This window comes from Mixophyes fleayi, chromosome 2 (assembly GCF_038048845.1).
Source record: "Mixophyes fleayi isolate aMixFle1 chromosome 2, aMixFle1.hap1, whole genome shotgun sequence".
Classification (NCBI taxonomy): Eukaryota; Metazoa; Chordata; class Amphibia; order Anura; family Limnodynastidae; genus Mixophyes; species Mixophyes fleayi.
Window position 1 is genome coordinate 2,953,683 of NC_134403.1, and position 72,089 is coordinate 3,025,771.

At 40.4% G+C, this 72,089-nt stretch overlaps 3 protein-coding genes across 3 annotated transcripts in view; all 3 read left to right on the top strand.

Moving 5' to 3' along the window:
* LOC142138467 (olfactory receptor 52D1-like) overlaps nt 1-11,049 on the top strand; it is a 26,093-nt gene extending 15,044 nt beyond the window's left edge. The window contains exons 2-3 of the mRNA XM_075195161.1: nt 4,455-4,517; nt 10,207-11,049. Of these exons, the coding sequence (XP_075051262.1) occupies nt 4,455-4,517; nt 10,207-11,049 (906 nt within the window). The remainder of the gene's footprint in view (nt 1-4,454; nt 4,518-10,206) is intronic.
* A 2,086-nt stretch (nt 11,050-13,135) lies between these two features.
* On the top strand, nt 13,136-22,699 carry LOC142138487 (olfactory receptor 52E8-like). The gene is made up of 3 exons (XM_075195209.1): nt 13,136-13,190; nt 14,317-14,486; nt 21,728-22,699. The coding sequence occupies exons 1-3, from the start codon at nt 13,136-13,138 to the stop codon at nt 22,697-22,699; spliced, it is 1,197 nt and encodes a 398-aa protein (XP_075051310.1).
* Nucleotides 22,700-46,142: 23,443 nt separating this feature from the next.
* On the top strand, nt 46,143-48,854 carry LOC142138530 (olfactory receptor 52E4-like). Its single transcript, XM_075195270.1, has 2 exons — nt 46,143-46,328; nt 47,883-48,854. The coding sequence occupies exons 1-2, from the start codon at nt 46,143-46,145 to the stop codon at nt 48,852-48,854; spliced, it is 1,158 nt and encodes a 385-aa protein (XP_075051371.1).
* Nucleotides 48,855-72,089: the final 23,235 nt, after the last annotated feature.

The following is a 72,089-nucleotide window of genomic DNA, read 5'->3' on the forward strand; positions in this document are numbered from 1 at the left end:
ATGTTATCCAAGAGCGCCTAACATGTTCTCCACTTTGTTGTTTCCGATAATAGAAATCTGACTCTTTAAATAGAATGTTGTCACAATCCATGGTAGTTGGCTGATAAGGGTGCTGCTCAACAAATGCAATTTTTTCTGCAATAGAGCTTGTTGGAGAAATATGACAGACTTGTAGATTTTACAACCACGTCCAAGTCATGGCTCTCTTCTACTATGATACAATCTATCTCGGGAGGGCTCCTAGGTTCTTCCTGGGAATGACCGTGTGACTGTAGTTGAGAGCTACTTTCAGGGAAACCCTCCAAATCACTGACATTGGCTTCTGAATCCTCTTCCGTCTAACATAACACTGCTGGAGGGTTTTTATTATCACTTGTGCCAGCAATAATCTCTTCGGTCTAGCTTTTATGTGGTACATCGGTTGCCTGAAATAAACTTTGTGTTAAGGAAGCCCCAAATCGTTGGATAGTGCAGAATATATTTCCCAGAGCTAGTGAATTTTTTTCTGGATGAAAACTGGGCTGTGTGATGTTTTGCAGTGAGTAAGAGGGGGAGAACCAATGATAATCTGCAATTGTGAACATTTTGGATTTTGATCAAAAGATTCTGTTCCTCTCACTCACTCCGCCTTCCCCACCCAACTGCAGCCATTTTAAAGCTGTGAATAAAATGTTTACCACTTTAGATGTTAGTGCAACTTTAAATATTCAGCATGCAGAAACAAAAGGAACATCAACAAAGTATATCAATTAATAAATATGTATCTGAACTCGAAAAATGAACACATGCTCATTCAAGACAATTCATGCACTGTAACAACGTAAAACTTATCAAGCAAACTTTTGTGTGCTGTATTTTCACTCGTACAAGTACCACCACCTTTTATTGATCAATACTTTGCATAATGCATAATATTTTCAATGCTTGTAGCAGGATTTTTAAGGGGGCATTCCAAATCTTTAAATTTAGAACAAAGCGAAAAAAAAAAGTTCCACAATAAACCTTCAACGTACACTTTTTCTAGTCAAATTGTTTTTCAAAATATCATTGATACTGCACATCAAACTAACATTGATATCGCACATTAATACTAGCATTGATACCACACATCAAAACTAGTAATGATACCGTACATCAAAACTAGTAATGATACCGCACATCAAAATAGCATTGATAACGCACATTACAAATACATTTGATACTCTACATTAAAAAAAATCTTGATAACGCACATTTAAAATATGATCAATAATAAAAATAAACAACCAAAAACATTGATACTATGACACCAGTTTTTGATTATATTACATAAATATATGCAATATATATAATGCAGCAAATATGTTATTGGATCCTCTATTTTATCAATCATTAATTAAAGTAATTACTGAAGCCTACCTCTTATATTAAAGCTTGAATTAGAATATATATATATATATATATATATATATATAATATGAAATCTGATTAAAGCTTAGAGTCAAGCTTCAGTACTAATGATTAATGATTAGTAAAATATAAAATAGCTGATTCTATAACATTTTTGCTGCTTCAACTGATAAAAACAATCCTATGCCATCTAGCTAACTTTCAGTTTATATAGTACCCTGTAACTGTAAAATGCAATTGAACTAAAAAATACAGTGTATTTAAATAGAGAATATATATCCTATATTTTTACATATAATTAGCTGAATGCCCAGTATTATTGGGACTCACCAATCAGCCACAGGGCGGCAGTGATGATTTCCACTGTCTGGCTATGCCTGGGAGGAGCTGCGGCTATGCCTGGGAGGAGCTGCGGCTATGCCTGGGAGGAGCTCCTCCATTTCACCAGTGATAGTCTATGCAGCTGTCACGCGGTGCTGTACAACGGGTTTAGCATGTTTAGCATGCTTACATGCTTTTGCCTGCTCGTCCATGAAGATGGGAGGGGGGGTTTAGCAATAGATTATATAATAATGTTTTATTACAGTGCTGATTTATCAAAATGCAAGAAGCCATTTTGCTTTAAAAAACTGATGTTTTTGCCAGCAAAATAGCTTGGTTTTGCTCCGTAAAACACTAATGGGGTTATCGCTGGCAATAACCCCTGTTGCGGGAACCTATTTATCAAGCACTATTAATAGATCGTCATACAAATAGCATTACACTGTTTGTATAATTATCTATTCGCCACATGCACAAAAAAATTGCTAATTTTTTTACAATAAAGAATAAAAAGATAATATTAAAAAACTGAACATACACTTACTGGAATAAAAGTGATTGTAATTTCTTTCTTTCTTTCTTTCTTTCTTTCTTTCTTTCCCTTTGCTTTTGTCTTTAATAATGGCTGCAGGGGTGGGTGTGTTTCATGCCCTGCTAAATTGGAGTCTCCTACTGTATTGGAAGCTCCCACTGTATTGGTGGGCAAGCCACCAGTATATAAAAAAATAAAATATATAAAATATAGATATATTTATTATTTTTTAAATTTTATAAGGTTTATTTATTTATTTAAATATGTATATATATTTCCCAGCAGTTGTTATGTGTGATGGGCTAATGTATCTTTCAAGAGTAAAGATGATAGAGTGATGATAAAGTGAGGAGTAATAAGTACTAATGGATTTAACAAGATTAAAATCTGAGGGATGAATTAAACACAAGGGAAATTAAAAGCTGAGGTTGTGCTCATAACTAGTTGCACCTCTCTAAATGGTTAAGGAGCAGGCAAGGGATGTGGGTACGTCCACTGTCACTAAGAGAAGGTCAAGGGTCAGTCTATATAAGTCTCTGGCAGGTTTCTGTCTCTAGGATCCAGGAGGTTGAGGGATAAGTACCCCTTGTGCCTCCACCCTAGTGTTCATATTCATCGTATTTCTCTCTTTTACTGGAGTTGTGGAACCCCTGTTTGTAATTGTCTGTCTGCCTTTTATTTCCTGGAATTTTGTTCTTCCATTTTCCGCCCTTTTTGCTTTTCCTAAAATTTTTGCTGGGGTTTTTGTGTTGCTCCTGCCCAGCCCTATTTAATCTGTCCTCTCATTTTTGCCCCCCCCCCCTATTCCCTGCATGACCTAGTGGCACCTATATAGATTCAGAACCCAGTGCTCTACAGATTACTGTCACCTTTTCCTTACGGCCTGAGTCCCGACTATAGGCTGGAAGATTCCAACAAACATATCTGAGATCACACGCATGGGGTATACCTGCTATCATAAGCATCTGCTACGGACATATCTATTTTCAGCAGAGAAAGCTTTGATTTATATTTAACAACTTGGAATATTATCTAATAGAAGGATCATCTGATTACTTTGAAATACCACAGCCTTTCATGATATTAAAGTTATATCCATGTGACTGAATATCCTGATGAGATTGTAGAAACAGACAACTTTTAGGTCTAACGGTGTAAAGAGGATATTTTGATAATTGTGCTACAAGATGTGTGATTGGAACTATGTATTTCCAGGCAGCCAATTTTATGTGACATGTATCTGTTTCAATATCCCATATGACTATTTGCTTATTTATAGATAGTGGTGGTGAAATCAGTGCACTGAATAAAGTTTATTGCATTTATATATATATATATATATATATATATATATATACAATGTTTATAATATAATCTACTTTTATGTAATTACGGATTCATGATGGATAGCGGTGTTTTCAGTTTTCAGCGCTATCAATATTTTCTTTTCAAGTTTTTCTGTTTTAGAGCGCACAGGCTCTGTACAGCTGCAGGTATTGAGCCACCAGCTTTCCAATAATTGGGTTCATAAATTTTCAGCACCAGGAACATTTAGGTATTTTTTTCTTTATCGGGCATTTAAAACTCACCTGTTTCTCAAAGCCTACCAGCCATCCTCCTAACCCTCTCTCTATGCTCGTTCTCATCACCTCTCTCTTCCCAGCCCCTTTACTGGCTCTTCCTACATTTGATTCTCTCTACTAAGTCCTTTCCTGCCTGCTATCTGTTTGGCCTCCACTAAACTCTAAGCTCTTAAGAGCAGGGCCCAACTTCACTATAATAGCTAGACCTGGAGCTTCTGGAGTCTTGGTATTATTAACCCCCCCAACCCACTCCCCTCCTGCTCCCCCAGCCCAGATGTCACGGTGACTAGTCCAGCTTGTTAAAGAGCAAGGCAGCACCTGTTCAGATATGTAACAGGAAATTCATATATAATTCATGAAAAACTTGCTCTTGCTTACGGGACTAGGGGTCCTAGAGTGTCCCCCTGCTCCCCCAGCCCAGGTGTTTTCTTCTTCTTCGGTCACTCTTTGTGCAGCTGGACCCTCCTATGCCTTTGCCAATCCTTTCCTCCGATGTCCTTAAAATTATGTCCTTGGCTTCTTACTTACTAACATTTGCTGCTGCTTTCCTATGGTCAGCATATTTATTAAGTGCTGTATTTTTTGGGGATTTACGTGACATTAGGTCTCCCAGTTTTATGATATATTAGCTCATATATTGGCTTGACAATTTTTCAGTCAGTTTGCATTCAAGATACGTGATGTTGACATTCTGCACTCACTTTGTAAAACATGACATCATCCTCTGGTTCGCCTACTCAATATCTTGCCTTCTAATGTGTATGTTTTTTGTAGATTTAACCTGAAAGCTGGTTACATTATTAATCTCCCTTGACAGTGTCACAACGGTATCTGCTCTCAGGAAATATAACAGAGGGATGGAATTAGACCGAGGTGATATAAACGCTGCGGGGGCAGGCAGATGAAAAAGTTCAGGCATAGCAGGAGTTAACTTATATGGGTGCTATTGGAAAAGTGAGTCATCCAATCAGGAAAGATGGAAGGGGAGGGCTTAGCCTTTCAGAGAGGCTTATAACATATAGGAAGAGGATTCTACTTCCTCTTACTGTCTGGAGAGGTTACCCACCCACCCACCCACCCATTTCCTATTCTTAGTATAGGAGTGAGTAATTGTTGGTTGTCATCTAAGTGTTTCATACTTATAATTTGCAAGGGGCGGTAAGCAGTCCAATCAGCAGCCAATTTGGTTACATTTAAGGCGTAGCAGGCACTCTCCCCTTAAAGGGATTGGCCAATTAGTCAGAATAGCCCTTCGGGGTTAGGGGGCTCCGCTTAGGCGGGCGGGCCTCAGCTAATGTGCCAAATAGGAGAGTTTGGCATTTTACGCCTAGTCGGGTCCAAATTAGTTTTAGAACTTACAACTTGTAGGTGTGGCCTGGAGGCTGATTGGTCTGCTTAGATTGGCCACCAATTTTTCCCACCAGATTCGCCTTTAATAATTTACCTGACCTTTCAAACGCCAATACAAGTCTATGTGTCGTTATTTTGGTTTGTTAAGTTAACTCTGGTAAAGGTAAAATATTGTAAAGGTATGAGGTCCACCGTAAGTGGTTTAGTCTTTCATAATTGCCTGCCTGAGCTCAAATAGAATTCCAACCTAATTTTGTCTGTGTTCTATGGAAACCTGGCCTTTCCTTGCATATGGTGTAGTGTTACACCTACCAACCCTATCTGACACTTTGGTTCTCGGCACACCCAAAGTTGGGATGTTATTAAGTGGCTTTAGTTTGATAAAGTCACAGCGCTTTGCAAATAATATGGAGATTGCACATTGACAGAATATTAATCACAAACGGTTTTCTATTACACATACAAAGCACGGAAAAAAAAAACCTGTTCGCACCCTCATGTGCTCTTTTGCATATTCTGCTGGCTTTGTTGTCTTAGCAGTTGTCCAGCATGCTTATTTAAGGCTCTGTTGGGTTGGCTTACAGACCAGACCTTGCTAGATGTAAGCTGCTATACTTGGGAGATGAGTGCATCTGATTTTGACCGCTCTTGAATGGTGTTTGCAACATATAGGTCAGTATAGGACCAGCATAAAGTGAGGTACCATTAACGCTGGGTTGCTGGATTGAATTTTTTGAGCAAAATACGAACCAATGTCTCCAGTTTTCATTTTGTCAGGTACACACTGATATGTGGTGTTCAGGATAGGCACTGACACCAACTGTCTTTTTATTTTAGATACATATAGGGCATTTAAATTGCCATGCAGCTGGTTCCCTGTTTAATATGGGTTCCGTCGAGCGCTGGCTTATTTTTTCTCTGGTAGGCCTCCTAGAACTTACAATGACTTCAATTATTACAGCACTGTACACACCTTGTTCTTTTCAGACCCCACTCCCCTGGTGATTATGCAGCAGGAAGTATGCTGGCAAACGCATCACCACGACTCACAATCTGGCCACTATCTGTTCCCGCTCTGAGTATGATTTCGTCCATTGGGTGAGTATAATGTGTTTTCTGTCCATGATATATGCTTGCTTCTCTGCTTGTCATGGTTCTTACAAGTTCCAGTTAGCTGGTTGAGAGTTAGCACTGACAGTTGGTCCCTACAGATGGCTCGGGCGAGTGGTGACAGGATTTGGTTGGCTGAATTCTAGCGGGGGTATATGTTGGTGCGTGATTGGCTCTGCAGCGGTCATTTCGCATTTTGTTTGGCTTCACTGGGAGTGCTCAGTGCGTTGTGTCCAGATACAGGACCGTGTCATTGGTAGTGAAGTGGCGTATTTGTTTTGCTACCTTTTTTTTCTACTCTTTCGTCCTTCAGGTGACACAGTGCTTTGGCCACTTGTTTCTTTTGGAAGCAAGGGGCGAAAGGGATTTTGCCTAATTTTTCCTCTACAAGTGGGCATGATTGGCTGTTGGTGCCTCATGATTTTTTATGGTTTTACCTTAGCTTGTGTCTCCTGTTCAACTTATCTTTTCTTCTTCTCTTGTTTCTACTCATCCATGTTTTCATTTTCCCTGCCTGCTTTTCCTTGCTGTTCCTTGTGGGCCATGTCTCCTGTTGCTCTTTGCTCTGTGCTGATCTGGTTTGGTGTTGTATTTTGTTCCTCCATTCTAACATACCTTAACGCCTTCCTGTTTGTATCCCATGGTGTTTGCCTTTATGGGTTGGATGGGTCTGAGATTATTTTTCAGGGAGATTTATAGGAGTTTAGTTATTGTAACTTTAGGTATGATGGCGAGTCTTGGTTCTTAAAGAATCAGGCGTGGATGGAAATTTCTGTGCAGTCGGCGACCAATGCTTTGTGGGCAGAAACTACTTTGGTTTGGGGTATTATCCCAGCTATAGTTTTAGTGAAAGTGCCGCCCTTGGGGGCTGGATTGTTGGGTGCGCTCCTTTCAGCCCAGAGGGGATGTGGGCTCTGGTATGCCCAGGATAATTGATCACCAAGTGGAGGTGAAGGATAATATGTGCGCCTAGGTGAAAATGTTATCCATGTTGATTTATGCCCAGAAGGTAATTGACCCACTTTGGGATATCCGGTTATGGGCCGTGCCGTACTGTATACTCTTTTCTCCTCCACCATAGAGTTTTTGGGTTCTAAATAAACTCCTCTATTATTCCACATTTATGTCTGGCATCAATTAATTAAAGTGAATATTAAGAGGGTAACAGAGGTTATTTAAAATAAGAACAATAACTGTTAACCATTTTATTGTTTTAGGAGGAGGAATCTTAAACCTATGTTTAGTGTTTGAGATACTTGTGACTATTAAACCAGTATATAGATGCCCCATTCCCATATTACAAAAGGAATGGGGAACTATCATTAAAACCTAGTACATGTTTTACAGAACATACTTTATCATAAATATATATATAGTGATAACTCACTGTAGGATGATGCTCAGATATTAGCATGGGAATTGTTAATGTACATCTTCAGCACTAATTACAATTCAGTTTGTTCCAGCTTTCTTATTGACATCCACAATTAATTAGTGACTATATAAAAACCCATCACAGAGACACAGTGCTGAGAGAACAGAGGACAGGCTTCACGTTGCTGTATCAGTGAGTATTATTCATTAAATTGCCAACACTGAAGTTAGAGATGATTCTCATGTGGCTCATTCTGCAATACTGGACAAATAACACTATTATATTTACATTCATACACAAAAAATGTATTTGTCTCAAACAGTTGAAGTATTTTAAAAGGCTAAATGTGCTATCATTTATTTTTTTAATTTATCTGTTAGAGATGTTTCTCATGTGGCTCATTCTGCAGAACAATCATCAGTACTGGACATATAACACTATTATATTTACATTCATGAAGTAATTTAAAAGACTAGATGTGCTATCATTTCTTTCAATAATCTGTTGTTGGAAAGGACATTTTACAATTCACTTTATAGAAAATCCATCTTATTATTAATGTCATAAATGTTGCAGTTTAATCAAACTAAACGTTGGGGGCAAAATATTTTCTTTGATGTTCTGGGCCCCATATGCTTCTATTTCATCACATGTGTGACTGCACAACTTAGGGAAAAAAGCCAAATAAAGTCTCTGTTTATATAATAAGCAATATGTTGTTGATTTATAAACAATACATTATTAATCAACTGGAGCCTTCTTAATAGTTAGGAGTAAATCCATCTAGAAGGTGCAATTGTCAAAATCCTGTTGAACTGCTGCAGGGGGGGGGGGGTGAGACGCATCGTAGCTCAGCTCTACGTCACACTGTAAATATAAAGCTGCCCAGTGTTTGTCTACTGGAGACCATTTCTCCTTCCTATTCCTGAAGCTCCCTTTGCATAGTGACAGGTACCACAGTCATTGGAGTCCAGCAAACGCTAAGGATGTGGCTCTCTGGTTAATATACAGACAGCTGTCCATGGAAACTGTACAGTCAAAGTGTCAGCTCTTCCAGTCAGGGGCTGTTTTCAGAGCAGTCACCATTGTGACAACTAATATTATCTTCATTTACAGACTGTTTAATCACCTCAGATGTGATTAGAAGCAGGAAACATTACTGTACATTTTATTTTCTTATTTAAAACTCCCCCCCACCCTCCCTCGTACTTTTATTTGAAACAATTTCCCATTTTTTCCCCATGCATTATATTTGAATGTATCAGCTACACAGCTGCCCTCTATCTACAGTAGCTGTTTTTTATGACTATATTAGGTTGATACAATTATCAGTCTAATCAAGTTTTCTTCTCTGTTATGTTCAATAGAGGATTAATATGACATTTAATATATTTATATTAAACACAGATTTTACCTGAGAAATATTATGAGTGACCATTACAAATCTCACAGTTCAAGTAGTAAAATTTTATTAAATGAGGTAAAAATCTCTTGGGGGTTGTTTCAATTGAGAAATCCTTAGCAATTACTTAAAATTAGAGATACGTAAAGTTGATACAAAATTTGGATTAAGATTCACAGCAGAAGAGGACATTTTGCAAATGAGCGACAATTATAATGACACAGTCTCTGTGTTCCAACCAGTGGGCTCACGTTCTCAGTATGAAGAGTTTATAGTCCAGAGCTGGTACTATGATGATCAATTTATATTTATGTCTGGTGTCGCTGTGATAGAGCTGCTGCAGAATGTGCACAATTTTGTATCCAAATGTGAATATTCAGAAAAGTTTGTTCATCTCTATTTAAGATGTAATTCTTAAGCAAAATAATTTATTTAAAATTCTGCTTCTTTATGTTCCTTTTTTATATATAAAAAGATCATCATATTGAAGAAAAACAACAACATATATTCCCAAAAAAGAATTGTGTGTTTGTGTATATACCTTAAATCCCCTATAAACAATAATTTAATAAGTATTCACTGAAGCAACACAACACAACGCAGACCAAAATTACTTTGTAACACTAAGAAAAAATATTGACAAGTACAAATTTCAAACAAGTTCAGTCAAAATATTCATTAATATACTGATTAATTGTCCTATTATGTTTCCTACTAAAGGATTGGGAGAAATAGAGGGTCCTTCTAACTCCTTTGTAGCTGACCATTCCCCTCCGCAGCTCTGCAGTCCGTGTACTATGGAGAAACTCAGCATTTCCTTTCGTTAAAATGCCTGATAATAATGATAGGCATCCAGGGGATTAATATCGCACAACCATCGGTGGTCCTGAACATTAGACCCTCCCCATTTTACAAGTTTCGTAGGGTCATCCATCAGTGAATATAGATTTTTATGTGAATACTGTATTTTTGTCAATCACACAATTCAAAAGACAATAACACTAATTTTACTATTTCTCTTTTTTTAATTTAGGAAATAATTTTGCAGAGAACACAAATGCAAAATTCAACATACTCTCCTCCCTCTGTGCTAATCCTCGGGTTTGGTGAAATTACAGACATGAATTACCTCTACAGTATGATAACATTGGTCGGTTTTATGATGATTGTTCTATCCAACTGTACAGTGATCACTACAATCCTGTTACACAAGAGCTTACATGAACCTATGTATATATTTATATCCGCTCTATGTGTAAATGGTCTCTATGGCAGTAGTGCTGTTTTACCGAGTCTGTTTATAAACTTAATTTATAAAATTCAAAATATTTCCTACAAATCTTGTATTATACAAGTGTTTTGTATTCACACTTATACATTTTGTGAAATCACCATGTTAGCTGTAATGGCGTATGACCGATATGTGTGTATTTGCAACCCTCTGAGGTATGTCAGCATAATGACCTTAACCGCAGCATTGAAACTGATGTTTGCAGCCTGGATACATTCTCTTATATTAATTACTATTCATGTTATACTAACATCCAGACTTCCTCTATGTGACAATGTCATACTCAAGATCTACTGTGACAACTGGTCAGTTGTGAGACTTTCCTGCATTGATACAACAGTAAACAATATATTTGGGCTCTTTGTTACGATAGTAGGATTGGGGGTGAAGCCATTTCTGATTGTTTTATCTTATTTTAGAATTCTAAAGGAATGTGCAAAATCTAAGGTAGTCCGAGACAAAGCAATGCAGACCTGTGCTCCTCAGCTGATATCCATCATAATCTTTGTTACTGGCTGTATTTTTGAGGTTCTGCTTTATCGCTTTGTCCCTACCAGAGTCCCTTATGGATTCAGGGTATTCATGTCAGTGGAAGGCCTTGTGCTGCCACCACTTGTGAATCCTCTCCTGTATGGTTTGAAAATGAAGGCTATCAAAGTGAAAATAGTGCAAAAAATTCTTCATGGTAAAACTTAAATTGCTAAGAATAGATTAAGTATTTTTTTTTCAAACAAAAATGTCTGGAGTATGCAACATACATAAATAAACTACATTTAGTTTTTCAAGAACAATTTGGTCCACATTTATCGCTTGATATGTATTTGTATTAATAGGTCTGGAAATTCCACATGCAGTTGCTATCTATAATATGTTTATTATTATTATTATTTATTATTTTGTGATTATTCATTTTTATTTGTAAGGGGACACAAGGTGTCTGCAGCGCCGTGCATGAACAAATAGTAGCACAGTACAGGGTACACATTATGGTACAATAAGCAAGTAGCACTATTACTCAGGTAGTTCAGAGCACAGCTAATAAGAAGGGTGGGGGAAGTCAGCACAGCGGGGAACCTGTGTCTAAGAGTGTGGGCGGAGCTAACAGGTGAAGAGTAACTAACAGGGTGCATAGAAAGTAGGGGTGGAGTCAGTGGGTTCAAGAAGGAGGTGGGCAGAGGAGCTGTGGAGCAGAGTTAAAAGTGGTGGAAACAGGGGGAGATAGGACCCTGCTCAGAGGAGCTTAAAATCTAAGGGAGGGGCAGACAGACAAAGGACACAAGGAAAGTGAGCAGGGGGTGGGTCAAAGGGAGTGAGAAGGAGGAAGTGGAACTATCACTTCTTTATATATTTGTGTTTTTATTTAGCTACAATTGGAAATATATGGGGGCCACAGTCTGTTCTTTTCATTGCTTTTCTCAAGATGTAAAATCTAACAATTTAGACCACAGGGCAGCACAATATCCTCATAAGTAGCAATTATGTATTGACACTCCTAAGGATTAAAAATCCAAGGAACTGCATCCTAGTAATAATGATCAGCCAAAGAACAAATATTTCTTCTGCTTAAATAATGGTAGGATGATGAACAGTCCCCGACTCTCTGTTATATACAAAATTTTTTGCACTTTCATCAGAACAATTACAACATGTAACATACACACATGGAAACTATTAACAACCAATCAATAGCAATTAGATCAACCTTCTTTGGAAATGTTATGATGATCCTTAGGCTGTTACTATCTTACTTCCATGAGAGAAGTCCTGAAAAGACGACACCTTGCTCCCCAAACCCACTCTTTATTCTACTAGAGGGGTGGTCAGTATATATATAGAATAAGAATGGGCGGCCATCAGTCAGTATGTGTCCCAGAAGCTGATTGACAGCTGCCAGGGCGCATTGCAGAGGTCTTCACAAAGAAGGGACAACACTGCAAATATTGACTCGTTGCATAAACGTGATATAATTGTCAATAAACGCATTTGACACCTATGAAATGCTTGTAATTGTACTTCAGTATAACACAGCAACATCTGCCGAAGAGGTATATACAATGAAGCAGCAAACTTTGTGAAAACATGTGTGATTGTCAAAACTTTTGGCTGTGACTATATATATATATATATATATATATATATATATATATATCAAGACCACCCAAGCATACAATTTTTTAGAAATCAAAGACAATGTGAGATATAGACACAATAATCATTGTTACAACTGAAGATATCTCTTATTCTAAGTTGTTTACCACTGTAAGTATGTTGGAATACTCTCTGCATGCAATGCTGCATTAATACTAATAGCATCCTTCTTTGTATAACTAACATTGCATTGTGTAATTAGAGCGTAAGCCCCATTGTGGCAGAGATTTGTGTGAATGAGCAAATCTTTTTTGTACAGCACTGTGGACCATGTTTGTGCTAAATAAATAAAAGATGAAAATAATAACAAACTTCATGAGCAGAGTTATTTATTAGATTTGTATTGCCAATAGTGTTATACAGGGACTTAAAAATGAACAACTTATTTCTGCCACAGTCTTTACTAAAATATAATAGTGAAATTCCAAATGTATAAAATATATTGTAATATAATATAATATACATTCCAAGTAAGGGATACTGTTGTCTGTTGATTTTTAAATATCAACAATTTAATTGGATGCAATAGGAAACTAATAAATTGGGCAATCAAAATGTTAGAAAGGTTTATAAACCTACATTACAAGAATATCCCATTTGTATAAATAATTTGAAACATAACAACAATCGGAGGATGACCATCTTGAACAACTTTACAAATACACAGAGCTCAGAAAAAGTGAGATCAGGTAATCTCTCCTCTTAAACAATTTAAAAATGTAATATCTATTTCCAATAGAGGGGAGTAATCAATATACCTAAAGAAAGTAGATAGCTGAACATCCAAAAATGGGAATTGCTGGTTTTGAATATCTCAGGATTGAAATGAATGTGAGACACTACTGACTAAGAAAATGTAAAACAAATTCTTAAGTTTGCCCCCAACAGATGTCATCACAGACAAACCAAAAACAATCTGATCTTATCTAGTTCTATGATGATATTTGTGTACAGAAAAATATATACACTGTGACTAAAATTCATCCTCCCTACCAAAGTATCAGTATGGGCAGCATAATGATAAAGTGCTTTGCACTGCTGCCTCCCAGTGCTTGGGTCGTGGGTTTAATTCCAACCAAAGATCGCCACATTCTCTGAAGACATAGATGGTGGGTTATTTGGCTTCTGCCAAAATTAACTCCAGTGTGTGTCCATGTGGCAGGGAATATAGACTGTGTGCTTCATTGGGACAGGGACTGATGTAATGATCAAATATCCTCTGAAAGTGCTGCATAATATGTAGGTGTTATATAAACACTGATAATTTATAATACAGTAGGTCCTAATTGCAGAACAACAACAACTAATTTCAACAAAAGAGTAAATTCACTAAACGTATAACATTTACATTCATTGCATTTTCTGTAAATATTTAAATATATAACATTTAACAATATTCATCTTTATGATCATGAAAGGAAGCTGCAAGTATTATCACAATGCAATTCATTACCTAAAATTGTCTGGGTTAATTCATTTCAATACAATTAAAGGCGCTAGAACAGGCTGTGATTTTAAGAGCCATCTGAGATGTTATAGAGCTCTGTGTTTACACTACATTGATCATCTAGGCAACACCTTCCTGTTACATCATTTACAGAGAGTTCATTTAAGTAATTTTTCATAGGCTGAAAATAAAGTAAAGTAGCAAGCAGCCCAGCATCAGCTAGCAGCTGAAGGGATAGTCTCATCAAGCAATCTTCACCATTAACAACTCCATCATTGGCCTCCTCATTATTAGTACATAGTCCAATAGTCCAACTGACTCCGCTAATGCAATCCATGATTTCCAAGACACATCCTTGTGCTCTACAGTTGCTGCTGCTGGGGATGATGCTTGTATACAGAAGGGGACCAAGCAGAGTGAGCAGAGTTTTACACAATTGTCTTTGAAGGAAGCATTTGAAAGAGGAACCAAGTATGGCAGTCAGATTCCTATTGCTCAGTGGAAGATTAAAGCCATGACAGCTATGTTAGCATTGGATGTGCATCCAATTTCCTCCATCAAAGCATCAGGTTTTATCTGATTAGTTGAGGTCATGTGTCCACGCTACCAAATTCCATCTCAATTTCATTTCTTTTGCACAGAAATTCCTCAGCTGTACAAGGAGTTTAAAGAAATACTACTTCAGTCTCTAGAAAATGCCATTATACCGGCAATCCACTTAACTATACATGCTATCCCACCAGCCGTCTTGCAGAAATAGCGATCTCCCGGCTTAGTGACAATGAGATACAATGTAGCCACAGGACAGTGGTATGCAGGAGCACTGGCATTGGATGGCCTTCCAAGTATTTTGACAAACAAGACTGTGTAAGCTAACCGCTAATGTGGACAGGTCTCCCTGTATGCCAATATACATCAAATATTAAAAATGTAGCAATAAACTACAGTCGCCCTGTGAAGGAACACAGCTGCTGTATGGCTGTCCCTTCAGTGTGGACATGCTACAGAAAATAACGAAACAGAAACTGCAGTCTGGAACACTATTGTAGCCCCATTCAGTCTTGCCTCAAATGTGGAGCAGCGAGCCCAAACAATTTATATCACCTGTTTGTAAGCTTTATAAAGTCCCTCAATAATATCAAATCTTTGCCAGAACAAAGATTTGTTTTGGATTTATCTGCTTGTGCTTTGAAGAAGATGATGGAGGGTCCGGTCAGATAAAACCCCTTTGAAGGATTTCTGTAATAGCTGCCAACTCAGGTTCTGATCAAATATAAATGCTTCCAAATGTAATTTAGGCCCTTGGAACCAAATGTATAATTATGATAGAGATGGTTGGGAGGGAAGGTCTTATTGAAAACACCAGAATACTCATATCAAGTGTCAGAAGAACCATCAGCTCCCTAGAAATTGATTGAAGAACAGTGTGATGAAATTTACAACGTTCAGTTGTAAAATTTAAATGTTTTGCAACTCAATTGATGGTAGGATTGTGTATTATCATCCATGGCAAGCCTAAAATGATGAGGAATCTAGGGGACTGAAAAATGTTTATAATCAATATTTCCTCATGATTTTGATTGATCTTTAAAAGTAGAGGAACTGTTTCCATGTTGACTGGTCCTGAAGCAACTTTCATTTCTTTATTTGTCTGAGAGGCATGTTGGTGTCAGTAGCTGAGGGGGAGTGCTGACATTGGATTGCTATTTGGAGGTCTCTGGGGTACCTTCTTGGTAAGTTGGCTCTCAATTTAAAAACACATATGTATGGCCCAAAATATATGGGACTCTCATTGTTTAGAGTAGGACCACCCTATTAGCAAAAGCACCTTGGCGTGGTGGGTGGCTTCAACATACATTTGCAAATGTGTGCAACTAAAACTTTTGCATTTTTATCTACAGTAGAAATAGCAGATATGTTGCTGGCTATAGCAGTGTGCTGGGGGAACTCCTTTCGTGTGTTTGTTCCTTTTAGTATAACCCCACCCTTTCATGCACCTGTTATAGCCTATAAATTGATTGAGCAACTTCTAGTTCTTTATTTGTCTGAGAGGCATATTGGTGTCAGTAGCTGAGGGGGAGTGCTGGCATTGGATTGCTATTTGGAGGCTTTTGGGGTACCTCTTTGGTAAGTTGGCTCTCAATTTAAAAACACATATGTATGAGCGCTCTGCTCGCAAGCTTACAATCTATGGGACAATGGGCGTTTAATATACGAGGTTGCAATAAGCAATTCTTTCCCATTACATAATACAAAGCCACTTTTATTCACCAGACACAGGATATTTTTATTTAATTCATCATTGGGGCAACTTTTTTATTCATTTCACATATTTATTCACCTTGAAATAAATAATAAATAAATAAATGAATAAATAAATAAATAAATGTTAACTGAATAAACATATGAAAAAGGTGCTAATACATGATAACTCAAAGTAACAGTTAAATAGTAATCAATGTGATTTTCCAATTGTCCAAAGATATTGTTCTTTACCTTTTTACTGAGCCAAGAAAGTTGCGGACAATATCTTTGGACAATTGGAAAATCACATTGATTACTATTTAACTGTTACTTTTAGTTATCATGTATTAGCACCTTTTTATATGTTTATTCCGTTAACATTTATTTATTTACTTATTATTTATTATTGAGTTTAATATGGTTTCCAGTACATGTGTAGATCTTCTACTTCATTATGATATCTGGAGGTATAAAAAGGGTTTTATACTGTGTAAAATCAATAAATATATTATCTCTAATAAACATGAGGTTAATAGTGCATATTATGAGGAAATTGTGATTTCCAATCTACTGCATCAGATGGATATCTACACAACTCATTTTTATAACATGGGCACATACCTGTCTGTTGCATCTGCATACAGGTTATAGGCAATGCTGGTAGGACCCAGCTGAATGCTACACTAATTAAAACACCTATGAATAAACAGGTGGGTGCTGGGCCACACTGAGGGTAGTCACAGCCCTGAATGTGCTAGACAGATAAAGGGAAATTTATTCCCCTCACCCACACTTTTTAATTGTATGAACAGTTGCCTCAACACTGTGACTAACTTAATACAGAACAAGAAATCAGGAGCAGACTTTACATACTAAAGTGTGTGCTAATCACTCTACAAATATCTGTGTATTAGACTTTGTAATATCAATATACCTCTGTGCCTTATCTAGCTGCAGATCATCGCACTTCCTCGAGATCCTGTCTTCAGGGGCTTCCTACTTCACAAGACCTCTGTGCCATGTCTACCTGCAGGCCACTGCTTCACCAGACGGTCTCACATCTTTTCCCAATTTCTCCTATGAGTGTCTGTCCTGCTCCAGTTACCTGGTTCTCCTCTCAGTCTCGCTTTATCCCTTCTTGAGAAACGCGAACTGCAGTTTGGGAGCTGCAAAGTCCAAACTCCCTTGCGGGGGGCCCTGACGAATACCTCCCTCTCTGTTAGACTCTGCAACTCTAGGAGGGATAGCGTCAACTCTAACAGACAGAAGGGGTCCTCCCAGACCCCTGATTGTGACAGTGACTCTGTAAACTCTATGGAGATCCTGATTGTGAGTACATACACACTGCAAGATTGGTACAACATTGGAACAAGATTTATATTTCTGTTAAACAATCAAATGAAATGACGACGGTACTTTGGAGCAACTATCGTTCATCGTTCAAGTATACACACTAATGCAATATTGGCCCAAACGATCATTTATCACATGATTGACACAATAGTTGCCTGAAAATACTGTAGTGTGTACCCAGCCTTATGTACATATAATATCGACTTTACTCCAAACTTAAATGTGGGGCGGGGTAATGTGACTTTGAAGATGATGGATTCAGCTGTGCATAGAATGAGGTGTAAAAAGTACTAATGGATTTAACAAAGATGCATTAAAGAAGTAAAGACCTTTAAAAGATGAGAATTGGTTGAGGTCTGTGCAACCTGTAACCCAGTATTTAGATATTCCCTACCCCTATGTACAAAGTACATATATTAGTAAGCAAAAATAAATGAAAAAAGAATGTGCAGAATATATGTAGTGAACATTCCCTGTAGAATGATGCTCGGAAATAGACAGGAGAATTGTTACTGTACATTGTCAGCGCTAATTATAACTCCATCCATTGCAACATTGTGATTTATGTCCACAGTGAATTAGTGAATATATAAAGACTCATCACAGGCACAGAGCTGAGAGAACAGAGGACAGGCTCCACGTTGTTGTATCAGTGAGTGTTATTCATTAAAATACTAACACTGAACTTGGAGGTGATTCTCATGTGGCTCATTCTGCAGAACAATCCTCAATACTGAGCAAATACCACTTTTATATTTACATCCATTCATAAAAATGTAACTTAAAAGAAGATTTATGGTAAAAAATGATGTAATTTGTTTTCATTATTTTTTTAAATAATCTTTTGCTGAAAAGGACATTTTAAAATATAATTCATAGAAAATTTACCTATTTAAACATTGCAAAAAGAGTTGGATTTTAATCAAGCTAAAACTGGGGTGCTCAATCTTTTATGTTTTTTGCCATGGTCCCCTTTTCTGAACTGATCTGATCATTTTGTCTATTAATAGAATAAAACAATTCAGTACTTAAAATAAATAAATAAATAAAGCTTTGCTTATTTAATATGCAATATATTAATGATTATTAAACAATATATTATTTAGACAATTGAGGCTTCATTAAGAGTAAATCCATCTAAAAGTGGCACCTTGGCACAATCACGATTTACTGCAGACAGATGTGGACAGAGTTAGAGTTGGTAGAGGTTTGCATCCTAGCTCAATTCTAATTGCAGTATAGCAAAAAACAAAGCTGTTCAATAATTTGTGCTGCAAGCATCAGCGGGTGGTAATTTTCAATACATGAAAAAAAATATATGTTTGAATTCCTTATATAGCAATATTGTGATTTAAAATTAGGATTTTTTCCTAATTCTAAATTAGCCCCTTGGTTGCCGACAGTGTCTGTGATAGATAGAAACAGTACATATTTGTGATGAGATGGGGTCCCACTGGACTGAGGACTTTTCATTCATCATCTGTTTCTTACGGTTTAATGTAGTTTTTAATCCTTGGCCCAGTCTAAGTATATACACCAGAGCATCAGTGTATTATGTGTATTGTTATTTCATGTTAGTTAATTTTGCCCTTCAATATTGTATGTAATAGAAACATAAATACTGTTATCATATTGTTTGAAAATAACGTACAGCAGAAGCTATTTTGCTTGTGTAAGTAAGGTAACTACCATTTGTCTCAAATGTTCATTGTTATGAAGTGTGGATTAGATCTGACTGTTAGTAATGTAATCAGAATGACATCTGAAGGACTGCTAAGATAGCTAGCTGGCAGCACAAGTTAATTATCTCGGTTAACAGAAAATCTGAAAGATAATTAGGTCAGTTGATGTGCAATGTTTCTCCACAGTACTATACTGGCTGAAATAGCTTTGGGAAATGTATTAATATGTATCAATATAAATGTTATTGTGTAATGCTGTAGATGGAATGTGACAGATGTCTTAATGTCACATGCAAGCATGAAGTGTCATGTTATTCCCTAATGTACTATTGTACCCCTTTGTTAAATGTATCCAGTCAAATAGCTAGTTCAGACAGGCCATTCCAATATACAAAGTAACAGAGACAGTATGGCTAACAGTTAAATAATGTAAGTGTCCACTGATAGAACCCTGCTGAAGGGGGGGGGGAATTGGGACATTACTTGACCCTACTCCCTGTGTAGACAACCATGGATCTAAGGAGCCACTCTAGGGAGGAGGGTAGGCACACTGAAGAATGATTTCTGGAAGGTGCAGGGCTGACTGCTGTTGAGTTTCTGTTCTCTACCTGCAGACCGACCCGGTGTTCATTGCTGTCCTCTATCTTGGGAAGAAGGCTGTTGCTCCATCTTGGGACCTGTCATCGCCTCACTCCATTGGGAGACGCTCGCCAGGTTCTGGGTAAATTGGTGCGCCAACAGGAGTGGGGTGACTGATACCCAGAGCCCCACCACGCTGGTGGAGAGTTGGCCAAGCATTCAGGAACAGTAGGATACCAAGACTCCCTGGACTTCTTGTTGACAGACTCTTTTGCCTGTGGAACTTTTGCATGGCTAAGGTGGGTGGGGAACCTTTGTTGGGACTACTGATCTGCTGACCTATTGTTTAAAGTGTGCATTAATATATTCTGTTGTGTTACTGTGCTAAATAGTAAAGGATAATTTTTTATCTTTCGTTCTCCTCCTTGCCTGTGTGATTCCTGAACCTAAGTGGGCCAGGAAACCTAGTGAACTTCAGTTCTAACTACCCGCTATCCTTTCAATAAAAAAATATACATTTATCTTGGAGTGTGTAAGATGCTGATAAGAGCAGTGTGTAGAAATAGTGAAAATATGTGAAGCTATCTGCTTCCTAAACATGTACACTATGGGGAAAAAAATAGACAGAAATATGCAATATAAGCTCAATACTGTGTTTCAGGGAATTAGTGTGTTTATTTATCACATCTGGAATTCCCCATAGAAAAAAATGATGTGTACATCAGTTAAAGAACTTAAATAACACTAATGTTTCTCTTATTGAAAGCCTCCCTCGGATAGAAGTCTACTGGGGTCCTTTTCCTGAACCCCTTTTCCTTCCCTTATATTTACCCTGAGTAGTGGCAGGAACCTCAATGTGATCTCTGCAGATGTTTTTGAGAGGTGGCGCTCTGGTGCCATTTGTGTGTAATCATTTATTGATTAAGTGGGAATATTAATTTATAATTAACTTATGGGGCACTTTTTATTTATTTTTTTACTATAGTAAGGTATTAAGGTTACAACTTTATTGTATTAAATTATCGGGACAATATGAATATATAATCATATTTAGGGGCAATACTATTTGATAGCTAATGGGGCAATAATTATTTATGATGCACACATGTGGCACTATATATTGCCCCCATAATATAATACTTTAAATTTGTCTCCTTAATATACTGAAAAATAAAATATGCACCAAAAATGATCATATCATTTTGCTTGCTAATCAGTAAATCGGGATTGCCCCCAAAAATTCCTAAGTCAACGATGTCTACTTTTATGTTCTGAATGGCAAGATAGCTCAAATAGCATCCCAGCCTTTAACCGTCCTATAGCAAATGTGGCAGTTTGGAATACTAAGCTGCCGGCAATATGCGGCAGTTTAAAACCACCACCAAACACAAATTTTAGTAAATATACCCTGAGGTGGCAACTGAACCAATCCAGGGTTGGTTGCAGAGCCCACATTTCAGTGTCTACTAATCTTATCTACATTTCCATACAATTTAATAACTACATACTTACTTAAAACCAGGCAAAATTACTGTAAATTATCTTATTATTTAAAAACTGAATCCTCGTAATTTATTTAACTGCTAACTCTTAATGTCAAATTTTGTCGATAAAATGGGCACAATTTTGCATCGAAATGTTGAATGAGGTGAATATTCAGAACAATGTTAAAACATTTGCTCATCCCCATGTGTAATGAAACTCAAGTTTTTCCAGCAATTTGTGGTCTGAGAATAAAATTGATAGGCACATGATTAGTATCCCCTGACCATCGGTGGTCCTGAACAGTGGACCCTTGCCATTCTACAAGTCTGCTAGGGGCAGTCACCAATGAATACATATATTTTATGATGGTACTGTTTTTTTGTGAACTGCAAAATGCAAAACACTACAACAATAACTTTTTTCCCCCATTTCTTAGGAAACAATTTCACCAAGAACACAAATGCAAAATTCCACAAGTTTTCCCCCATCCGTGCTAATTCTCGGGTTTGGTGAAATTACAGACATAAATTACCTATACAGTGTGATAACTTTGGTTGGTTTTATGGTGATTATTCTCTCCAATTGTACAGTAATCACCACGGTTATGTTAAGCAAGAGTTTACATGAGCCTATGTTTATTTTTATATGCAGCTTATGTGCAAATGGTCTCTATGGCAGTATTTCCTTTTTCCCCAATCTGTTCATAAACTTAATTTATAAGACAAAGATTATTTCCTACATTGGCTGTTTTATACAAGTGTTTTGTATTTACACTTACGCATTATGTGAAATCACCATATTAGCTGTAATGGCGTATGACCGATATGTGTGTATTTGCAACCCTCTGAGATATGTCAGCATCATGACCTTAACCACAGCATTCAAACTGATTTTTGCAGCCTGGATTTATTCCATCATATTAATTACTATACTTGTCACGCTATCAGCCAGACTTCCTCTATGTGACAATGTCATACTAAAGATCTACTGTGATAACTGGTCAGTTGTGAGACTTTCCTGTATTGATACAACTGTAAACAATATATTTGGGGGTTTTGTTTCAGTAGCAACAATGGGGGTGATGCCTTTTCTCATTGTTTTATCTTACATTGAAATTGCGAAGGTTTGTGCAAAATCAAAGGATGTCCGGGAGAAAGCAATGCAGACCTGTGCTCCTCAGCTGATATCCATCATAATCTTTGTTACTGGTTGTATTTTTGAGGTTTTGCTCTATCGCTTTGTTCCTACCAGAGTCCCTTATGGACTCAGGGTATTCATGTCAGTGGAAGTCATTGTAGTGCCACCACTTGTAAATCCTCTCCTGTATGGTTTGAAAATGAAAGCCATTAAAGTGAGAATAAGGCAATTTTACCTGGACAAACTTAATTTGCGAAAAACAAATAAATAGATTTTTTTTTAAGAAATGGTCCACATTTATCCCATGTTGTGTTATAGTATAACTCAGTCTGGGCATTCCAAAGTTTTCCTTGAATACAGAAATGTGCAATTGCAATTCTTAAGATATTTAAAGTAGAATTATTGATACTTAATTCAGATCTCCCTCCCAAACAATTAAAAAATATGTGGGCCAAAATATGGGCGTTTTATCCACATTCTTCCCAAGAAGCACAATAACATTCTTCATACCACGGTAGCCACAGAATTGTCTCAGAAGTTTAAACTGTCTTGTAAATGGCTTCAGACAATTCTGAAAAGGTTTGTCATTCGTAAGAATTGATAATTCAGGGATCTGTGTCCTAGCAACTCTGAGGAATCAAAGGAAAAGTGCTAGGTTAGCAACAAAAATTATAAGGTGTCTGACTTTGAAATGACAGACTTTATTTATAACACAATTGATCATCAAGAAACAGTATATGCAGACTATCAGATGCAGAATATCAGGTTTAGAATCATATGCAGATTATTAGGTTCACAATCAAATGCAGATTTTTCGGGTTCAGAATCATATGCAGATGGCTCTGCTATCAACAGGCAAAGCTTTAGAATACAGAACCTCCCAATACTAGATCAAGAGAAGTCATACAGCTTAATGTCACAGTGTACTTAGCAGTGTATAACAAAGTCCAGAGTATCCAAACTATTTTGAGACAAACCCAGAGTCCCTCCGTACAGCAGGCCACAATAGGATGTGAAGCAGTACAAAAGTAAATGCAAATTCTTACCACTTACCACTCCACTTGGAGTGGAGCTGAACAATGGTTGGTAAGGATGCAGGCAGAAATGGATGTAAAGTAGCTGAACACCAGAGAGATGAAACAAATATGATTTCCCCAAGTCTATTGAGACAGAGCCCTAATAATCAACAGGGCCCTATGAAAACATCAGAGTGGATACCTAAACAACCAGTTTGCTGTTTTAAATGGGAAGGCTCAAGAGGCACTATATGTAACCATATTGCTAATATAATAAATTAATTACCACCAGACTTCAGCAAACAGACAGGGATGTATAAATGGCAGAGGTACCATTGTTGCAGCTTCCGCAGGACACCACCACCTTAGCTAGGATAGCTGAGTATTTGGTAGCCAGGTAGGTAACATAAACATGATTGGTCAGACAGAGCCAAGAATCAGAACTAGAATCAAAGTCAGATATAGCCAGGGATCAGAAGCAGAAAGCAGACACAGGAAAATACAGCACAGGATCCAGGACTCCCACTAGAAGCAAAAATGCTATCTCTGACAAAGATGGAGTATCAGGACAGGCCTTTAATAGTGCAGACAATTAATCAGGATAACCACAGGTACCACACCTGCAATGCAGCTTAGCATAATTGAAAGCAGAGATCTCTCATACATAGGGAAACACAGCAGAACCTTATATGTCTGAAAATACTCATTTAGACCCAGGACTTCACCAACAATTTTAGTAGTGGCATATTCATTTCAAGGTATTTGAGGTAATGGACAGAACACAGTAGGAGACCAGCAAGGCACAATTTACTAACAGAGATTGGACAGCAACACTGAGTTACGCAGTGAAGGGTGCTAAAGTTTCTGACATTCAAAATCCAAGTGCAATGTCAATTAGGCAGTACAGGCGCTGGTTATCAGCCTGCAGCAGTCCAGACAGAATCATCAACAGAATCATAATCAGGCAGAGGTGAGAACAGGTGATGGTCAAAGGCAGAATCCAACTAACAAGCTAAGGTCACAATGTAGACAGCAGACAAGGGCATGGTACAATAAACAATCCAGGTCACATCAGATAATCACAATAATAAGCATAGAGTTCAGCACACTGGGTCAGACTAAACTATCACCAGCACTGGAAGTGAGGAAATAGAGTTTACTAAAGCAGAAAGAGCCAATAGCAGAAGCCTACAGTTCAGCTCGTTTAATTACAAAAAATTAACAGGACTGTTCTGACTGTGGGGAAATTTTGCTAGGGCACATCAGCTGGCATTGCTTAGTAACTGGCAGATGCTAGAAGAATAGAAATCGCTAAGCAGGGATGTCACTTGCCATTGGTAGGCAACCGCCTGAGCAAGCAGAGGCGCCTACCACTGGATCATTCATTACTCCCCTTTGAGGAGGGGTCAAGATCCCCATTACTGAGGGTATAGTTGGGGAAAGACCTTCAATGGCTTTGTTAGCATGTATATTTCTAACTGTAAACGAGAGTCTTTCTTTTGTACCATACCCTTTTCAATCAATGATATAATGAATTTGGTCTTTAACTTTATTTAATATCTAAACTTTTATCAATTATAATTTCTGGTTGACCAACCACCAGAACTGGAGATGATTTGGCTTAGATTCTGGACCTTGCACCAGTGCACCGGTTTGAAAAATGAGCAATGAAAGTTACTAGGAATCTTAGAGAAGATACAGTTGGTAACAGAATGGATTAATTTTTCTGATGATCATCTGGTGACATTAATAGGTCCAAAAAGTTTAGGTCCAAACTTTACCAAAGGCTGTTTTCATTTGATATTCTTGGTAGCCAGACATACATTCACCATTTTTCATCATCATTTACTCTGTGATTCTAGGCTTTATCACCCTGGTATCCTAACACTAGACTATAAGGGGTAACTCCAAATTGGGACAACAAAGAACTGACACATTACAAAAAACTTTGTTTAAGGCTAAACAGGCCTTTATTCAGTAGACCAGTTTGCTGGGTCAGCCACCTCTTTATATGGTATGAACGAATGTATGAATATAACATAAGACATTAGGCATTCAGTCATAGCCTCATTTGAACACAGATAGCATGTCCAATTTATAATATACAGACTTTAAGAAATGTATGTTTCCAGCCCTATAGTTAAATCTCATTGTCACGATCTGCCTCCTGCAGCTCCTGTCTGCCAGGAACTATGTTGAACTTTTTGCATATATATATATAGCCTGCAGTGCCACCATGCCACCAAAGGGGCCACTGTGGCACTTGGACTGATTCCCTTCCTGCTGAATTAAGCTTGTTTTCTCCGGATGATTTTCACCTGCTGCTACTCCTTAAAAGACAGCCTCGCCCTGCAGTCTGGGCCAGATCATCAGGTCTCTCTACCTGACAGGAAGCAATCACCTCTGTCTCCTGTTCCTGCTTATACTTACCTGTGAACCTGATTTTGTGGTTTTAGCTGTTCATTCCATTGCTGCAGACATAGCTCATAATCGATCCTGTCACAGAGTTTTATACCTGTGTGGATCTCTGTGCTTCTGCTCTCTGCAGCTCATTGCTTCTCAGCATAACATGTTCAGCTTACTTACACCATTACCTGCTTTCTACTCTCAAGTGTTTCAGCATTACCCGGCTTTTGAGTCTCACCACCTTTCTAGAGGTATCCAAACCTGCAATCCACAGGCTATTCATCTCACCACCTTTACAGAGGTATCCAACTCTGCAATCTGCAGGCTACTCATCTCACCACCTTTCCAAAGGTAGCCAACTCTGCAATTCGCAGGCTATTCATCTCACTGCCTTTCCAGAGGTATCCAACCCTGCAATCCACTAGCTACTCATCTCTCCACCTTTCCAGAGGTATCCAACCCTGCAAAACACAGTCTCCTCAGCTCTCCACCTTTTCCAGAGGTATCCACCCTGCAAACCGCTGGCTACTGCATCTCACCAGTGCTTCACAGTATTGCTTATTTCGCTGTTAAGATCCGTGGTTATATTTCTGCCTTACCAGTTATTGCATCCTGAACGACCTGTGTTACTAATAAACCACTTTGTTTGCTTACTTTCTCTCTGTGGTCCTACCTTGGGAACCGTGACACTCACTCTGCTAACTGTGACAAATACAACTACACTATGAGAAGTAAATGTCAGCATCTTTCTTCAACAGAATTTAGATGATTGTATTATTGTATATAGACTTAGAAACATAGTTACTTATTTTGCAACAAAACATTATCTAGTCTTCCGAGAATAATAAGAAACAGAAGATTAGCAGACTAAGATTTCATTTTTCTTTAATATTTGATACACATATTTCTCCCTGCAAAAAATTTAAGACTGGGAGCATTGTTTTTTTTCTGAAATACAATACTTTGAAATATATTGTTATGAAAATGTCTCACAGTTATAACCCTCTCCTACTCCACACCTTTCACATCATTGGCCTTTCTGAGTCCCACAGGGTTCTGTCCTTGACCCTCTGCTCTTTTCTCTGCACATCTTCTCCATTGGTTATCTCATCAGTTCCTTTGGCCTACAGTACCACCTTTAAGCTGACAACACTCAACTTCCTTACGCTTTCTCAAACTTAACATTGCCAATATTGAACTCATTGTCTTCCCTCCATAAAGAGTCTCGTCCCCTCCCGTCCTCTCTACCACTGTTGACAACACCACTATCTCAGAGTACGGGAGAAGCAAAAGAAGTGTGTATAGGGGCACTCTGGGATGTGGGTCTCTTATAGTTAAAAAGAATAATCTTAATTATTTCAAATTAATATAAGAGTATCTATAATGCAGAGAATGCTAGTGAAATAATTAAAAGAAAAGGAAAGTGAATGTGATAAAGTGTGAAAAATAAAATTGCGGATCAACCACAAAAAGAACTCTGTCTGCCTGATAAATAAAATATTTTTATACACCAGTATATTATATTATTGTTGTTATCATCCAGGTGTCAATAATTGTATTTAATTCATACCTAATTTTTTGATCGAATGGTAAAAATGTTCGGGCAGTGCAGAGCGCGTTTCACTTAGGAAGGTTTGACAAAGCTTCCTAAGCGAAACGCGCATCTGCCCAATTCATACCTAATTTTTTAATGTAATTTTCGCTGGCCTGATGAATGGGAAAGATTTAATTATTTGACATTTCGCTGCCCGATTATACATGTATAACAGAAGGTTACGTTGTAACTCAAGCCACATACAAGATATTGGAAATCTGCCTAGTAACAAAACGGGGAGGAAAAATGTGATTGGAGGTACTCTACCCTAATTGATTGGATGGAGCCTTAAAATTTCTGATTGGCTGCCAACTTTGAAATGTCAAAGAGCAGGTCGGTGGAACGAACTGATTATTGGCCGCACAAGATTGGCCTTTTTCCATTTTGTGAAGTTCCTTATTGGATGAGTGAACCGTTAATTGACTATATTCGATTGGCCTTTTTTCATTTGCGAAGTTCTCTTTTGGATGAGCTCTCATTAAGTTGCTGTTATAAGGAGCTTATTCCCTTTCAATTTACTTACCTCTGATGAAACCGTTATTACATGGAGAAACGCGTGACCTCACTTTCCAGACCTCACTTCTGGAATCCCAATCATCAGTCTGCAGGTTTACAGCTCTTACCGGTGTGGTGATTTTGTATGTCTGTATTAGCCGGATTGAATGACACCCGGACGGGACTATTAAGGACTCTGGTGAAAGCTAAGTCTTATATCTACTTATCCACTCTGGATGTCTGCTGTCGTCCTAATTGACTTTTTATCAGAAGTTCTATATCATTATTATTATTAATTTTTATTTATAAGGTGCCACACGGCGTCCGCAGCGCCGTACAGAGACAAACAAATTACAATACAAAGGGGGACAGCACAGTACAGTAAACAGTAAGCACAGCAACTCAGTAAGCTCTATGCACAGCTAGAGATGGCGGGAAAGGGGGAGGGAGGATCCGCAAATGACGGGGCCCAAGAAGGAGGGCGCGGAAGGCAGGGAGACCCCCAAGGTGGAGGAGGGAGCGAGAGTGGACGTGGGGTAGAGGACCCTCGAGGAGGAGGGCTAAGTAGCTGGAGAGCAGAGTTAGAAGTGGTGGAAACAGGAGGAGAGATGGCCCTGCTCAGAGGAGCGTACAATCTAAGGGGAGGGGTGGACAGGCAGAGAGACGCAGGGGAGAGAATATCATCTATATGAGATACCACTACGAATACACACTTGCAATATTTTGGCCATATAGGAGTCCCTATTATTGGATCAAGTGGAGCCTGTAATATCGATGACATTTGGTCAGTGATTTAGGACACAAAGATATGCGGCTACCTAGGAGCCTGCAGTAATGGATGGAGTGACAATATATACTTAGGTGTATAAACACATACACTGGAGCAAATAGCATTTTTTAAGCTCTCAGCTCCACTTATTATATTGAAAGCTCCTATACATATAATTTGTTTTTATAAAGGTTGTTTTTAAGTGTAAGTGTAACTGAATAAATTTTGCTAAATATCAGTCCTTTCCCAGTATTTTTTTCTTCTTTTATATTTTGTGTGTAGCAATCACAGCAGATTGCAAGGTGGGAGCTGCAGATAGTTAGCTGATAACTCCCGTGATTTATGATCTTTTAGTGCCTGTATTTGTACATTTTTATCTAATTTTTATAAAGCACAATCTATCTCTTATAGGGTCTGGCACCTTCACCCTTACCCTTGTTACGGATCAGGTTGCCTTGAACTCGCCTTAATAATTAGGTGACCATCACATTTCCTCCCCTCTGCTAACCACATCTCACTCTCTTATCCAAGATTTCTCCCATGCTGCCTCTCACCACTGGAATAATTTCCCTCATTCTATCAGACTATAACCTACCCTGTATAACTTCAAATGGTCATTGAAAACCCACTTGTTTAGAAAAGTCTACCAGTCCTCCACTTAACCATTTCACCAAGTAGTATCCCTCAACCTCTTTCATCCTTGATCTCTCCCTTTCTTGCTTCTTGTCCTCAGATCCCCTTACATTGCCTCATCCCATATGTCAATAATTTGTCTGCCTCTTTCCATTAGATTGTAAGCTCTAGTGAGCAGGATCTTCTTCCCTCCTGTTTTTATTACCTATAACCTTTTTTTTTCCAGGCTATCCATAGCTATGTTGTGAGTTGTAGTGTTACTTATTGATTGTGTTGTACTTTTATACCAGCTGGACCACTTCGCATTGGTTTCATCCCAATCGGTGTAGGGGGTTCCAAATGCATAACCAGACAGACAAACAAACCAACCAAATCCATCCAGTGGTAGGCTCAGAATATTCTCCCCACGTCAAAATTCTGGCCAGCGTTCATCAAAAGGGAGGTCCAACACAGACCATAACCTCCTTAAAATCTGGCCAGGATCTAACTGGACCACCTCACGTTGGTTTCATCCCAATCCGTGCAAGGGCGTCGAAGATATATATTAGGAATTACCAAATAAGTGACTCCTTGCTCTAGTTCTCTTAAGCAGTTTCTGTTTTATTCCAACATAAAAACAGCATAACACAAATTTTATATGTTCCAAGGCTTCCTGACACTAACTACACTGTAGCTGTCGTCCAGCTGCTAGTCCGCATTGGAAATGCTGCCCACCAGATCCAACAATCCTTTTATTCACATCAAACACACCACAGCAATAACACCCATGTCATGCACCTGTGAGTAAAATACTTCCTCAAGGTTACAGCAACTCTGTCTTTACCTTTCCATGCTGGACAGGTCCTATTCTGGTTACCTTTTCCACCTGCCTTTCCCCTTAGCTTTGCCATACTTGGCGAAGCAAATTTTTCCCTGGCAAAATTTCCTTTTTGTCAACTTGCCTTCTTCTGGCATCTCCAAATTAGGTGAACCGGCCTCCCTAGAGAGCGCATCTGTAAATGACAGGGCATCAACATTATTATGGAGATCCCCAGTCCTATGTTCCACTGTAAAGCTAAAAGGTTGTAATGACAGGAACCGACATGTGACTCTGGCATTCACCTCTCTATTAGTGTGCATCCAGTGTAATGGAGCGTGGTCTGTAACCAGGGTGAACTCTCTATTGAGTTTATAGTACCAGAACACCCTGTTCTGCCATAGCATACCTCTTTTTCCTCAGGAGGAGTCTACAGCTGAGGAAAAGAACCAGTCTCATTTCATCCTTCACCGCCTGGGACAATACTGCTCCCAGATCCATCCCAAAAGCATCTTTCTGGAGAAAGAACCTCTCCCTAAACTTAGATGCTTGTAGTACCGGTGCCGTAAACAAGGCTTTTTTCAAGTCTTCCCAGGCAACCTCTGAAGACTCAGACCAATTTAACTTGCCTGGGTTGTGCTTTTTAAGAATTAGTAGTAGTACCCGATAGACCTCAGGAAAGTTCATAGCTTACTTTCCCCTGACCAAACACATAACCCAGCCATGGCTAGAATACACTTAAGGGGTTTTCCAGTAAGGCCATGAACCTTAATAACTTCAAAACCGCCTCCACCTTGGGAAGTTGGGACTCCCAGTCCAGGCTGTAAATAATTATTATCCTCAATGTAAGCATAGGCATATTACCTGTGAGGGTTTAGCTGTTTGTCCATTGCCCACTGGAACATGGCAGGTGCCCCATGCAGGCCATTTGGCAATGCACTGGAACAGCTCTTTAGGTGTTGAAAAGGCTGTTTTGGGTTGGTTAATTCTAGGGTAGTCAAATATTGACTACTGGCCAGATTCTCCATTACATTATTCACACATGAAATTGCATGTGTGTCATACCTAGTGTCATGGCTACCAGCTATTATCATAAGCTTACAGAACTAGTAGCAGAGGTCTTCACCTATAGCACCCGCCTTTCCTGTTAAGCGTCATATGCTCACAGGTACTCAGATGCCCCCAGGTCTTAAACTCAACGTAGAGCAAGTTTATGAGTAACGCCGCAGCACGATAATAGGAGGCAATTACAAAAAGCAATGATGGTCGGGAACAAGCCAGGGTCCAGGGGCAAAAGCAAGCAGCAGGGTCAGATTCAGGTAAAGATCAGGACTGGCAGCTGTTACACACTTACCTGTCCCCCGTTCCAGCGCCGCGATCTCCGCTACTTCCGGGTCTCGGCAGTGACCCTGCTAGGCGGGGAATTCAAATCTGCACTACAAAAAGCTTGCTCTGACGCCTGGGCAGCGTCAGAGCAACTTCTTCCTGTTCCTGACTAGCGATTCTGACTAGCGATTTCTGACTAGCGATTCCTGTGATCTCCAGTGTACCTTGCTGACTTTCCATATTCTGCTCCAGTGTACCAGACCCAGATTGTTTGACCACGTTATCTCTCTGCTCCAGTGTACCAGACCCAGGCTTGATTGACCACGTTATCTCGTTGCTCCAGTGTACCAGACCCGGCTTGTTTGACCACGTTATCTCTCTGCTCCAATGTACCAGACCCAGGCTTGATTGTCCACGTTCCTCATTGCTCCAGTGTACCAGACCCAGGCTTGATTGACTACGTTGCTTCTCTGCTCCAGTCTACCAGTCCCCGGATTGCTGACCACGTCTAATCTCTGCTCCAGTGTACCAGACCCCGGCTTGCTACCCACGTCTATATCTCCCGCATCCTTACCTCTAGAGGCAGACCAGTGGACCGCGACCTGCATTCCTCCGCAGCAAAGCCCATCCCGCCTTGCGGCGGTTCTTGGCGAACACCAGGGGGTTCGTTAGACTCGGCACCACCGGCCGGCCAGCGCTGATCTAGAGTAAGACAAGTACTCCATATGTATTACCTATTTATTGCACGTTACAGTTTGCTCTGACCAATATATGGATACTTCGGGAGACCCTTCTCCTAGGGATTTGCTCCAACCCTTGTTAGGAAGGGTAGAAAAGCAGGAAGCTAATCAGGATCAGTTGCTTTTCAAGGACTGCCAGCCCGGATGGATACCTTGCAGGCAACCTTAGTAGTGTCAGGGACGGCCTTAGCTCCCATACAGGATCCTATAGTCGCCTCTTAACCTACAGGTGCAGCTTCCTCTCTACATATTATTATTATTATTATTATTATTATTATTATTATCATTTATTTGTTAGGCGCCACAACGTTTCCGCAGCGCCGCACATAGTACAAACAGTAGACTATACAGGGTATAACAGTACAGAACAATAAACAAAAAGTACCAATACTTCAGAAACTCCAGGCAGGCAGATGCAATTACACGGAGCAGAAGAACGGGTGAGCAGACAGGAGGGAAGAGGGCCCTGCTCATGCGAGCTTACATCCTAAGGGAGGGTTAAACAGACCAGGCACAAGAGGAGCCAGTTAAGGGAATGGGAGAGAGGGGAGAATGAGCGGAGGAGATGGGGGTTAAGTGGATGGTTGGTAGGCTTTGAGAAAGAGGTGAGTTTTGAGTGCACGTTTGAAGGAGCACAGAGTAGGAGAGAGGCGGATGGAGCGAGGGAGGTCATTCCAGAGAAGGGGGGCTGCACGGGAAAAGTCCTGGATTCTGGAATGGGAAGAGGTGATCAGAGTGGAGGAGAGGCGGCGGTCATTGGCCAAGCGCAGGGAGCGGGCGGGAGTGTGAATGGAGAGGAGGTTAGAGATATAAGGGGCAGTAGACTGTGAGAGAGCCTTGTAAGTGGTGGTGAGGAGTTTGAAAAGAATTCTGTAGGGGAAGGGGAGCTAGTGTAGGGCAAGGCAGAGAGGGGAGGCAGAGGAGGAGCGGCGTGAGAGGTAGATGAGTCTTGCGGCCACATTGAGTATAGAGCGGAGGGGGAAGAGGGGGGAGTGGGGGAGGCCGGTGAGGAGGAGGTTGCAGTAATCAAGGTGGGAGATAATGAGTGCATGTATGATGGTTTTGGTGGCCTCCTGAGAGAGAAATGGGACGGATGCGGGCGATGTTGCGTAGTTGGAAGCGACAGGCTTGGGCAAGAGATTGAATGTGGGGGCCAAAAGAGAGAGAGGAGTCAAGGGTGACACCCAAGCAGCGGAGTTGGGTGACAGAGGAGATGGTAGTGTTGTTAACGACAATGGAGAGGTCATGGTGGGATGGGAGGCTAGGAGGAGGAAAGACAATGAGTTCAGTTTTGGAAATGTTGATTTTGAGAAAGCGCTCCGACATCCAGGAGGAGATGGCGGAGAGGCAGTCAGCTACCTGAGCGAGGAGGGAGAAGGAAAGATCAGGTGAAGAGATGTAAAGTTAAATGTCATCAGTATAATGGTGATACTGAAGGCCAAAGGAGGAGATGAGAGCACCAAGGGAGGAAGTATAGAGCGAAAAGAGTAGAGGGCCGAGAATGGAGCCCTGTGGGACTCCTACAGCGAGAGGGTAGGGGGAGGAGGAGGAAGAACCAGACATGGATACAGAGAAGGAGCGGTGAGCCAGGTATGTGGTGAACCAGGTGTGGACAGAGCCAGAGAGGCCGAGAGAGAGAAGAGTTTGTAGCAGGAGGGGGTGGTTCACGGTGTCAAAGGCTGCGGAGAGCTCCAGGAGGATGAGTAGGGAGAAATGACCCTTGGATTTGGCCGATAGGAGATCATTAGTAACCTTGGCCAGGGTAGTTTCGGTATAGTGGAGGGGGTGGTAGCCGGATTGGAGAGGGTCAAGGAGGGAGTTGTCCGAGAGGTGCCTGGTTAGGCGGCTGCAGACAATTCGCTCAAGTAATTTAGAGGCATAGGGGAGAAGAGAGATAGGGCGATAGTTGGCAAGAGATGTGGGGTCGAGATTGGGTTTCTTGAGGAAAGGAGAGATGAGAGCTTGTTTAAATGAGGAGGGTACTACACCAGTGGAGAGGGATAGGTTGAAAAGGTGTGCGAGGTAAGAGCAGGCATTGGGAGAAAGAGAGCGGAGGAGGTGAGTGGGGATGGGATCGAGAGGGTAGGTAGAGGGTGGAGAGGAAAGAATGAGAGAGCGAACTTCTTCACCTGTTGTAGGGCAGAAGGAGCACCAGAGTTGGGTGTTGGTGGGAGGTGAAGCGAAGAGGGAGGCAGGAGAAGGGGAGGAGGAGGAGGATTCCTAACCCACCTAAGTTTGATGGGGACCCTAAGTTATATAGGGGATTTTTGAATCAATATGCTATACAATTTGAGCTCCTTCCTGGAAATTTTCTAACTGAAAAGGCTAAAGTAGCATATATCATATCCCTCTTCTCTGGTCAGGCCCTAGCCTGGGCATCCCCGCTCTGGGAGAGAGATGATACCTTACTACACAATTACTCCAATTTCCTTTCTACCTTTAGGAAGGTTTTAGATGAGCCCGGTCGGGTTGCCAACGCAGCTACCAGTATCCTTCGTCTCCGGCAAGGGAGTCTTTCTGTATGTCAATATGCTGTACAGTTTAGGACAATGGCCTCAGAACGCCCGTGGAATAACGAAGCCTTAACCACTGCTTTCTGGCAGGGTCTTACAGACCGAATTAAGGATGAATTAATCTCCCAGGAATTCCCTACCTCTTTGGATGATTTCATTACCTTATGCATTAAGATTGAACTTCGCTTCAAGGAGCGATCTCTGGAGAGGGAACAATTCCGTTGTGGTCCTTGTTGTCTTGCTCCCAGTTTTCAGACCCATGTTCAACCACTGGAGGAACCCATGCAGCTCGGAAGAACCCGCCTTTCGGCTGAGGAGAGAGAGAAGGTTCAAGAACAAATTGTGCCTGTACTGTGGCGAAGGGGGTCATCTTTTGGGTACCTGTCCTAAGCGCCCGGGAAACGACAGAACCTAACGTTTAGTAGGTTTCGTTAGGTCCCTCTTTTCACATCCTCTCTTATTATCACAGTAAAGATTGTCTTAGTATTCCCTGTATAGTAGTGGTAGGTTCCAAGGTCCACCCTGTTTCTGCACTACTGGTTTCTGGGGCAGCAAGCAATTTCATTTCTTCGGATACCATCTCTCAATTTAGGTATTCCTAACCAGTCCCTAGAGAGACCCATCTCCCTTACCGCCAGTGACGGAGGCACTATTCCTGGAGTACACATCCTGTTTAGAACCATGCCTTTAACCTTCAGAGTGGGAGCGCTACATGTTGAGACCATCACTTTTTTAGTAATTCCTAAAGCCATTAACTCCTTGATCCTGGGCCTGCCATGGCTTCGTCTTCACTCTCATGGGATAGACTGGAATTCTGGTGAGATTCTTTCTTGGAGTTCTGCTTGCCACAGTAGTTGTTTGACTAAAATAACCCCTATTTTTTCCAAAATTAATGCTCAACTGGGCAATCCTCAATTATTGTCAATTCAGTACCGAAGTTTTTCAGATGTCTTCTGTGAACAGGAGGCCACTAAACCTCCGCCTCATAGGAGCTGGGACTGTGCTATTAATCTCCAACCTGGTAAACCCATTCCCTGCGGAAGTATTTTTTCCTTATCTGTTCCTGGAACCAACGCAGTATCTGAATACATTCAAGAAAATCTCAAGGGAGGATTCATATGAAAATCATCATCTCCAGCAGGGGCAGGTCTCTTCTTTGTAAAGAAGAAGGATGTGGGCCTTCGCCCTTGTATTGATTACCGTGCCATCAATTCTATCACTGTGAAGAACAGATATCCCTTACCTTTGATCTCTGAGCTCTTTGACCAAATAAAGGGGGCCTCCATTTTTTCCAAGTTGGACCTAAGAGGGGCATGCAACCTAATTAGAATAAGAGAGGAGGATGAGTGGAAAACAGCTTTTAAAACGCGAGATGGACACTTTGAGTACTTGGTAATGCCCTTTGGGCTATGTAACGCTCCTGATGTTTTCCAGAACTTTATGAACGAGATCTTCCCAAGACTTACTCTATCAATTTGTAGTTATCTACCTAGATGACATCCTTATGTTCTCCCCAGACCTTTTATCTCATCGCAGACATGTAAGAGAAGTATTGAGTAGGCTACGAAGATATCGGTTATATTGAAAACTCGAAAAATGTGTGTTCGAACATAGAGACTTCCCTTCCTAGGATATATTATATCTGAAACTGGATCCATCCAAGCTTAAAGCCATCCTGGATTGGCCACAACCATCAGGCCTTAAGGCTACTCAGCGATTTCTAGGATTTTCTAATTATTATCGACAGTTTATTAAGGTGTACTCTTCATTGGTAGCTCCCATCACAGCCCTCACTTGCAAATCCGCTAATCCTAAAATCTGGACTCCTGAAGCAGTTCAAGCCTTCAAAGATCTCAAGATGTTATTCTCTACAGCTCCAATTCTTCTTCAACCAGACTGTCAACGGCCCTTTTTCGTAGAGGTGGACACATCCTCCGTGGGGGTCGGAGCAGTTCTATCTTAAAAAGACTCAAGTGGTAAATATCATCCTTGTGGGTTCTTTTCTCGTTGGTTTCTCCTTGCAGAGAAGAATTATGGAATCAGCGATAAGGAACTCTTGGCGATCAAATTGGCCCTTTCTGAATGGAGACATCTACTTGAGGGTGCTCAATTTCCGGTAACAGTATACACTGATCACAAGAATTTACTGTACCTACGGTCTGCACATTGTCTAAACCCCCATCAAGCTGGATGGGCCATCTTCTTTTCACGTTTCAATATCAATATTACCTTCCGCCCAGGCTCTAAAAATGTTAGAGAAAATGCCCTCTCTCGTTCTTTTGATGCTACTGATACCGAAGCACCAGAGAGAGACAAACCAATCTTGGATACCAACTGTATATTGGCTTTTTCTCAGTTGACTGAGAGAAGTAGTCCTCCGGGTAACCCCACCTCTTCGTGCCAAATTATTGCATTGGGCTTTTTCTTCCCTGTTTTCTGGACATGCTGGGATGCGGAAGACTTGGGAATTTATCTCCCGAAAGTATTGGTGGCCTACCATACGTAAGGACGTCAAGTCTTTTGTCTCTGACTGTTCAAAATGTGCCCAGCATAAAATTCCCAGACAGAAGCCGACTGGTCCGCTTAGGCCATTACCTATTCCTGATATTCCATGGTCTCACATTTCAATGGACTTTATCATGGACCTTCCAAGCTCTAAAGAATGCACTGTCATCTGGGTCGTCACTGACTGGTTTTCTAAGGTTGCACATTTTGTTCCTTTGAAGAAACTCCCTTCGTCTCCTGTCTTAGCGGATCTCTTTATTAAGGAGATTTTTTGACTTCATAGCTGTCATACACACATAGTATCTGATCGGGGATCACAATTTGTATCTAACTTCTGGAGAGCTTTTTGCCAAAAACTAGGAACCAAACTGGATCTTTCATCTGCATATCATCCCCAGACTAATGGGTTGACTGAGAGGACTAATCAAGAATTGGAGAAGTTTCTAAGGTTTTACATCTATGCCAATCAAGATAATTGGGTTGACCTTCTTTCCTGGGCAGAGTTCGCTCACAACTACCATTACCATGAAGCGGCCTACAATTCCCCCTTCTTTATCTTGTATGGTTGTCATCCCAGGCTGCCAGCCTTCTCTTCTCTTCCTCACTCGGAGGTACCAGCGGTGGATTCTCTCTTTCGCAGGTTTTCTACCATCTGGGATCTAGTGAAAACCAGCCTGAGGAGATCTGCTAACCGTGCTAAGAAGGCATATGACAAGAAGAAGAGGGTAGCTCCTCAATTGTGGCTATCCACCCGTAACATCCATTTGAAAGTTCCAAGCAAGAAGTTGGCTCCTAGATTTATCAGTCCTTTTGAAATATCCTAAGTTATCAATCCGGTGGCTTTTAGATTGAAACCTCCTTCTTCATTACATATTCCTTATGTCTTCCATGTTTCTCTCCTTAAACCTGTTATTACTAATCAATTCTTCACTACAGAGAGACCTCCTCCTCCTGTGGTAATTCAAGAACAGCCTGCGTTTGAAGTCAAGCAAATTCTGGATTCTCGTCGCTCTAGAGGAGTTCTGCAGTTCCTAGTGGACTGGAAAGGGTGCGGCCCTGAGGAACTTTCATAAGTCCATGCTACCGATTTACATGCCCCACGACTCCTGCGAGCTTTCCATAAGAAGTTTCCCACCAAGCCAGTATAGGTGTCCGGAGTATACCTTTTTTGGAGGGGGGTACTGTTACACACTTACCTGTCCCCCGTTCCAGCGCCGCGATCTCCGCTACTTCGGGTCTCGGCAGCGCTGTCACGTGACCCTGCTAGGTGGGGAATTCAAATCTGCACTACAAAAAGCCTGCTATGACGCCTGGGCAGCATCAGAGAAACTTCTTCCTGTTCCTGACTAGCGATTGACCACGTTCCTCGTTGCTCCAGTGTACCAGACCCAGGCTTGATTGACTACGTTGCTTCTCTGCTCCAGTGTACCAGACTCCGGCTTTTCTGACCACGTCTAATCTCTGCTCCAGTGTACCAGACCCCGGCTTGCTGACCAAGTCTTTATCTCCCACATCCTTACCTCTAGAGGCAGACCAATAAACCGCGACCTGCGTTCCTTCGCAGCAAAGCCCATCCCGATTTGCGGCGGTTCTTGGCGAACACCAGGGGGTTTGTTAGACTCCGCACCACCGGTCGGCAGTGCTGATCTAAAGTAAGGCAAGTACTCCATAATTATTACCTATTTACTGCACATTACACAAGTGTAACAGCAGCAAACGAGGGTATCCGAGTCACAATCAAAGCTCAGGGCCACAAGTAAATAATCAGAAGTCACGCACAGAGTACAGAAGCAGATCAGCAGCCAGGAACTGAATGCTATAACTGGTAGGGAGGCTCAGCCCTCCCTGCCTTAAATACATGGAAGGACCAATCAGAGAGTGGGAGTCACAGCCTGAAGAAATCAGCCTCATGAGGTAATTATTAACTTAGCTGCCTTTGCACATGCGCCCAGCTGCCTCTACTGCCGAGACGTGACGATTTGACAGCTTGGCGTCCCATCCCAGTCATCATGGAATCAGCCGGGAAGCAGACAGCCTGGACAGCAAATCGCGGCGGCTAGGTGAACTGCCATGGCTTGTGACACCTAGACATCTTATTTCATTTTCCTAAAATCGTTACAGAAGCGGATTGCACTGAAGGCTTTGGATTGGGGTTATTCCACTCACTGGTGGACTCCTCCACTTATCTTGGTGCGCCCAGGAATAGCCAGAAAAAATCCTTCGTGCTGCTACCATACCTAATGCTTGTCATCTCTGAGTTGAGATGACTCCACGGGGACTATGCAGTCCTCGGTTTTTACTGCTCCCAACGTTAACGTTGGAGTTTTCTTCACCCACAGCTTTAACAAATTAACGTGATTGGCTTGCTCTTTCCGCTGTCTACCAAGCTGCTGTACCAGGTACTTTACTTGTCTTATGGACGCTAGTACCTCATACGGGACTTGCCAATCTGCATACAATGTGCTCTCTTGAGTTGGTACCAGGACAAACACCTTGTCACCTGGGTTAAAGGTGCTCTGTGCTTTCTGAGATGTTTTTTACCAACCGACCAATCTGTTGTAGACGATCATATTATTGGCCCACAAACTGTACTATATTTGGCTTGTTGGGTCCCTGCTCTTCCCACCCTTCTTTGAGGATATCCAGATCTCTGCGAGTTGTCTCACAAACAGAAGCTCAAAGGGACTGAGCCCTGTTGATTCCTGATGCACCTCCCTTATTGCAAACATGAGATAGGGTAACAGGGTATCGTAATCTATTTTTTCCTGAGTATAATGATACCGGGCTTAGTGTATCGCTCTGTGCTGCACAGCTGGCTTATCCGGTACCTATCCGAGGTTCAAAACCACCCAGACAAATATCTGAAATAAAATAAATATTTTTATTTAACAAAATGGTAGCATAAATCAGCAATAATAATATTTAAATAATAACCTGCAACAAATAGCACTACATACAGGGTAAAATAAAAACACCTCACCATTATCCTAGTCACATTCAGGGGGTGACATCTATCCAAACTTCTGCTGGGATACCGACCCTCTCTCCTTTAAGGCTACCAGCAAGGCCATCGTCCTGAGTCACTTTTACTCCGCTTTTGACCAACTTACAGCTCCCCAAGACCTGGGGAGAGAGAGCGAAAGATCAAGACAAAGGCAGTATAACAGGGACCGATTGTCCCTTTCCTATCAGGGACAGAGAGACCTAAATCTCAACACCAGTCTGACTTCAGCTATCACTGGGTTGTAAATGCCAATTTGCTATTGAAGGGAGGTCTCTTTAAAGGGAAAAATGACCTTCTCAGCAGTTTTAAGACCTGCCTGATTAGTCTTTTCTGTGTTTACCTTTTCACAGGTAAATATACAGACAAAGGGATAGCAGATGAGCCATTCTTGATAGAATTAGGGACAGGTATTGTTCTGTGGCTATACAGCAGAAGTTGTTTAAACAAGTGGGGTCACAATCCAGAGAGTGTACTTTAATAGTAACTCTTTCGAAATAGTGCTTGATTTAATTTTCCGTAGCGGTCTTGCCTCAGGGTGTCATGTAGCGCAATGAAGAATGACCAATACGTATTGATGCCCTCAGGCAGACTTCTCCGAGAGACCTGGTAAGTCCATGGCAATTCATTTGAATGGAATTGGAGTTATAGTGAGAGGTAGCAGGAAAGCTCAATAGTCTGGTTTAGGGGCCGACGGCTGGCATACTGACAGTATAATTTGACTGCCATATGGATTCCCGGCTAGTAAAACATCAGGAGCACCCGATTTAGATTCTTATCCACTCCCGAATTCCCCCCAGATTGTGTGTTTGGGCTGTTGCTAATACCAAAGGGACATGTACCTGTGGCACCAGGAATTGATGAGCTCTTTTCTCCTGTACCACCACTATCCTGTATAGCAGTTCCCCTTTTATTATAAAATAAGTTACTCCGCTGGCCGGTCTCTCAGCCTTCCATACTTCATTCACTTCCATCACATATTTATAAGCATTTTACAAAGCACTTTCATTACGTTGGTCCCTCGCAAAGTTCTGGAGTGATATAGTCCTGGATATTGGGGACCAATCTTCACCCGCTGGCAAGGTTTTTGTTTCTGCCCATCTCTCTCCAGCTAGGACTTTTCTCTTCTGTCTTCTGGAAGGCGATGTCGGCCTAGTTGCAGCCAAAGTCTGGTATCCAGACTACAGGTATTGCGGCTTTGGTCTTTATCTCCAGTTCCTGGGTATGAAAGTCAGGATCAAGTAGGGTCGGATGTCCAGCCAATAACTGAGTCGCTGACATTTCCTGAACATAACAGTCGGCTATAATTTCCCGTAACATGGAAAAGTCTTGCCCCAGATAAAGGGGGTTTGGCAGCCTTGGGGATATCGCTGCTGTCAATTGCATGGTTCATTCCTTCACCGTAATGGGAAGAATGACACAGCCATATTCCTCAGTGACCCTGTGAATGCATAGGACTTTCATTGACGGTAGCCTGTACGTATGCATGTAGGTAGGTATGTATGTATTTACAGTATGTTTGTGTGTATGCATAAAGTATTGGCAAAAGACTGATTGTTGCAATTTAAATCACTCTACTCCCATGCATCGGTTTTCACAAATGTCCTCACCAATATTTTGGAGAGAATCACGCAGCCTGACATGGATGACTGTAATACACTTTATTACATACAAGTGATTGCATCTGATTGGGTGGATTACTAAACAGCAGAGACCAGTGGTGAGTTTAAGCCCGGTGATATTCAGTGATTAGTGTACTATGAAAATACTCCTGAAATGTCCCTCTTACTAACCTGTTATTTATGCTGCCAAACCGCATAATGAAATACATTCTAAATATACAATATTATTAAAAATTGTTACCTAACAAAACTAATCCTTAATGCTGTTCCCAGTGGTAGAAGGAATCTGCATAGTCACCTATCCTAATGTGTTAGACTAGGTTTTAGTAATAAAATCCCTGTATGGGTTATAAAATGCCTCCATTTGGTGTGGCATGGTGTCTGAGTAATGCTATACCCCCAACTCCTTTGGTGACATATCATCCCAGTCCCATCTAGCATGCTGTTCCCCTACTAGTGTAGTGCTTGAGCCCTAATCCACTCCTCTCCTCTGATAAGTGTTGGTGGTGCAGACAACAATTCTCCATCCTAGTGATGGTGGCCCTACCCAATCTCCTGCTATACTGTATTGGGGGCTAGACATATAACGACCGCATGCTATATATTGGTTTAGGGTTCACAAAGACTTCTGGTCATAAAATATCTTATTATTATAAAAAAAAAAAAAACTAGCATTTATTCTTATTTTAAACATGTTCCCCACCACTTCTTATGTTAGCTGGAGATTAAAAATGATGGATTCAGCTATGCAGAAAATGATGGGTAAACTCTAGTATGATATATTAATCTGTGTAATAAATATTAAATAGATATGCATTTAGAGGTTGCTGTATTTGTGTCCAATAAACCAGTATATAGGTTCCCCATCTCCTGTTCCATAAACAATGAGCAGGTGTTATATATATATATATATATATATATATATATATATATATATATTTATTCTTTAACACATATTGATAGACAAAAGGGAATATCCAACACTCACTTTATCATATATGTAGTGAAGATTCCCTGTAGAATAATGGTCAGAAAAGCACCGGAGAATTGTTACTGTACATCTTCAGCACTAATTAGTGACTATATAAAAGCCCATCACACAGACACAGAGCTGAGAGAACAGAGGACAGGCTCCACGTTACTGTATCAGTGAGTATTATTCATTAAATTGCCAACACTGAACTTGGAGATGATTCTCATGTGGCTCATTCTGCAGAACAGTCCTCAATACTGTGCAAATACCCCTATTATAGTTACATTCATACACAAATATCATTTCTGTCTCAAACAAATAAAGTCAACTAAAAGTATGTTTAGGCTAAAAAGTGATGTAATTTTGATTAAATTTGTTATAATTTCATTTTTTTAATAATATTTTGTTGAAAAGTACATTTTATAACGCAATTTCTATATAATCCACCTTCTTTAATCATGTCGTTAAAATGTAATTTTGATTTCAATCAAACTAAATGTTGGATGGTTCTTTTTTTCCTTCAGTTTTTCCCCATCTGTATTTCTTGACTGATCTGCCATGTTGCGGCGTTGCCTATTGCTAGTCTAGATCTACACAGCACTTGTTAGTCATTTGCTTGCCGTGTCTAGCGTGAACTTTCTCTGCACATGCTCAGAAACGGACTTGCCCACTGTCCAAAGGCAAATAACACTTCCAACTGTCAGAACTTGAAGGCCGGTACGGAAGGGGCGGATGCACATAGGTAATGTACAGTAAGGACAAGCCGAGGTCCGATTGAAGCTCTGGGCATCTTTTAGGTACATGTTTTTTTGCTATATCCTTTGCATCAGGTACAGGATAGGTGTAAGTGCCGACTGATAGTGATGACTGACACATATACATGCTGGAACATGTGTTTGCAAGTAAGACAAACTACAGAAATGCATTTTCTGTACAGTATATATTACGAACATCTTGATTTTCCTATTTCTGTAAAAATAAAAAATAACATATTTTTATTAATAATTATAGTATTAATTGTTGTAATAAATGATAAAATCTTTTATTTTGCATGCGGCCTGATGTGACTTCACATTGAATATATCCATGAGCGTATCATGCCGTTTGTTCCTTCTGTCTGAATACGGCAAGTAACGTTTAGCCAGGGCGCACTTATATCCATATTCAAATGTGATAGACTTGTATTTGAATATGGGCATACCTGCTTGTAAGTTACGTCCATATTTTTAAAATGCAAGTTGCGTTCAGATTGTGTTGGAAGATAAACCAAGTCCTACATGTTTAGGGTGCTCAGTTTAGGAAAAAAGAGAGAGAAAGTCATTTTTTTTTAATATACAATATGTTAGTGATTTATAAACAATATATTATTTTGACAGTTTGGGCCTTATTCAGATTTAAGAGTAAATTCAGCTAGAAGGTATAATTTTGCACCTCTGGCATAATCATGTTGTGTTGTTTGTGTGTGTGTGGAGGGTTCATTTAAAATGTGCAGGCAGAATAAATTATAAGTGGGAAGCTTCATAGCTGAACTTTAAATCACAGTTTAAAAATAAAACTCCCCAGTATTTGTACAGCAACATAGTTTGACTAGGTGCAAATTTGCACCAGTTTAGCTGAATTTGCTCCTGAATGTAAATGAGGCCCTTTGTCGTTAACAGTGTCTGTGAATGAATAGAAGCAGATGATGTACAATGTATATACATTTATATATATGATAAGAGCAGTGTGTAGGTATAGAGCAGGCATTATTCTGCTTCCAAAGCACGTGCACTAGGGGAAATACTTGAGAGAGATATGTAATATAGACCCATAATACTGCGCTGTAAGGAATTAGCATGATTACAGGATCATAACTGAAATTCTACATAGAACAATATTGTGTGTACATCAGTTAAATAATTTGTCTAGTGTTTCTCTATTTGTTTTTTTTCAACATGATTTTTTTTTTCATTTCCTCGGGCCCCCTTTCCCCCTGGCCCCCCGGGCATCTGCCCATCATGCCCTGTCGGAAAGACGGCCCTGGTTCACCGGGGGGGGGGGGGGGCTGCCTGCTTCATTGTACTGGACCCCACAATTTCTGATGGCGGCCCTGCTGAGCAGTAACGGAAACCACGTTCATGTGAGCCCAGACAACGAGGAGTGTACACTCAAATGATCCAGACACACAGCACAGACACAGCTAATTTTATCTTTAATAATAACATATTCGATTAACAGTAGTCACAATTACTGTAAAATATTCTCTCCTTGTTCTAAACTGCACCCTCCATCGTAAATTATGTGACACAAATATCTAGTTTTCCAATTTTCTTTTCATTCATTATACTTGAATATATCACCTGTATATACCCGCTCTCTGTTTCTGCTTGCTATTTTTCTAACTATATTATCTAGATTAGTTTATCAGTCTGATGAAGTTTGTCATTTTGTTATATTAAATTGAGGCTTAAAATATATTTTGAAATATTTACATTGAACAGAGAATTTACTTGTAAAATATTACGACTGTTCCTTAAAAAATGTACACTTTAAGCAGTATTATATGTGATGACAATCTCTTGGGGTTTACTTGTGTTGAGAATTCCTGATTTTGATATAAAAAGAGGATTTTATACTCACGTTAAATCCATTTATCTGAGTCCATCTGCTGGATACTGCTTACCATGGGGTTGTAGGAGAGAACTTGGAGTAGGCACTCAAATAGTTAACTTTCCTGCTGACAGGCTATATCTCCTCTGCAACCCAATGTGAACTTCAGTGTGTAATACAAAAGCCCAAAGGAAGGGAACCACAATACCAAAAGAATAACCACAGAAGAGCAGAAGGGAAGGAACGCAGTGTTCCCCAGATGGACTCAGCGAAATGGATTTAACGTTAGCATAAAATCCTCTTTTCTCTTACCTCCACCTTGGGGACCATGCTTACTATGGGGACAAACCAAAGCAGCCCCCCAAGGGAGGGACCACTCTGACAGTCCAGTCCGCAAAACTGTAATGCCGAAACTGGCATCTGAGAACTCAAACACATTAAATTGATAAAACCTAATGAAGGTATAAACAGAGGACCAGGTGGCTGCCCGGCAGAGCTAATCCACTGAGACCTTGTTATACGCAGCCCTAGAAGCCCCTACTGAGCGGGAGGAATGGGCGGCAATACGACTAGCCGCAGGCCGATCAGAACTGAAGTAGGCCTACTTGATTGTGGACGTAGGATACGGGAAAGATGAAAATTAGTCGAGTGGCAGAGTCTTTGTTCGCACCACTTAATGTAGGTATGCCACACTCTGTATTAAATGCGGGCTGAGGCCGGTTTCCTGGCTTGCAGCATGGTGTCTACCACTCTGGAGGAAATCCCTCTGGACCGCCAGAGTTTGGCCTCAAATGCCATGCCATTGAAACCCACAGAGTTGGGTGCTGGTAAAGAACCGGGCCCAGCCATAAGAGGTCGCCTCAACAGAGCAGAAACCTTCTTGGAACTGCTTCCTTGTTTAGAATGTCTGTGGACCCGTTGTGTCAGGGCCAAGTCTGGAACCCTCAGACTCATCTGAAGCTGCCCTAGAAAGGCCAGCAAGTTCTGTGGCTCTGTGAGAGTCCCTCTGCCTGCTCAAGGGACCCTACATGAAGTAGCGAGACTAAGCCCCCACAGGGGATTTGTATCTGAAGAGTGTAAACTTTCATGCCCAGCCATCTCTAGAGAAGAGGTCTGAGGGGCTAAGGCAGTGAAAGGGAACTTCCCTCGTTAATTTTCCAGCAGATGACTACTGCTGAAGGAAGCAAAGCGACAGCCTGGCTTCAATTTAGTGTCATTGTTATGTGATGAGAACAAGGGAGGGGTGACCCTAGAACAACAGCTATGCTGACCGCCTGAATGAATGATCACCCCTCTCCAAGTTATGGGAGGATGCCACTTCAAGAATTCTGACCCACAGCAGGCGTCCCTCTACTCCTGCGGTCATAGAGAGGGGAAGTGTCCAGTCAAGCCACTGGTTTGTCCGGGAGCCTGGATGTTTTGTAGAGAATAGGGGTCTACCTCTCTGGAAATGACCTATGGCCACAGAGGGCATGTCTGACATTTCCCCCTATTACCAGCCACCCTGTCTAGTGTAGAAGCAGAAGGTAACAGCTCAAAAAGAAAAGGAAAGAAAAATAGCTTTCTAGAGGATACTGTTTAGTCTGTGATTTACCCCACAGTACCTCCCAAAAACATTATATATATATATATATCTATACATACACCTATACACATATCTCCCAGCCGTATTTCATCAAACCTAGGTACAAAATGTGTTTATGTGGCACAATGTTTACCTTGAAACAATAGCATACATATATCTACTGGGAAGCTTTTCCCTTGTCTGACATATAACAAGGTAATGATTTAACTGCCACCTATCTAGTAATAGAGGCAGGAGGTAACAGCCACACCCAGGGATAATTGGCAGAAGGTGTGATTTTTTTATTTTTTTTTAGAAAAGGAAAGAAAAGTAACTTTCTTAGAGGATACTGTTTTGTCTATGACATACACCACAGTACCTCCCAAACATATAAATATATACATATACACACACGCACCTAGTTTTCAGCTTATACTCCTATAGTAAACCTAGATACAGATATTGTGATTTATGTGGCACAATGTTTACTCCAAACAGCAGCATATCCACTATAACAATACTGTGTACAGTGTGAAAAAAATGATAGAAAAAAGGTACTAAGCCCTCCTGTTGGCCAAGAACCATTTCAAATGATTGGAGAGGAGAGGAGCTAAAATGGGTACAATTTTTCAACAAAATGTGTAATTCAGAACAATTTTAAAACATTTGCTCATCCCCATGTGTGATGAAATTCTAATTTTTCCAGCATTATGAGGTCTGAGAATAAAATTGATAGGCACATGATTAGTATCCCCTGACCATCGGTGGTCCTGAACAGTGGACCTTTGCCATTCTACAAGTCTGGTAGGGGTATTCACCAATGAATAAATATATTTCATGATGGTACTGTATATTTGTGAACTGCAAAATTCAACAGACTACAACAATAACTTTTTTTTCCCCATTTCTTAGGAAACATTTTCACCAAGAACACAAATGCAAAATTCAACAAGTTTTCCCCCAACCGTGCTAATTCTCGGGTTTGGTGAAATTACAGACATAAATTACCTATACAGTGTGATAACTTTGGTTGGTTTTATGGTGATTATTCTCTCCAATTGTACAGTAATCACCACGGTTATGTTAAGCAAGAGTTTACATGAGCCTATGTTTATTTTTATATCCAGCTTATGTGCAAATGGTCTCTATGGCAGTATTTCCTTTTTCCCCAATCTGTTCATAAACTTAATTTATAAGACAAAGATTATTTCCTACATTGGCTGTTTTTTACAAGTGTTTTGTATTTACACTTACGCATCATGTGAAATCACCATGTTAGCTGTAATGGCGTATGACCGATATGTGTGTATTTGTAACCCTTTGAGATATGTCAGCATCATGACCTTAATCACAGCATTCAAACTGGTTTTTGCAGCCTGGACTTTTTCCTTCATATTAATTACTATACTTGTCACACTATCAGCCAGACTTCCTCTTTGTGACAATGTCATACTAAAGATCTACTGTGACAACTGGTCAGTTGTGAGACTTTCCTGTATTGACACAACTGTAAACAATATATTTGGGGTTTTTGTTACAGTAGCAACAATGGGGGTGATGCCTTTTCTCATTGTTTTATCTTACATTGAAATTGCGAAGGTTTGTGCAAAATCAAAGGATGTCCGGGAGAAAGCAATGCAGACCTGTGCTCCTCAGCTGATATCCATCATAATCTTTGTTACTGGTTGTGTTTTTGAGATTTTGCTCTATCGCTTTGTTCCTACCAGAGTCCCTTATGGACTCAGGGTGTTCATGTCAGTGGAAGTCATTGTGGTGCCACCACTTGTGAATCCTCTCCTGTATGGTTTGAAAATGAAGGCTATTAAAGTGAGAATAAGGCAATTTTACCTGGACAAACTTAATTTGCGAAAAACAAATAAATAGATTTTTTTTGAAGAAATGGTCCACATTTATCCAATGTTGTGTTATAGTATAACTGGGCATTCCAAAGTTTTGCTTAAATACAGAAATATGCAATTGCAATTCTTAAGATATTTAAAGTAGAACTATTGATACTTTATTTAGATCTCCCTCCTCCTCACCTCCCAAACAATTAAAAAAATATGTGGGCCTAAATATGGGCGTTTCATCCACATTCTTCCCAAGAATCACAATCACATTCTTCATACCACGGTGGCCACAGAATTGCCTCAGAAGTGTAAACTGTCTTGTAAATGGCTTCAGCCAATTCTGAAAAGGTTTGTCATTCCCAAGAATTGATAATTCAGGGGTCTATGTCCTAGCGACTATGAGGAATCAAAGGATGAGTGCTAGGTTAGCAGCAGAAATTACAAGGTTTGTGAATTTGTAATGACAGACTTTATTTTATAACACAATTGATCAGCAAGAAGCAATATATGCAGACTATCAGATGCAGATTATCAGGTTCAGAATCATATGCAGATGGCTTTGCTATATCAACAGGCAAAGCTGTAGAATACAGAACCTCCCAATGTCAGATCAGGAGAAGTAGTACAGCTTAATGTCACAGTGTACTTAGCAGTGTATAAAAAAGTCCAGAGTATCCAAATTATTTTGAGACAAACCCAGAGTCCCTCAGTACAGTACAGGCCACAATAGCACGTGAAGCAGTACAAAAGTAAATGCAAATTCTTACCACTTACCACTCCACTTGGAGTGGAGCTGAACAATGGTTGGTAAGGATGCAGGCAGAAATGGATGTAAAGTAGCTGAACACCAGAGAAATGAAACATATATGCTTGCCCCAAGTCTATTGAATCAGAGCCCTAATAATCAACAGGGCCCTAAGTAAACATCAGAGTGGATAGCTAAACAACCAGTTGGCTGTTTTAAATGGAAAGGCTCAAGAGGCACTATATGTAACCATATTGCTAATGAAATAAAAGAGTTATCACCAGACTTTAGCAAACAGAACGGCTTGTATAAATGGCAGCAGTACGCTTGTTGCAGCTTCCGCAGGACACCAGCACCTCAGCTAGTAGTGCTCAGTACTTAGTAGCCAGGTAGGTAACATAAGCATGAATGGTCAGACAGAGCCAAGAATCAGAACCAGAATTGAAGTCAAGGTCCCCATTACTGAGGTTTCTGAGGGTATAGATTGTGAAGGACCTACTTCGGGTTTGTTAGCATGTATATTTCTAGCTGGACCCGAGGGTCTTTCGTTTAAACCGTACCCTTTCCAATCAATGATATAATGAATTTGGCCTTGAACTTTTTTTTAAAAATTAAGCTTTTATCAATTATAATTTCTGGTTGATCAACCACCAGAACTGGAGATGATTTGGCTTAGATTCTGGACCTTGCACCAGTGCACCCACTTGAAAAACGAGCAATAAAAGTTACTAGGAATCTTAGAGAAGATACAGTTGGTAACTGACTGGGTTAATTTTTCTGATGATCTTCTGATGGATGTTATTAATAAGTCCAAAAAGTTTATGTCCAAACTTTATCAAAGGCTGTTTTAATTTGATATTTTTGGTAGCCAGTCATACATTCACCATTTTTCATCACCATTTATTTATATAGCACCACTTATTCTGCCCCATTGGGGCTTACAGTCTAAATCCCCTAACATACACACACACACACACACACGCAGACTAGTGTCAATTTGTTAGCAGCCAAATAACCTACCAGTATGTTTTTTGAGAGTGGGAGGAAACTGGAGCACCTGGAGGAAATACAAACAAACACAGGGAGGACATACAAAATTCTCACAGATAAGGGAATGGTCAGGAATAGAACTCATGACCCCTGTGTTGTAAAGCAGAGGTGCTAACCACTGATCCAACGTGCTTTCCATACATTGTCACCAACCTTGAAATGCACCACTCTATGATATCAAAGAGAGCAACTTGAACATTCTTCCAAAAAAGGGGAACAATTTAAAATATATGGTTGTCCCAGTTCTATTGAGACAGAGCCCTCTATTTATCAGACCCTATGAAAACATCAGAGTGGATACCTAAACAACCAGTTGGCTGTTTTATATGGGAAGGCTCAAGATGCACTACATGTAACCATATTGCTAATAAAATAAAAGAACTAGCACATGAATATAAAATATATAAAGTTTGTAAATTTATTAATTGTGATACAAGTTACACAATATGGGTCTGATTCATTAAGGAAAGTAAAGCAAAAAAATATTTATTATACTGGTTGTTTTTTCATTTAGGATGCAGATACTTGATAGCTTTATTTGTACCCTGACATTAAAAGTTGATCTAGGGCATGCTCTACCCCAGTTATAAATCTGCCCTCACATTCTAAATTCACTTTCTCCTCCAATACAACATGGTTTTGCTAAGGTTCAAAGTTACTAATTTTTTTGGTTTGCTTTACGTTCCTTAATGAATCAGGATATGAATATGTTTCGGATTGTAGCTGTAACTTAACATATAATATATATATATTAAGTCATATATATATATATATATATATATATATAATCTTGTAGAATATATTAATAACACACTGAAAGGGAAGGGGAGGGCAGATTTAAAAGACTCTGTAAAAAAGAAGTCTTTTGGATACATCAATTAAATTCAATGAGCCCCTATAGTGTATTGAAACATTGGAACTCAATGATATAATAACACAATATTTCTCATATTGATATAGTTTAAAGTTTAGGTGCTATTATTATTATTTTATGTAAATACATCTATCCTAATCGGATTTTGTCAATTAATCTTTCTGCTCCTGATTCTGATGTTTCAGTTTTTCAACTGGGTATACGTCCCTTCATCTAATAACATATGAAAGTGTTTGTTCTGAACTATTATATATATTTTCCCCGCTATTGGCTGTTTATGTAAATAGTATTAAGAGGATATTGAGATGCAACAGAAGACACAGAAGATAAATGCATCAATTTTGTCGGTCTGATCCAAGAACCGCTAAGGTCCCAGGATTACTCTGTGATTCTAGGCTCTATAACCCTGGTATCCTAACACTAGACTATAAAGGGTGAATCCAAATTGGGACAACAAAGAACTGACACATTCCAAAAAACTTTGTTTAAGGCTAAACAAGCCTTTATTCATTAGACCAGTTTGCTTGGTCAGCCACCTTTTTATATGGTATGAACGAATGTATGAATATAACATAAGACATTCAGTCATAACCTCATTTGAACACAGATAGCATGCTCAATTTATAATATACAGACTTTAAGAAATGTATGTTTCCAGCCCTATAGTTAAATCTCACTGTCACTATCTGCCTCCTGCAGCTCCTGTCTGCCAGGAACTATGTTGGACTTTTTGCATATATACAACCTGCTGTATCACCATGCCACCAAAGGGGCCACTGTGGTGCTTGAACTGTTTCCCTTCCTGCTGAGCTAAGCTCATTTTTTCAGAATGATTTTCACATGCCACTAATCATTAAAATACTGCCTCACCCTGCAGTCTGGACCAGATCATCAGGTCTCTCTACCTGATAGGAAGCAATCACCTCTGTCTCCTGTTCCTGCTTATACTTACCTTTGTACCTGACTTTGTGGTTTTAGTTGTTCATTCCATTGCTGCAGACATATCTCATCATCGATCCTGTCCCAGAGTTATACACCTGTGTGGATCTCTGTGCTTCTGCTCTCTGCAGCTCATTGCTGCTCAGCATAACCTGTTCAGCTTATTTACACCATTAACTGCTTTCTGTTCTCAAGTGTTTTAGCATTACCCAGCTTTTGAGTCTCACCACCTTTCCAGAGGTAACCAACCCTCCAAACCGCAGGCTATTCATCTCACCACCTTTCCAGAGGTATACAACCCTGCAATAAAGAGGCTATTAATCTCACCACCTTTTTAAATGTATCCAACCCTGCAATCAGCAGGCTATTCATCTCGTCACCTTTCCAGAGGTATCCAACACTGCAATCCACAGGCTACTCATCTCTCCACCTTTTCCAGAGGTATCCAACACTGCAATCCGCAGGCTACTCATCTCTCCACCTTTTCCAGAGGTATCCAACACTGCAATCCGCAGGCTACTCATCTCTCCACCTTTTCCAGAGGTGTACACCCTGCAACCCGCTGGCTACTGCATCTCACCAGTGCTTCACAGTATTGCTTATTTCGCTGTTAAGATCCGTGGTTATATTACTGCCTTACCAGTTATTGCATCCTGAACCTGTATTACCTGTGTTTCTAATAAAACCACTTTGTTCACTTACTCTCTCTTTGCGGTCTTACCTTGGGAACCGTGACACTCACTCTGCTAACTGTGACGAATACAACTACACTATGAAAAGTAAATGTCAGCATCTTTCTTCAATAGAACTTAGTTGATTGTATTATTGTATATAGAATTGGAAACATAGCTACTTATTTTGCAACAAATCATTATCTAGTCTTCCGAGAATATTAAGAAACAGAAGATTAGCAGACGTAGATATAAATTTACTTTAATATTTGATACACATATATCTCCCTGAAAAGGATTTAAATGTCTCACAATAATGACCCTCTCCTACTCACAGCGTTCACATCATTGGCCTTTCTGAGTCCCATAGGAATCTGTCCTTAACCCTTTGCTCTTTGCTCTGCACATCTCCTCCATTGGTTATCTCATCAGTTCCTTTGGCCTACAGTACCACCTTTATGCTGACAGCACTGAACTTTATATCTCATCTTCTGATCTCTTACCTTCTCTTCTCTCTCAGGTGTCCAGTTGCATTTCCGCCATCTCCTCCTGGATGTCGTTACTCTTTCTCAAACTTAACATTGCCAATATTGAACTCATTGTCTTCCCTCCATAAAGAGTCTCCCCCCCCCGTCCTCTCTACCACTGTTGACAACACCACAACACCACTATCTCAGAGTACGGGAGAAGCAAAAGAAGTGTATAGGGGCACTCTGAGATGTGGGTCTCATATAGCTGAAAAGTATAACCTTTATTGTTTCAAATTAATATAAAAGAGTATCTATAGTCCAGGGAAAAACAGTGAAATAATTAAAAGAAAAGGAAAGTGAATGTGATAAAGTGTGAAAAATAAAATTGCGGATCAACCACAAAAAGAACTCTGTCTGCCTGATAAATAAAATATTTTATGCACCAGTATATTATATTATTGTTGTTATCATCCAGGTGTCAATAATTATATTTAGTTCACACCTAATTTTTTGATCGAATGGTAATAATGTTAACATTGCAATAATGTAAACTATTACTATTATTATTATTATTATTATTATTATTATTATTATTATTATTATTATGTGTACTATTACCAATTTACTATTCAAACAAAAGAGTATGTGGATAAATATAACAAAATCTGGATAATTAGCTTGAAAAAGTCTGCTTGGACAGACGAAACGCGTCGCTGTTTGCTAATTATCTCATGGAGTATTTATTATTGAATATTGACTCCGTTTAGCCACACTGACTGTGAAGATTTTACTACACTATTTCCAGAGGCATTACGTCTTTGTGTCCTCAAGAGGACTCCTTCTGAGCTTTCTGTGTTTCAATCCGGACGGATATCGGTGGTGCGCACTACAACAGGACTCACACCGGAACTTCAAGCCGTTTGTGCAGTACTACGAGGATTTGGACATTATTTCCCTTATGGGTAAGCCCTGTACAGTCCATCTATTTACCAACCTGACGAATTATATTGGCTGAATTGATACTATATACTGTGGATCATTCGTGTGTATTTACGCTCCATTATTCAATTACCATTATACCATCGGTTTTATGGAGATATACACTTGATATCAGATACATCTCTTCGGTTATGGAAATTGGTCATCTGACCTAGTAACTGGAATCTGGAGGAACAGAGTCTGCTCTTATTTACCACTCCATACAGAGCTACCACTCCTTTGATTTAAAGTTTAGAGAGATATTTGTTTTATTGCCTTTATAGGTTTCTATGAGCCTGTGGATTAACATATGTGATTATTGATTTTATCCAATTATGCTATTTCTATGTACTATATTTAAGTAAACAGAGGTACAAATTCATTGTGAGTTACTTGCATTTGTATTTTTATATTTTTTATACACATTTACCTATTACAACATCTCATGCGCAATCTGCTTTTTTGTTTGTTATATCTGCTTCTTAGAGGATTTGCACTTCCTCTTTTGATCTGCTGCAATTGATGTTTCTTTAGTATTTGTATAGGTTTTTCTGTACCATTTATTAGCGCCGGAGTTATCTATTACAAAATCTGGATAATTAATGAATTCTTGAATTGCAACTCTAATGGAGTTATCTACTGGTTGATTTGCACCTGTAATATGAAATACATAGGTATGACCTCCCGACCATTTAAAAGATGATTATTGGAGCACATCAGTAATATAAAAATGCCAGAAAAAAACAAGATAACTATAAAACGTTGACAACAGTAGCGAGACATTTTATGATTTATCATAATTGTGAACCCAAGTGCATTAAAGCCTTTGTTATGGAAAAAATTACATTAGCCCTTAGAGGAGGTGATTTACAGGGACAACTAGTGAGAAGGGAGACTAAAAAAATCTTTTTAATGGGCATCTTGTTCCCATATGGTCTAAATAATTCTAATAGTTATTCTGCTTTTCTGTAATTTACTCTCTAAAATAATCTTTTCAATATTATCATGATATTACAAATATACAAAATCATCCTTATAATAATATTTTGGTGTCATCTTATATAGATATTAATATTCAGTTTAATTTGTGTAATTTTTGTATTTTCACTTTTTTATATGGCACAGTACCTCTTAAAATTCACACATATTTTTTTCCTAATGTTTACATAATTTACACCAATTATTATTTTAGTATTATCATTCAAATTGTAATATTGTTATCATCAACACTCATATATCACAACATTTTTAGATTTTTTCTTGCGATTTATTCATGTGATTATTTTTGAATCTTGGTTTGCAACATCACCTTTAATCCACAATACACTACGGGCCTGAGTCCTTAAGGAGAGCAAAGCATAAAAAAGGAGTAACATTTGCACCTGGGCAAAACCATGTTGCATTGGAGGGGAAGGTAAATTTAAATTGTGGAGACAGATTTATAGTTGGGGTAGGACATGTCCTAGATGTAATAATAAAGCTATCAAGTATTTGTGTGCTAGATGAAAAAACAGCCTGTATTTAACTTATGTGCAAAATAATAAACTAATTTGCACCCCTTGCATTGTAACATGGTTTGTCCCAGAGAACATTTACTCCTTTTTTGCTTAATGACTCAGGCCCTACATCTTTAAATGACTCTTCCAACGGACATTATCCTCAAATAGTGTAATTGAGAAATCTTTTTATTATTTTCTATATATTTCTATATGTCATATTAATGTCTTGGATTAAATGGGGAACTTCCAGATATGTAATCTGTTTACTTATCATACTTACCAACTAGTCATTCGATTCCTTATACATTTATACTAACACAGAAATATTTTTTGTTTTCCTTTTTCCCTTAACCAACGTCGACAGTCAGTGGGCAAGATCAATGAATCTACTTACCTTCCGATTGATTAAATCATATGTCCATCACTGTCAGCGATAGAGAGATAGGATTGGCCCAATAGGTGTTATGTCATCTTGGGGGACTGGACTAATAGAGTATTTAACACCAACGTTAATGAGGCTTGGGTTTGCCTTGATAAAGCTACACGAGCGAAATGCGTGTCAGTGTTTGCTCTGTGTGCCTGCTCCTAATATATATAAGGAGTCACTATACTAATATATAATGGGAACGAGTCTTTAAAATACAGATAGGGACATTAGGGATCAGCAGATTAGCGTAATAGATTGAATCTGCCTCTTGACAGCTTTTTAATCCAATCAATATTTAGAACCAGCGGACCAGCATGACAGACTGGATCCGCTTTTTCTACTAGTATTTCAGTAGCATCTAGAGCAGGGGTAGGCAACCTGCGGCTCTCCAGGTGTTGTGAAACTACAAGTCCCAGCATGCTTTGCCAGTAGATAACCAGCAGAAAGGTGGCAAGGCATGCTGGGATTTGTAGTTTCACAACACCTGGAGAGCCACAGGTTCCCTACCCCTGATCTAGAGGAATAACCACCTTAATCTCAATCTATTAATGACGTGTAATTATCAAGCTACAAAGTGACCCTATTATGGGCAAAGTAACAATCGCTTAATTTACTGACTATTAACTCATTATGAGAAAATTATCAGCTGAGGACTTTTGGCTTTCAGTTTGACACTTAACCTAAGTGCCAATCTGCTGGAGGATTGAATATACTACTAGAAACTTAGAAATGTTACTATTAAAGTCTATTGATTAGATCTATATACAATTGAGGAGATTGGTATGAATTTAGAGATCATAGAGACAATTAGATTTACAACCCTACATATATATGATAACTTATGGTATTATACCAGTATTACAATAAATTTGGACAGGATCACAGAGCCATTGCAGTAGAACTGTGATTTTTAACTCACTGTATATGTTTTTTGGTTTTAATTTTTCACTAGCTTTTTCATATTTGAGGAGGAGTACTTATTTGGATTATTTTAAACATACCAATAAAATATATGTTTTATACACAATAAGCTTATTGATCTATAGATCCTGAGTACCCCTTAAGAACATTTTCCTTCTGTTTTTTTCTTTTCCCAATTAATCTTTAAAGTTTTAGGGTGCACCACTCAGAAGTCCCTCTGTATGTATGTAACCTCCTCCTTACTGGCCTCCCCCTCTCCCATCTTGCCCCCCTCCGCTCTATACTCAATGCGGCCGCAAGACTCATCTTCCTTTCTCGCCGCTTCTCCTCTGCCTCCCCTCTCTGTCTTACCTTGCACTGGCTCCCCGTCCCCTACAGAATCCTTTTCAAACTCCTGACAATCACTTGCAAAGCGCTCTCCCAATCTACTCCTCCCTATATCTCTAACCTCCTCTCCATTCACACTCTTGCCCGCTCCCTGCTCTCGGCCAATGACCATCGCCTCTCCTCCACTCTCATCACTTCTTCCCACTCCAGAATCCAAGACTTCTCCTGTGCTGCCCCTCTTCACTGGAACGAACTCCCTCACTCCATCCGTCTCTCTCCTAATCTGTGCTCCTTCAAACGGGCACTCAAAACTCACCTGCTCCCTAAAGCCTACCAACCTTCCACCTAACCCCCTCAACTCCTCCGCTCATTCTCCCCTCTCTCCTCCCGGCCCCTTGTTCTCTCCCCACATACTTCTACTGGCTCCCTTTGTGCCTGAGCTTTGTTTACCCTCCCTTAGGATGTATGAGCAGGGCCCTCTTCCCTCCTGTCTCCATACCTGTTCTTCTGCTCCGTCTTTACTGCATTAGCCTTCCTGGAGTTTCTGAAGTTTTGGTATTTTTTGTTTATTGTTCAGTTATGTCTCACCCTGTATAGTCTACTGTTTGTGCTGTGTATGGCGCTGCGGAACTCTTGTGGCAACTAACAAATAAAGGATAATAATAATATGTACTCTGAGATGTGGATTGTATATTTATGCACCCACATAAGGATCTGTAGCAACAATTCTCCTAGTACGGATATAACTCTTTTTTCTTTGTCTCTAATTCTAGGGTAGTCAAATATTGACAACTGGCCAGTGTTAGGCTGATGGTCTGATCACCAACCCACAGAACTAGATGGCGGAGGTCTTCAACTATAGCAACCACCTTTCACTTAAATTTTAATGTGCTCACCGGTACTCAGATGCCCCAGGACTTAACTCCAGTAGTGTAGTGTGGGTTGGTAATGCAGGGCCGTAGTGGCAGGCCAGGAGACTGAATAGAAAGCAGTTGATAGTCAGACAGTAGCCGAGGTCAAGGGTCACAGGCAAGCAGGGTAGCCAATAAGTACGCCAGAGGTCGGGGTCACAGGCAAGGTAGCAGAGTCCAAGGTACAGGCCGAAGGGTCAGGGTCATGAGCAAACAGGCAGAGTCCAAAGTCCAGGCAGGGGTCATACACAGAAAATCCAACAGAGTATCCACAGGACAGGGTACAACAAACAGGAGCAGGTCAGCAAAACTGGGTCAGAAGCGCTATAACCGGCAGGGAGGCTAAGCCTTCCCTGCCTTAAATACACAGACCAACCAATCAGGGCTAAGCCCTGTAATTATACACATGCCTGGAATAATTAAATAGAGGTCAGATTAATCAGCCCACAGGCTGAGGAGAATTCAACGCCTGCGCCCCGGCTGTCCTATTTGCCGGGACGTGCTATGCAGGGAATCGGCTTCCAGGCATTGCCTTAGCAACGGTCGGACCAACTAGCGGAAGTGACATCACGGTCGTCAAGGAGACGGTCAGGACGCCAAACGGATTAGGAGACGAGTCGCAGTGGTGCCTGTGGCCGCTGCGGCTCCTATCAGCCAGATTGACATCCAAGTCATCATGGAGACAGCTGGAATGCAGACAGCCAGGGACAGCGAATCGCGGCGGCTATGTGAACCACAGCAGCTCGTTACACCTAGACAACTTATTGTCAGGAACCCCTCCAGTCAGCACGTCAAAACCTCGAGTCTGCTCTGAAGTCCGGTGTTCACTGGAGCCCCAAGTGGTGGGGACAGACTTGGGGACAGAGGGTCGAGAGATGAGCGCAGACTGTTGAGAACCCAGCTATGGAGGGTAGAAACAACGGCAGAGTGAAATCCAGGCAGGGGTCGAGTACCGGCAGCAGACAAAGAAATTCCAAGCACAATCCGAGGTCAGGGGTCACAGGCAATACAATAGGGTCCAGAAACAAGCCAAGGGTCATACACTGGAGGTCAGGTCAAAGCAAAACACAATCTAGGAGCAGAAACAGGAACAGGGAGCCTAACTACACTGGGAGCTATAACTGGCAATGAGGCTCTGTCCTTACTGCCTTAAATAGTGAGAGGAGCCAATAGGAGAGAGTGCCAGCGAAACCCCTCCCTTCTGCACCAATACAAAGGAAATAGTAATAATAATAATAATAATAATAATAATAGTACTCACTATTGCAGACAACACTGATATCTTTACCATGATCAGATCTGCAACAAGATATTCCACAAACTATTGTTTCCTGAGCAACTTCCCCACACAGGCGAGCCAAACATCTTCTTCTGTGCGCAGGCGCCCGGTTGCAAGACCGCTGGCCGGGCACTGCGGCAGTAGCGTTAGAGCGTCCCGGTTGTTGCCAGGCAACCGGGACGTAGGAGGCGGAAGTGACGCACCGGTTGTCATAGAGACGGCCGGGACGTCTGGGACTGCCGGAAGTGAGTCGCGGCGGTCCTTCGGGGAGCCGCGACTCCTAACACTTATTTAATTTCCTAAAATCGTTACAGAAGTGGATGGCACTGAAGGCTTTGGACTCAGGTTATTCCCCTCACTGGTGGACTCATCCACTTATCTCGGTGAGCCCTGGAATAGCCGTAAAAAATCCTTATTTCGTGCTACCATTCTTAATGCTTGTCATCTCTGAGTCTGTGTCAGGGATGACTCCACGGACACTATGCAGTCCTCGGTTTTTGCTGCTCCCAACGTTAACGTTGAGGCTTCCTCCACCCACAGTCAACGTGATCGACTTGCTTTTTCTGCTGTCTACCAAGCTGCTGTACCAGGTAATTTACTTGTCTTATGGACGCTATTACCTCATATGGGCCTTGCCAATGTGCATACAATGTGCTCTCTTGAGTTGGTACCAGGACAAACACCTTGTCAACTGAGTTAAATATGCATACGTTGGTTCGGGTATCATAACCCTTCTTTTGCTGCCTCTGTGCTTCCTGAGATTTGTTTTTACCAACAACCAATCTGTTGTAGTTGATCATATTATTGGCCCACAAAGTGTACTATATTTGGCTTGTTGGGTCCCTGCTGTTCCCACCATTCTTAGGGGGTATCTAGATCTCTGCGAGTTGTCTCACAAACAGAAGCTCAAAGGGACTGAGCCCTGTTGATTCCTGATGCACCTCCCTTATTGCAAACATGAGATAGGGTAACAGGGTATCCCAATCTTTTTTTCCCTGGATGTAATGATACCGGGCTTAGTGTATCGCTCTGTGCTTCACAGCTGGCTTCTCTGGTACCTATCCTAGGTTCAAAACCACCCAGACAAATATCTGAAATAAAATAAATATTTTTATTTAACAAAATGGTAGCATAAATCAGCAATAATAATATTTAAATAATAACCTGCAACAAACAGCACTACATACAGGGTAAAATGAAAACACCTCACAATTATCCTAGTCACTTTCAGGGGGTGACGTCTATCCAAGCTTCTGCTGGGATGCCGACCCTCTCTCCTTTAAGGCTACCAGCAAGGCCTTGGTCCTGAGTCACTTTCACTTCGCTTTTGGCAAACATACAGCTCCCCAAGACCTGGAGAGTGTGATCAGGACAAAGGCAGGACACCAGGGACCAATTGTCTTTTTCTTATCAGCGGCAGAGACCTAGATCTCAACACCAGCCTGACTTTAGCTATCACTGGGTTGTGAATGCCAATTTGCTGTTGATGGGAGGTCTTTTTTAAAGGCAGAAATTTTTTTCTCAGGGGTTTCAGGACCTGGCTGATAGGTCCTTTCTGTGTTTACCTTTTCACAGGTAAACATACAGACAGAGGGATAGCAGATGAGCCATTCTTGATATAATAAGGGACAGGTATTGTTCTGTGGCTATACAACAGAAGTTGATTAAACAAGTGAGGTCACAATCCAGAGAGTGTACTTTAATAGTAACACTTTTGAAATAGTGCTTGATTTTATAGCTTTAGGGTGTCATGTAGAGTAATCAAGAACTACCAATATGTATCGGTGTCCTCAGGTCCATGGCAATTCACTCAAATGAAACTGGAATTATAGTGACTGCCATATGGATTCCCGGCCAGTAAAACATCAGGAGTACCCGATTTAGATTCTTCTCCACTCCCGAACGCCCCCCAGATTTTGTGTTTGGGCTGTTGCTAATACCAAAGGGACATGTACCTGTGGCACCAGGAATTGATGAGCTCTTTTCTCCTGTACCACCACTATCCTGTATAGCAGTTCCCCTTTTATTATAAAATAAGTTACTCCGCTGGCCGGTCTCTCAGCCTTCCATACTTCATTCACTTCCATCACATATTTATAAGCATTTTACAAAGCACTTTCATTACGTTGGTCCCTCGCAAAGTTCTGGAGTGATATAGTCCTGGATATTGGGGACCAATCTTCACCCGCTGGCAAGGTTTTTGTTTCTGCCCATCTCTCTCCAGCTAGGACTTTTCTCTTCTGTCTTCTGGAAGGCGATGTCGGCCTAGTTGCAGCCAAAGTCTGGTATCCAGACTACAGGTATTGCGGCTTTGGTCTTTATCTCCAGTTCCTGGGTATGAAAGTCAGGATCAAGTAGGGTCGGATGTCCAGCCAATAACTGAGTCGCTGACATTTCCTGAACATAACAGTCGGCTATAATTTCCCGTAACATGGAAAAGTCTTGCCCCAGATAAAGGGGGTTTGGCAGCCTTGGGGATATCGCTGCTGTCAATTGCATGGTTCATTCCTTCACAGTAATGGGAAGAATGACACAGCCATATTCCTCAGTGACCCTGTGAATGCATAGTACTTTCATTGACGGTAGCCTGTACGTATGCATGTAGGTAGGTATGTGTGTATTTACAGTATGTTTGTGTGTCTGCATAAAGTATTGGCAAAAGACTGATTGTTGCAATTTAAATCACTCTACTCCCATGCATCGGTTTTCACAAATGTCCTCACCAATATTTTGGAGAGAATCACGCAGCCTGACATGGATGACTGTAATACACTTTATTACATACAAGTGATTGCATCTGATTGGGTGGATTACTAAACAGCAGAGACCAGTGGTGAGTTTAAGCCCGGTGATATTCAGTGATTAGTGTACTATGAAAAAACTCCTGAAATGTCCCTCTTACTAACCTGTTATTTATGCTGCCAAACCGCATAATGAAATACATTCTAAATATACAATATTATTAAAAATTGTTACCTAACAAAACTAATCCTTAATGCTGTTCCCAGTGGTAGAAGGAATCTGCATAGTCACCTATCCTAATGTGTTAGACTAGGTTTTAGTAATAAAATCCCTGTATGGGTTATAAAATGCCTCCACTTGGTGTGGCATGGTGTCTGAGTAATGCTATACCCCCAACTCCTTTGGTGACATATCATCCCAGCCCCATTTAGCATGCTGTTCCCCTACTAGTGTAGAGCTTGAGCCCTAATCCACTCCTCTCCTCTAATAAGCGTTGGTGGTGCAGACAACAATTCTCCATAATAGTGATGGTGGCCCTACCCAATCTCCTGCTATACTGTATTGGGGGCTAGACTAAATTGTCTTGAACTATTGAGGAGACATGTAATGATCCCATGCTATATATTGGTTTAGGGTTCACAAAGACCTCTGGTCACAAAATATCTTATTGTTATAAAAAGAAACTTCCCATTTATTCTTATTTTATACATAGTATATTCAGACAAGTTCCCCACCACTTCTTATGTTAGGTGGAGATTGAAAATGATGGATTCGCTATGCATAAAATGAGGGATAAACTCCAATATGATATATTAATCTGTGTAATAAATAATAAATAAATATATGTTTATAGGTTGCTGCCTTTGTGTCTAGAAAACCAGTATGTAGGTTCCCCATCTCCTATTCCATAAACAATTAGTAGCTGGTATATATATATTTTATTCTTTAACACATATTGATAGACAAAAGGGAATATCCAACACTCACTTTATCATATATGTAGTGAAGATTCCCTGTAGAATAATGGTTAGAAAAGCACAGGAGAATTGTTACTGTACATCTTCAGCACTAATTAGTGACTATATAAAAGTCCATCACAGAGACACAGAGCTGAGAGAACAGAGGACAGGCTCCACGTTGCTGTATCAGTGAGTATTGTTCATTAAATTGTCAACACTGAAGTTAGAGATGATTCTCATGTGGCTCATTCTGCAGAACAGTCCTCAATACTGTGCAAATACCCCTATTATAGTTACACTCATACACAAAAATCATTTCTGTCTCAGACAGATAAAGTCAATTAAAAGTATGTTTAGGCTAAAAAGTGATGTTATTTTGATTAAAATTGTTATCATTTAATTTTTTTTAATAATATGTTGTTGAAAAGTACATTTAGAATGGAACTTATATATAATCCACCCTCTTTAATCATTTTGTTAAAATGTCATTTTGATTTCAATCAAACTAAATGTTGGGGGGTCTCAAACTTTTTTCCTTCTTTTTTTCCCCATCTGTATTTCTTGACTGATCTGCCATGTTGCGGCGTTGCCTATTACTAGTCTAGATCTACACAGCACTTGTTAGTCATTTGCTTGCCGTGTCTAGCGTGAACTTTCTCTGCACATGCTCAGAAATGGACTTGCCCACTGTCCAAAGGCAAATAACACTTTCAACTGTCAGAACTTGAAGGCCGGTACGGTAGGGGCGGATGCACATAGGCAATGTACAGTAAGGACAAGCCGAGGTCCGATTGAAGCAAATTCTTTTAGGTACATGTTTTTTTGCTATATCCTTTGCATAAGGTACAGGATAGGTGTAAGTGCCGACTGATAGTGATGACTGACACATATACATGCTGGAACATGTGTTTGCAAGTAAGACAAACTACAGAAATGCATTTTCTGTACAGTATATATTAGGAACATCTTGATTTTTCTATTTTATTGTAAAAATTAAGAATAACATATTTTTGTTAATAATTATAGTATTAATTGTTGTAATAAATGATAAAATCTTTTATTTTGCATGCGGCCTGATGTGAGCGTATCATGCCGTTTGTTCCTTCTGTCTGAATACGGCAAGTAACGTTTAGCCAGGGCGCACTTATATCCATATTCAAATGTGATAGACTTGTATTTGAATATGGGCATACCTGCTTGTAAGTTACGTCCATATTTTTAAAATGCAAGTTGCGTTCAGATTGTGTTTGAAGATAAACCAAGTCCTACATGTTTAGAGTGCTCAGTTTAGGAAAAAAGAGAGAGAAAGTCATTGTTTTTTTAATATACAATATGTTAGTGATTTATAAACAATATATTATTTTGACAGTTTGGGCCTTATTCAGATTTAAGAGTAAATTCAGCTAGAAGGTATAATTTTGCACCTCTGGCATAATCATGTTGTGTTGTTTGTGTGTGTGTGGAGGGTTCATTTAAAATGTGCAGGCAGAATAAATTATAAGTGGGAAGCTTCATAGCTGAACTTTAAATCACAGTTTAAAAATAAAACTCCCCAGTATTTGTACAGCAACATAGTTTGACTAGGTGGAAATTTGCACCAGTTTAGCTGAATTTGCTCCTGAATGTAAATGAGGCCCTTTGTCGTTAACAGTGTCTGTGAATGAATAGAAGCAGATGGTGTACAATATATATATATATGATAAGAGCAGTGTGTGGGTATAGTGTAGAGATGGTCACTGACCCCGCGTTTTTTGGTTTTGTTTGGTTTTGTTTTGCTATTTTTGAAAAAAATACAATTTTTTTGGTCTAAAATAACCTAATTTAGTGCTCCACCAGTTTCTTAGATAAGTGAGGTAATTCTAAAGCTAATAAATTATGAAAAAAACAGTTTAATCCCTGGTAGGCCGTCCTTAATTCAAACACTTGTCTGCAAATTATACAGACAAACCTGGTTGTCTACCTCCTCCATCTTTGACTATTGGTAATGTAGCCATCGTCTTTGGGTGTATATTACACCCTCCACTTGTAGTTGAATATAAAAAAAGCAGCCTGCACAGACTGTAGAACTAGAAATTTGAATATACAAAGAAATGGACAAAGGCAGTTTGGTATCTGTCTGCATCAGATCCCCTCTCCACTAGGAGTAAAATAGGAAACTATTCAGCCGTTATATAATCTAGAATATAAATAGAAATTGAGAAAGCAATTTGGTATCTGTCTGCATTATAATCATCAACATCCTCATTAGCGCCCTCGTCACCTCCACAAATCTCCCCCTCATCCTCTTCTATTTCCAAAGTGGCATCCTCAATTTGTGTATCACCGGCTACACTTGGGCTGTTCAGGTACACATCAGCAGAACTGCTGAAAGGGCCCTTCTTTATAGGTACACTAAACGAATGCTCACGATTAAACATACCACTGTTGGATGGACTCTCCACAGGGATTGGTGTCATTTGTGAATCAGAGCAAACATTATCCTCTAATGCCTTACTGTTATCTTTTAGCTCGGATTTGACGCGTAACAGTAGTTGTGCACCAATTGTAGGCTCGGTAACTTTTTGGGATCTGCCACTAATAGCCAAAGGTGAAGGCCTCATTCTCTCTTTGCCACTGCATGTGTAGAATGGCATGTTGGCAATTTTTTTTTTTTTATCGGCACTTAACTTTTGCTCAGTAACACTTCTTTTTCGCTTAACACAGTACATTATTTTTTTTGTTTGTTTTTTGGACTGATTTCGAAACACTGTGTAGTTTGACATCGCCTTGCCCAGATGAAGTACTGGGAAAACTAACATCAGGACTGGTGACAGAACCTGGTTGCTCATTCTGCTCATATGTGGACTGCTTTGAATTCATTCTCAGCCCAAAGCACTTGTAGTGCTAAAAAGTCTTTGGTAGATACTGCTGACAGATAGTAATTTTGACAGTCAGAAATATTTATACACAATTATGGGGGACACCCCATAAGCACTGGGGAGTGCTAAAAATTATTTGGTAGATACTGCTGACAGATAGTAATTTTGACAGCCAGAAATATTTATGCAAAATAATGGGGGACACCCAAAAAGCACTGGGGAGCGCCAAATATTGAAAAAAAAAAAATCCTCTATCCTCCTCTCTTCTCTAGCGATTTTTGTTAGCACAATTGGAATCAGAATATTGTATTCTCTGTCCCTGCTCTAATACAGCCTGTGACTACACCCTGCTCTCTCCCTCTGTCAGATGGCGATGGATTGCTGTGGAGGCGTGTATTTATAATCTTCAAGTATCCCGAGATCCGACGACGTCACAATGACGTTCGGCCTTGATTTGGATTCCGAACGGGCGGGAGAGTACCGAGCCTTCTCGGGGAACCGAGCCCGCCCATCTCTAGTATAGTGTAAGCATTATTCTGCTTCCAAAGCATGTGCACTAGGGGAAATACTTGAGAGAGATATGTAATATAGACCCATAATACTGTGCTGTAAGGAATTAGCATGATTACAGGATTATAACTGAAATTCTACATAGATTGTGTGTACAGCAGTTAAATAACTTATCTAGTGTTTCTCTATTTGGAAGCCTCCCGCATGTAGAAGACTCCTGGGAGTAAATGTATCAAGCTGAGATTTTTCCGGCGGGTTTGAAAAACCAATCAGATTCTAGCTATCATTTAGTTAGTACATTCTACAAAATGATAGCTAGAATGATTGGTTGCTATAGGCAACATCTACACTTATAAAACCCACCGGAAAACTCTCAGCTTGATAAATTTACCCCCTGGGGTCCTTTTCCTGAAGCCCATTTTGATCCTTAAAATTGTCCTGAACAGTAATGGAAACCACGTTCATGTGAGCCCAGACAGCTGTCAATCTAGAAGACTAAACTCAAATGATGCAGACAAACAGCACACAGCACACAGCACACAGACACACAGCACACAGCACACAGCACACAGACACACAGCACACAGCACACAGACACACAGCACACAGACACACAGCACACAGCACACAGACACACAGCACACAGCACACAGACACACAGCACACAGACACACAGCACACAGCACACAGACACACAGCACACAGCACACAGACACACAGCACACAGCACACAGACACACAGCACACAGCACACAGCACACAGCACACAGACACACAGCACACAGCACACAGCACACAGACACACAGCACATAGCACACAGCACACAGACACACAGCACACAGCACACAGACACACAGCACACAGCACACAGCACACAGCACACAGACACACAGCACACAGCACACAGCACACAGACACACAGCACACAGCACACAGACACAGCACACAGACACACAGTACACAGCATGAAGACACACAGCACACAGCACACAGACACACAGCATACAGCACACATCACACAGACACACAGCACACAGCACACAGATACACAGCACACAGACACACAGCACACAGACACACAGCACACAGCACACAGCACACACAGCACACAGCACACAGACACAAAGCACACAACACACAGACACACAGACACACAGCACACAGCACACAGACACACAGCACACAGCACACAGACACACAGCACACAGCACACACCACACAGACACACAGCACACACCACACAGACACACAGCACACAGCACACAACACACAGCACACAGACACACAGCACACAGCACACAGCACACAGACACACAGCACACAGCACACAGACACACAGCACACAGACACACAGCACACAGCACAAACACAGCTAATTTTATCTTCAATAATAACATATTTGATTGACACTAGTCATAATTACTGTAAAATATTCTCTCCTTGTTCTAAACTGCACTCTCCATCTTAAATTATGTGAAACAAATATCTAGTTTTCCAATTTTCTTTTCATTCATTATACTTGAATATATCACCTGCATATACCTGCTCTCTGTTTCTGTTTGCTATTTTTCGAACTATATTATCAAGATTAATTTATCAGTCTGATGGAGTTTGACATTTTGTTATATTAAATTGAGGCTTAAAATATATTTTGAAATATTTACACTGAACAGAGAATTTACTTGTAAAATATTACGACTGTTTCTTAAAAAATGTATACTTTAAGTAGCAATATTGTATTATATGTGATGACAATCTCTTGGGGTTTACTTATATTGAGAATTCCTGATTTTGATTTAAAAAGAGGATTGTATACTCACATTAAATCCATTTCTCTGAGTCCATCTGGTGGATACTGCTTACCATGGGGTTGTATGAGAGAACCTGGAGTAGGCACTCAAATAGTTAACTTTCCTGCTGACAGGCTATATCCCCTCTGCAACCCCTGTGAACTTCAGTGTAATACAAAAGCCCGAAGGAAGGGAAGCACAACACCAAAAGAATAACCACAGAATAGCAGAAGGCAGGGAAGGCTTTTCTCCTACCTCCACCTTGGGGACCCTGCTTACTATGGAGAAGTACCAAAGCAGCCCCCCAAGGGAGGGACCACTCTGACAGTCCGCAAAACTGTGAAGCCGAAACTGGCATCCGGGAACTCAAACACATTAAATTGATAAAACTTAATGAAGGTATGGACAGAGGACCAGGTGGCTGCACGGCAAAGCTGATCCGCTGACACCTTGCTATATGCAGCCCTAGAAGCCCCCACTGAGCGGGTAGAATGGGCGGCAATACGACTAGGCGCAGGTTTCCTGGCTCACAGCACAGTGTCTACCACTCTGGAGAAAATCCTCTGGACCGCCAGAGTTTGGCCTCAGATACCATGCCATTGAAACTCACAGAGGTGGGTGCTGGTAAAGAACCGGGCCCTGCCATAACAGGTCGCCTCAACAGAGCAGAAACCTTCTTGGCACTGCTACCCTGCTTAGAATGTCAGTGGACCCGATGTGTTGGGCCAAATCTGTAACCCTCAGGCTCACCTGAAGCTGCCCTAGAAAGACCAGCTAATTCTGGGGCTCTGTGAGAGTCCCTCTGCCTTCTCAAGGGACCCTACATGAAGTAGCGAGACTAAGCCCCCCAGGGGATTTGTATCTGAAGAGTGTAAACTTTCATGCCCAGCCATCTCTAGAGAAGAGGTCTGAGGGACTAAGACAGTGAAAGGAACCATCTCACGTTCATTTTTCAGCAGATGACTACTGCTGAAGGAAGCAAAGTGACAGCCTGGCTTCAATTTAGTGCCATTGCTATGTGATGAGAATAAGGGAGGGGTGACCCTTGAACAACAGCTCTTTTCAAGTTCTGGGAGGATGTTGCTTCCAGAATTCTGACCCATAGCAGGCGTCCCGCTACCCCTGCAGGCTCGGAGAGGGGAAGTGTCCAGACAGGCCACTGGTTTGTCCGGAAGCCTGGATGTTTTGTAGAGAATAGGGGTCTACCTCTCTGGGAATGACCTATGGCCACAGAGAACATGTCTGACATTGTTATATAACAAGGTAGTACTTTTCCCCTATTACCAGCCACCTGTCTAGTGTAGAAGCAGAAGGTAACAGCTTAAAAAGAAAAGGAAAGAAAAATAACTTTCTAGAGGACACTGTTTAGTCTATGAATTACCCCACAGTAACTCCGAAAAACATTATATATATCTATACATGCACCCAAACATATATCTCCCAGCCGTATACTCTGTATTTCAGCAAACCTAGGTACAAAATGTGTTTATGTGGCACAATGTTTACTCCGAAACAATAGCATACATATATCCACTGGGAAGCTTTTCTTTTGTCTAACATATAACAAGGTAATGATTTGCCCCTATTACCTGCCACCTATCTAGTAATAGAGGCAGAAGGTAGCAGCCACATTCAGGGATAATTGGAAGAAGGTGTGATTTTTTTTTTTTAGAAAAGGAAAGAAAAGTAACTTTCTTAGAGGATACTGTTTTGTCTATGACATACACAACAGTACCTCCCACACATATAAATATGTATATATACACACAAGCACCCAGGGCCGGACTGGGACTACAAATCAGCCCTGGCATTTAAAGCACACAGGCCCACCTCTATTCCAGATAATAATATTACAGTACTTTTTGCAAAGGTCACTGTTATACAGTTTCCCATGAGATACATATGTATTACGTGCAGCTTGACTCTCTATTTGTAGCATAGAGCTTACCAGTATCAGCTAATGGTATGTACAGGATCAGCAAGAGAAATTTGGGAACTATTGGTGCCGAAATCCATAGATGAGTAGCAAATAAACTGTGTGCCGCCACTGCACGGTGGTGCCAAAAAAGGGAGTGAACGCATTGTGCTGGGGTGTGGTCAACATGGCGTATTGATACATATATTGTAATAAAACATTACATTTATCATGCCCTCCAAGCCACATTATGACACCCCCAGCCCACTCTACTTATGCTTCTGGTGCTGCCGACACCCATCAAAGTGGGAACTTCCTGTTGAGTGAGCAGGGAAACTCTTTGCCTCACGAGATAACCAAATCTTGTGATACTTAGAGCTCCTCGGCTTGCTCTGCAGGCTGTGTCCCTTCCCCTAACCAGAGCTGAATTAAGGCTTGGTGGACCAAATACACAGGCAATACTGTGTGCACTACTGTTAGATGCACACAGCTCTGCCTTCACAAGCAGTACGTTGTGAAGCGGGACATACCTCCAAACTGTCCTTGCAGTCGGACCAAATCTTGACTAAGCGAGACAGTCACCCAAATTCAGGGCTGTCCCATCAGATTCAGGACAGTTGGCAGAATGTCCTGCTCTCTCCTACCTGTCTTGTTTCTTTCACCACTTGTAGCAGATGGTTTCTTTAGCTCAGTTCCTGTTTGTCTTGATCCTGGAATATTGGAGGCCCTATTTTGAAAAAAATGGGTACATGAGATTTAGAAAGCTACAACCAGCCCCGGTGTTAAATCAGTAGCACTCACGTTTTATAATTAGGTCTCCCTCCATTTCCAACAATAATAATGTTCACATTTAATAAGTAGACCTATTTCCCTCCAATCAGCCCCAACATTAATTTAACAGTTTACCCATTTACTCAAAACATATTTCCCTCCCTCCAAACAGTCCCAGCAATAAATTAAATAGCATTAAAGTTTAATAAATATAGCCATTTTCCACAACCATTCCCGGAAATAAATAATTCACATACACATTTAATAAATAGCCCTCCTCCCCAAAATCAGCCCCATATTCAATTGATAGCTCTAAACCACCACCGCATTAAATTAAAGGTTTCTTCACCTCACCTTAAATAATTAGCCCCTACCTACACTCCACCATTAAATAGTCTACCTCCCACACTATATTAAGATCCTTCCCTCACACACCATATTAATATACTGCGGCCACACACACACACACACGCCTGATTACAAAACTGCGGCCACACACACTATATTAACATATCACACACACACACTATATTGACATATCACACACACACGCTATATTGACATATCACACACACGCTATATTGACATATCACACACACACACACGCTATATTGACATATCACACACGCTAT

Excerpts from the sequence above, each read along its gene's own strand:
- LOC142138487 (XM_075195209.1), top strand. The coding sequence starts at position 13,136 with ATGACCATCTTGAACAACTTTACAAATACACAGAGCTCAGAAAAAGTG. Across the intron at positions 13,191-14,316 it reads CTCAGAAAAAGTGAGATCAG|TTGCTGCTGCTGGGGATGAT; the intron begins GTAATCTCTCCT and ends TGTGCTCTACAG. Across the intron at positions 14,487-21,727 it reads CAGCTATGTTAGCATTGGAT|GAAACAATTTCACCAAGAAC; the intron begins GTGCATCCAATT and ends CCCATTTCTTAG.
- LOC142138530 (XM_075195270.1), top strand. The coding sequence starts at position 46,143 with ATGGTGTCTACCACTCTGGAGGAAATCCCTCTGGACCGCCAGAGTTTG. Across the intron at positions 46,329-47,882 it reads AATGTCTGTGGACCCGTTGT|GAAACATTTTCACCAAGAAC; the intron begins GTCAGGGCCAAG and ends CCCATTTCTTAG.